Source organism: Rosa chinensis, chromosome 2 (assembly GCF_002994745.2).
Source record: "Rosa chinensis cultivar Old Blush chromosome 2, RchiOBHm-V2, whole genome shotgun sequence".
NCBI lineage: Eukaryota > Viridiplantae > Streptophyta > Magnoliopsida > Rosales > Rosaceae > Rosa > Rosa chinensis.
In genome coordinates, this window is record NC_037089.1 from 1,410,318 (window position 1) to 1,482,406 (window position 72,089).

At 43.0% G+C, this 72,089-nt stretch overlaps 2 protein-coding genes across 2 annotated transcripts; both read left to right on the top strand.

The window, feature by feature from the left end:
- The first annotated feature begins 3,257 nt into the window (after window positions 1-3,257).
- LOC112188736 (putative cysteine-rich receptor-like protein kinase 35) lies at window positions 3,258-5,342 on the top strand. Its single transcript, XM_040514970.1, has 7 exons — window positions 3,258-3,282; window positions 3,405-3,423; window positions 3,738-3,903; window positions 4,024-4,261; window positions 4,475-4,712; window positions 4,802-4,952; window positions 5,040-5,342. Exons 1-7 carry the CDS (start codon window positions 3,258-3,260, stop codon window positions 5,340-5,342), a joined length of 1,140 nt encoding a protein of 379 aa, XP_040370904.1.
- An 8,099-nt stretch (window positions 5,343-13,441) lies between these two features.
- LOC112188187 (class V chitinase) lies at window positions 13,442-23,124 on the top strand. The gene is made up of 4 exons (XM_024327252.2): window positions 13,442-14,881; window positions 15,091-15,222; window positions 15,333-15,490; window positions 22,917-23,124. The coding sequence occupies exons 1-4, from the start codon at window positions 13,768-13,770 to the stop codon at window positions 23,094-23,096; spliced, it is 1,584 nt and encodes a 527-aa protein (XP_024183020.1). The 5' UTR covers window positions 13,442-13,767; the 3' UTR covers window positions 23,097-23,124.
- The last annotated feature ends 48,965 nt before the right edge of the window (window positions 23,125-72,089 follow it).

Here is a 72,089-nt window from a genome sequence, read left to right on the forward strand (position 1 = left end):
GCACTTCAGGTCTTCCTAGGATGTTGTGGGGAGAGGCACTTAAAACAGCCAATTATTTGACCAACAGGACACCTAGCAAAGCAGTGAGCAAAACACCTTTTGAGCTTTGGAAAAACAGAAAACCTAGTGTGCTGCATACTCATGTTTGGGGTTGCAAGGCAGAAGCTAGACCTTATAATCCTCAAGAGTCTAAACTTGATTCCAAGACTGTTTCTGCATTTTTTATTGGCTATCCAGAGAATTCTAAAGGCTTTAAGTTTTATTGTCCTACACATACATCCAGAGTCATCGAAACCAATAAGGCAGTATTCATTGATGAGGTAAACTTTACAGATAAGTTTGAGGATTTTGAATTTGATGAATTACCTGAGATTGAGTCAGATGTTGTAGATGCTCCTATTTCAGAACCAATAGTTGTTTTATCTGATTTTGGTACTAAACCTGCACCTGTAACTCAAAACCATGCTCAAACTGATGTTGTGGATGCACCATTAGTTCAAGAACCAGCAAATGCACAGCCACCACCACAACCTGTTCTTAGAAGATCACAAAGAGATAGAAGATCAGCCTTAGAGGCTTTAGCTGCAGATTTTCAGATTTATTTACAGGAGGCAGATTTTGACATTGGTGAGATTAATGATCCCTTAACTTTCAAACAGGCCATTGAAAGTGAAAGATCTCACCAATGGGAGGAGGCAATGGTCTCTGAGCTAAAGTCTATGCATATTAACAAGGTGTGGACACTTGTTGAGCTGCCAGAAAATCACAAAGCTATAGGTTGTAAATGGGTATTTAAAACCAAAACCAAATCTGATGGGAGTATAGAGAGGTTTAAAGCCAGGCTAGTAGCTAAAGGCTTCACACAGCAAGAAGGCATTGACTTTAACGAAATATTTTCTCCTGTTTCAACAAAAGATGCTTTTAGAGTTGTCATGGCCTTAGTTGCTCATTATGACATGGAGCTGCACCAAATGGATGTCAAGACAGCTTTCTTGAATGGTGAGCTTGAGGAAGAGATTTACATGAAGCAACCTGAGGGCTTCATTGAACCTGGAACTGAGAAGTTAGTGTGTAAGTTGAATAGATCCATCTATGGTTTGAAACAGGCTTCAAGACAGTGGTACTTGAAGTTTGATGCAGTGGTTAGTAATTTTGGCTTTAAAGAAAATCAGGTGGATGAATGTGTGTACATGAAGATAGAAGGGAAAAATTTTATTTTTCTAATACTGTACGTTGATGATATTCTGCTTGCTAGTACCAGCTTGAAGTTGTTGAAAGCTACTAAGGATTTCTTGTCAAAGAAATTGACATGAAAGATTTAGGTGAGGCCAGCTATGTCTTGGGGATTGAGATCAAGAGGGATAGAACAAAGTGTTTGTTGGGGCTATCACAACAAGGTTATATTAATAAGGTTCTGAAGAGATTTGACATGCAGAGTTGTGCAAATGGAGAGGTTCCCATGTCAAAGGGTGACAAATTGACTAAGGAACAATGCCCTCAGAATGATATAGAAAGAGAGAATATGAAGACTAAGCCTTATGCACAGCTTGTAGGTAGTTTGATGTATGCGCAAGTGTGCACTAGACCTAACCTAGCCTATGCAGTAGGCATTTTGTCAAGATTTCAGTCCAATCCGGGTCCTGAGCATTGGATAGCAGGCAAGAAGATTTTGAGGTACCTTCAGAGAACCAAAGACCATCTGTTAGTGTATAGAAGAGTCAAGGAACTTGACGTTATAGGCTACTGTGATTCAGATTTTGCTAGTCACTTTCCTTCCTCCAAAAAGTCTACCTCAGGTTATGTTTTTACACTTGCAGGAGGAGCCATTGCTTGGAGAAGTGTCAAGCAAACCTTGATTGCCACTTCTACAATGCAGGCTGAGTTTATAACTATTTATGAGGCTGTTTGTGAAGGACTTTGGTTGAAAAATTTTCTGGTTCAAACCAAGGCAATTGACAGCATTGTTTCAAAACCTTTGAAATTTTACTGTGACAATTCAGCTGCAGTGTTCTTTACCAGGAACAATAAGAGGTCTACTAACTCCAAACACATAGACCTTAAGTATTACAGTGTGAGAGAAAGAGTCAAGCATAGGGAAATTGAAGTTTTGAAGATTGGTACTGATTTTCAGTTGGCTGATCCCTTTACAAAGGCCATGACAGTGGCTGCTTTCAAGCAACACGCTATTGAAATTGGCATTTTGCCAAACTTGGATGCTTGAGATCAGTGGGAGTGCTTTGTTTTTGAATAAGATAGTTTGTTTTCTGGAATTTTCTCATTGCATTGAATTTTAAGTTTGATTGAGAATTTTGGAATTCAATGAAATTGAATTTTCAGTTTTGAGTTGCAGCTTTACAGTTTGTTTTACATATTGAGATTCATATTTTGATTGATTGAATATGATATGACTGCTGTAGCTTTTGCTTTGATATGTTGCTGCAATATATACCTGTTTTATAGTGCTTACAGGTTGTTAAAGTGAGTACATGAAGAAAAAAAAAAATTCAGACTGAAAATAATGTATTCTGGTTCATACATACAGAATCTTAAAGAGGACCGTCTTGCATTAATGTCGAGTTTACAGAATAATCAAGAACACTTTTGCAAGATTATATTAATGTCTTCAGTGATTCATGTGAAATGCAGGACTGATACTTGTAGTTTTGTAGCTACTGTGTTTAGATAAGCACAGTTTGTCTCTTAACTCTGTGTTATATCAGCATTTTGACAGTTCATGATTATAAGTCTTAAAAGCTTGTTATTTATCTCACTGCGCACTAAAGAATGTTATTAAACCTGAGACATTATGACTTCTTGTTATAGTAACCATTCACAGTCCAAGTGGGAGAATGTTAGAGTGGACTGATAATAGTTACTTAAAGCATAACAACTGTTATTTAAAAGCAGGATAAATAACATGAGATAATTAATAAACTTAAACTTGATGATATCTATCTAATATATTCTGTTTAGATAAATACAAGAGGCTTATGCATTTATCTGGTATAACAAGATAAATGAAGATATGTACATGCAGTAGAGTTGGATTGAAACTCTAACTCCTTGATGGGACTGAGCTTAGAGTGATCTACTTCTCTGTATAAATAGGAGTCCCTGTGTTCACTCAATATACGTTGAAAATACAGCAGTAATACCATCTAGCTTTTCACATATTGAGTGCTTCACAGAAGGCTTTTGTTGAGTTCCTCATTTCAGCTCCTGTCATCATTTTCCAGCTGCACTCTTCTCATTTCAAGATGGCTCTCCAAGCAACTGAGAAAGGTTGGTTTTCCAAGTCACTTTATCATGCTTATATCAATGTGTATTCTGGTGTGTGCTCATTGATATGTATATGACATGTTTGTGTGTGTTTGTGATATTTTTTTTTTTTTTTTTTTTTTTAGCAAACCTCGACAAGGCGAGGTAAAAATCCTCGACAAGGCGTGGTGTGTGTTTGTGATATCAAATGATTGATTGTTTATTTTGTGGCAACAAGAAGGTCAACAGAACAAGAAACGGTTAGTAGTGATTGTTCTGGTCACAATTGCTATGATTATCCTACTGGGAACAATGATGTGTTACCTACAAGGGAGAGTACTCAAGTCAATTGGTAATCTTCTTAAGACTGAACATGTGTATTTATATGTTGAGTCACTGTTATTTTCGATGTTTGTTCTCTGGCTAAGCGTTGGGCAAAAAAAAATTTCTAATTTGTTCTTTGTTCTGTTTTTGCTTAGGGATTATAGACAACATCAAAAGATCAGTTTACAGGCTATTGAATATAGTTCCAGGTACAGACAGTTTTCACAGCAATGCTCCTGTTATACAACCATCAAGGAGGCTACAAATAACTTTTCGAGTCAGAATAAGCTTGGAGAGGGTGGCTTTGGACCTGTATACAAGGTAGCATCAATGACAATCATTATATAAATTTTGAAATGCAATGCAGAATCTTTACTTCATATTACTGTCTAAAGTTGGTGCTTTGTAGGAGTATGCTAATAATTGGTGTTGTTTTTCCAGGGTACATTAAGGAAGGGTCAGCAAATAGCAGTGAAAAGACTCTCGAAAACTTCAAACCAAGGCCTTGAAGAGTTTCAAAATGAGGTTACACTTACTGCAACACTGCACCATGTGAATCTAGTTAGAGTTCTGGGATACTGCACCAAGTGGCAAGAAAAGATGCTGATATATGAGTACATGCCAAACAAAAGCTTGGATCACTACCTCTTTAGTATCTACATTCTCCTTTGCTCTGAAAGTTTGAATCACATTCAATTATTTCTGTAGCTTAAAAAGGCATAATCAGCACTTCCATATGAGGTCCAAAGGTGGAGCGACACTCATATAAGCTTGCACGAAGCCTGCTAAGACCAATTTAAGTTCATTTTATCAATCTGATGTGTTTGTGAACCACTCTGCTCAACACTGTACATAACTAATTGATCATGGTTGGTAATTTACCTTCACACAGATCCAAGTAGACACAATCTTTTGGATTGGGAGCAACGTGTCCACATCATTGAAGGGGTAATTCAAGGGCTTCTATATCTCCAAGAATACTCGAACTCTACAATAATTCACCGTGATCTGAAAGCAAGCAACATTCTGTTAGATGATGAGATGAACCCGAAAATATCAGATTTTGGTCTAGCCAGAGCTTTCAGAAAGAGTGAACATGAGGCAAACACTGGTCGCATTGTAGGAACATAGTAAGTGAAATTGCTCCACATTTTCAGTAGATATGCTTCATATTTAGTATTGATCCCAGACTCACAGTTTTTATCTATATGAAATGCAGTGGCTATGTTCCCCCTGAATATGTAAGAAGAGGCATTTATTCCATGAAATACGATGTTTACAGCTTCGGTGTTCTGCTTCTGCAAATCATAAGTGGCAAGAGAAGTTCATGTTTTTATGGCTTAGATGGAAATTTAAACATTCTAGAACACGTAAGTTGATAAGTACCAAAGCTTTCTGCGTTTTGCATTTTATATGCAAGAATTGCATAACATTAAGTCGGACTATTTCAGGCATAGGAGTTGTGGAGAGAAGGCCAAGGCATGGATTTCATAGATCCAACCCTAGATGATTCGACCTCGTCTTGCAAGCTCTTAAGATGCATGGAAGTAGCCTTGTTATGTGTCCAAGAAAATCCAGTAGATAGACCATCCATGCTGGAGGTTTCTTCGATGCTTAAGAGCGAAAGTGCAGTCGTCATTAGTCCTAAAAAGCCTGCTTTCTCAGTTCAGAAGGATGAAGATGAGGATCATATATATAAATTCAGGGAAGAAATCTATTCAGTCAATGATGCAACAATGTCCGAAATTGTGCCCCGGTGACAATTCTTTCTGGAACATAACATGTAAAAGATCTGTCTAGTGTTTAAGGACAAGTAAATTGACAGAGAGAGAGAGATTATAGAGTTTCAAGTGTGTCTTTCATTTCATTCAAAGGAGGTATTTATAGGGATACATTTTGAAGTAATTAATGATACAACTTGATGGCATCTTCAATTGTAGCCTCATCTTGTGGCTTCTTCATTTGCAGCTTCACATTGTGGTTGTGATGATGATGATTGCCACACTTGTTCCCCATTGGCATAAAGCTTGACTCACAAGTCACTATACCTAAAATACCTATCTTATACATGACATAGACATTTTATACTATGAACAATACAATATGTTTCATATATACTACAACACTCCCCCTTGGATATTTCATGTCGATAGTATTTGTCTAAGTCGTACGCTTCGAAATTGCCTCGTTAAAAACCTTGCCAAGTAATAAAACCCTGTGGGAAAAAACAACCTTGGTCGAAGGAGAAAAAGAGTGCAACGCGCATTGAGTGTGGAGTATGTTTCTAGATACTCCCCCTGATTTAGACTCCCCCTGAAGATCATGAGAGTTCGGATAATCTTCTTAATCCGATACTCTTCACATGTTTCTCGAAAGGGGTTTTTGGTAACGACTTAGTAAATAAGTCCGCTACATTATCCTCTGATCGGATTTGATTTACTTCAATGTTTAGAAGTGTTTGCTGTTGCTGATTGTAGAAGAATTTCGGTGATATATGTTTAGTATTGTCACCCTTGATAAAACCTAATTTCATTTGCTCAATACAAGCTGCATTATCTTCGTAAATGCATGTAGGTTTATCTGTGGTAAACTTCAAACCACAAGTTCCTCGAATGTGTCTATTTATAGACCTTAGCCATATGCATTCACGCACAGCTTCATGTAGAGCAATAATCTCTGCATGATTTGAGGAAGTAGCGACAAGTGTCTGTTTTGTAGATCTCCAAGATATCGCCGTGCTTCCCATGGTAAAGACATAACCAGTTTGGGAGCGACCTTTATGGGGGTCAGAGAGATACCCTGCATCAGCAAAGCCCATCAAAACATTATTTTTATTTTGATGGAGGGGAGGAGGAGAACGTCGGTCACCATGGATGGTGTTGCCGGCGTCTGTATTACGGAAGGTGGCTTTTTGCCTCATAGGGTCTGATCCCAATCTTCCGTCTTTTATTTTCTCTCTGTAGGGATAAAACAAGCCCATATCAATCGTACCTTTTAAGTATCGAAAGATTGTCTTTATGCCAGTCCAATGGCGGCGTGTTGGCGCAGAACTATGTCGAGCTAACAAGTTCACTGCGAATGAGATATCTGGTCTTGTGCATTGTGCTAAATACAATAATGCGCCTATCGCACTTAGATAAGGTACTTCAGCCTCTAATAATTCTTCGTCCTCATCCTTTGGACGAAACGGATCTTTTGTGGGCTCAAGACTTCGGCCGATCATGGGAGTACTTACAGGCTTTGCTTTATCTTCATTAAAGCGCCTTAGTAATTTTTGAGTATATGCTGACTGATGGATCATAATCCCATCACTACGGTGCTCGAGTTCTATTCCGAGGCAAAACCGTGTTTTCCCAAGATCTTTCATCTCAAACTCGGATTCCAAATATTTAGCAGTTTCCTTTAACTCATTTAGAGTTCCAATTAGGTTCATGTCATCGACATAAACTGCTACAATTGCAAATCCGGAACTTGTTCTTTTAATGAACACGCAAGGGCATATTTCATTGTTAATATATCCCTTTCCAATCAAGTAGTCACTTAGACGGTTATACCACATCCGTCCGGATTGTTTCAATCCATATAGTGAGCGTCTTAATTTTATTGAAAACGCGCTCCGTGCTTTAGAGCCACTTGATTTTGGTAATTGAAGTCCATCAGGAACCTTCATATATATCTCTGAATCTAGATCCCCATAGAGATATGCTGTAATCACATCCATAAGCTGCATGTCAAGTTTTTCGGAAACTACCAAACTGACAAGGTAGCGGAACGTTATAATGTCCATTACGGGAGAGTATGTCTCCTCGTAGTCGATTCCAGGGCGTTGTGAGAAACCTTGTGCCACGAGGCGGGCTTTATATCTCATCACCTCATTTTTCTCATTACGTTTTCTAACAAAGACCCATTTATGGCCAACAGGTTTTATATTTGGTGGTGTCAGCATTATAGATCCAAATACCTGTCTCTTTGTTAGTGAATCTAATTCAGTCTGGATCGCATTTTTCCATTTAGGCCAATCCGCTCTTCGTTGACATTCTTCAACAGAGCGAGGTTCGATATCATCATATTCTATGATTCCTTTTGCAACATGATATGCAAATGCATCATCAATTGCCATAGAATTTCTATCCATCATCTCATGTACGCTATTGTAATTTATGGAGATTTCTCTATTCTCTGGAGTTGGTTCTGACATTGGAGCGTCCTCCAATGGTGTCTCTTGGACATAACCATAATCCGGAATATTCTCGTGGGATGGATTATTCATATCTATGATTAATGGATTATTTTGTGCCAAACTCGCTTTCTTTCTTGGGCGAGAATCCATCGAACCTATAGGTCTCCCGCGCTTCCTGGCAGAAGCCGTGGGCCTAGCCAATGTGTCACCCATAGAGGGAATGTTGGCGCCATTCTCATGTATTTTTGAGATGGCATTATGTCTTTTAGGGACATCAATTTGCAGCAGGTATGTGTGATCTCGTCACTTTAGCGATATCAGAAAACGCATCAGGCATCGATTCTGCTACGTTCTGAAGATCGAGAATTCTCTGCACTTCTTTTTCAGATTGTGCAGTTCGGGGATCAAGATGAGACAAAGTGGGGACAAACCACGACAATTCCTGTCCTTTTTGTTGAACATTAGTTATGTTCATGTCTCCCCCTAAAGACGGGAAGACTGTCTCATCAAAGTGACAATCCGCAAATCTAGCGGTAAATAGATCACCTGTCAAGGGTTCTATGTAGCGGATTATGGTTGGAGAGTCATAGCCAACATAAAGGCCTAATCGTCTTTGAGGACCCATTTTAGTGCGCTGTGGTGGCGCAATTGGCACATAGACTGCACACCCAAATATGCGTAAATGTGAGACATTAGGCTCATACCCAGTCACCATCTGGGATGCAGAAAAAGGTTGGGTGGCAGTGGGCCTTAGACGAATAAGCACAGCTGCATGTAATATTGCATAGCCCCAAGCAGAAATAGGGAGATTGGCGCGCATAACCAATGCCCTAGCAACCATTTGAAGTCTTTTAATGGCAGCTTCTGCGAGACCATTTTGGGTATGTACATGAGGGACGGGGTGTTCAACCTCGATCCCAATGGACATGCAATAATCATCAAAAGTTTTTGATGTAAACTCCCCAGCATTGTCAAGACGAATTGACTTAATAGGATGATCAGGGTGGTGAGCCCTTAACTTAATGATTTGTGCTAGGAGTTTAGCAAATGCAGCATTTCTTGTGGATAAGAGCACGACATGTGACCAACGTGTCGATGCATCAACCAACACCATAAAATATCTAAATGGTCCGCAAGTTGGATGGATAGGTCCACAGATATGACCTTGTATTCTTTGCAAGAATGGTATATTTTCTTTAATGTCTTTTGCATAGGATGGTCTCGATCCTACTTTTGCTAAAGAGCAAGCTTTGCAAAACGAATGATATGCTTTAGAAGTAATTCTTTGAACCTCTTTTTGGTTCGTATTCCTCTTTGTTTTAAAGAATGGATGTCCGTGTGAAGTTTTTAATATACGGATCATCATATCACGACCTGGGTGTCCCAAACGGTCGTGCCACAGCCTGTATGTGTCGGAATCCCATAAATTTTCATTCATGACATGGTTGGATTCAATGACTCTAATAGTGGTTGCGTACAATCCACTAGAGCGACACATGAGTTTCTCTAATACTCGTGTATTTCCGTAGTTATTAGAGGTGATGTAAAGGAACTCTTGTCCATTCTCACAATGTGTTTTCACATGAAAATCATTGGCTCTTATATCTTTAAAACTTAATAGGGTTCTTCCAGCCCTTGGAGCATATAAAGCTTCGGCGACATTAATATTTGTGCCATTCGGCAATAGAAATTGAGCTGGTCCACGACCATGAATCAATTGAGATGGTCCTGCCATCGTGGTCACTGAAGATTGACTAGGCGTCATCCATAAGAATAATTGCCTATGTCGTAATATAGTATGTGTGGTGCCACTATCTAGAAGGCATTCCAATTCTCCTGAAGACATACTGAAAAAATAAAATTCGGAATATTAACACATGTCAATGACATTGATAATGCGATACTTTATTAATAGGGAAAATAGTCAATGATTACATCAAAGTTTCCAAAGTTTATTCCAATATAAAATCAACCTTTATACAAATTGTAATTGCTCAATCTGTTTGGTAATTCCAATAAAATATGACCAGGTAAGTAGAGAGATGTTGGTGGAGCGAGGCTCGCTTAAGTACCCGATCTCAATTACTTGCCTAGACATCATACTTCATTGGGTACGCCACATGAGGTTATTTGACTTAAGGCACATTTGCCGTTTTATTGGAAAATAGAAAAGACTATTTTAATCAAAGTCTGCGGCATCCTCGTGCTCTTCATTTTCAGCTTTGAAGTCTTTTATGGTGAGAATAACATCTTCACCATCATCTTCTTCAGCAAGGTGAGCTTCTTGCTCCCTCATTTCCCTGTACTCCTTGTAGCGTGCAGCTAGTTGTGTACTTGCTTGGCATTGCTTAAACCAATGCTCGATTGATCCACACCTATGACACATGTCATTGTGGTTGACTTTCTTTATTTGAGGTGCACGTTGTGGATATTCCCTAGGCGGGTTGTTGCTGCTACTACCACGGCGTATTATGCGACCTCCACGGCCCACAGTGTTACGGCCCATGGTGTTGTTATATTCTCCTCTCCCACGTGTGGATTTGCCACCACGTGTGCCCGCTCCAAAGTTGCGGTTTCCTTCTTTATTGGGGCGGTTGTATGGACCCATGCGTCCGTCATGTCCCTTGTTAGGGTATACATGCCCCTCATTAGTAGGGTACCGCTCCTTGCGCCCTTTCTTGGGTGCATTATAATTCGCCTCACGAACGCTTTTGGTTCCTACGGGCCTTGAATTATAATTCTTTACAAGGATATTGTCGTGCTTCTCATCTACCGACAAAATATTGATAAGCTCATTGAACTTCGTAAGTCGTCCAGCATTATATTCAGTGCGATATTGCTTTGATAGTATAATTGCTGCGACGGGGAAGGTGGAGAGAGTTTTCTCAATTAGCTCTTCTTCTGTGAGAGGTTTTTCACAGAACTTCAGCATGGCACTTAGCCGAAGAGCTTCTAAATTGTATTCAGCAACAGACTTGAAGTCGGAGAAGCGTAAATTGTTCCATTGAACCTTCAAGTCAGGGAGGAGGGAATCTTGGATATTATCAAAGCGCTCTTCTAGAGCTACCCATAGGTCCCTTGCATCTTTGATGGACATATACTCCAATCTGAGTGCTTTGTCCATATGGCGTCGCATCAAGATAATTGCTTGTGCATGTTTTATGGGTGTTCGTTGGAACACAAGGCCTGCATTTGGTGCCTGGATTATGGGCAATATCCCTTTTGATGTGAGATGGTTCTCAACGTCGGTTTTCCAACTATGGTAATCCGAACCAGTTGAGTCAAGGATTTGAAAATCGAGTCTAGGTTCATTCGACATCCTTGAAATATAAGAAGAAAAAGATGTATTAGTTTCGGAGTTTAAAACTTCCACGAAAAACTAAAATAATAAGATTTCCGAGCTATGCTACTAAGAAATCAATTTCCAAGAATATTTGGATTAGACCGAAACAATGATGTTTAATAGGGTCATAAATCGATGCTTGCGGACGCTCTTAGTCCGAATATTATGAACACTCTTAGTTCATTGACTACGAACGCTCTTAGTTCGTTTAGCGTGAATTTCTATAATTCCGCTTTTTAATTGTAAGTTCCCAAAAGAAAAAGAGGAGAAAAATAAATAAAAACTCAAAAGCGGGAACTTTTAGTAAAGAATACCTTGAAATAGTGTTGTCGGAAATGACCGAAAAAGTTGCCCAAAAGTCGCCGGAAAAGTCACCGGAAGTGGCCGGAAAAATCGCAGGAAAAGTGTCGGGAAGTCGCCGGAAAAGTTGCCGGAAAGTGTCCGAAAAGTCGCCGGAAAAGTGTCGGAAAGTCGCCGGAAAAGTGTCCGAAAAGTCGCCGGAAAAGTCGCCGGAAAAGTGTCCGAAAAGTCGCCGGAAAAGTGTCCGAAAAGTCGCCGGAAAAGTTGTCGGAAAGTCGTGTCAACAGATGCTCGGCAGCAACTCGGCAGCTGCTAGGCAGCAGCTCGGCAGGTGCTGTGCAGGGGTCTCGGCAGCTGCTCGGCAGCTTCTCGGCAGGAGCTAGGCAGGGGCTCGGCAGGCCTTCGGCAGCAGCTCGGCAGGTCCTTTCGACAGATATCGACAGCTGCTCGGCAGGTCTTCGGCAGGTCCTTTCGACAGATATCGACAGCTGCTCGGCAGGTCTTCGGCAGCAGCTCGGCAGGTGCTCGGCAGGCCTTCTGCGCAGCTGCTCGGCAGGACTCGGCAGCAGCTCGGCAGGACTCGACAGCGGTCCGGCAGCGGTTCAGATCTTCCGGCAGCCGGTTCGAGCGGTTTCCGGCCGGTTCTTGGGGTTCTGAAACCGGTTCTGGGCTTCTTGAATCAAGGGCTTTGATATGAGCTAGGGTTTGGAGGTTTTTTGTAAGTTTGAGAAAATGGCTTCGATTGGATTATGAACTACCTCTTCTCTTCTCAACTTCGATCCTAATTCTAGAGCAATTTCGTGCTGATAACGTGTTTAAGGACAAGTAAATTGACAGAGAGAGAGAGATTATAGAGTTTCAAGTGTGTCTTTCATTTCATTCAAAGGAGGTATTTATAGGGATACATTTTGAAGTAATTAATGATACAACTTGATGGCATCTTCAATTGTAGCCTCATCTTGTGGCTTCTTCATTTGCAGCTTCACATTGTGGTTGTGATGATGATGATTGCCACACTTGTTCCCCATTGGCATAAAGCTTGACTCACAAGTCACTATACCTAAAATACCTATCTTATACATGACATAGACATTTTATACTATGAACAATACAATATGTTTCATATATACTACAACATCTAGTAATTTCTTCTGTTACAATGTTACATCTATAACTAATTTCTTTCTCTCTCCATTCACAACCAAATGTTAACAAATACAAATCTTTATGATTAACTAGATGCAGCAAAATGAAACCAAAAACGGGTGGTTGTACGTTCAATGTTAGATAGCAACAAATGTGACACACTACCGCATCGATAATGTCCTAATCTTCAACAGTTCACTATAACGTATACGGCAGGTTGATTGGTCGGCAGAGGTTACAAAAAAGAAAAAATCTCAAATCTTGAGAATGTTGCAAGTCACAAAATTTAGGATGCCCATTTATCATGATGAATGCAAACAACCCAAAATTGTACTACAGGTTTTAGAACGAATGCAAACTCTGTCCAGAAGGACCCTGACATTATTTGCATTATTTGAACACAGGACAAGCTGTATTGGATTTACCTAAGACAACCACAACGTAGGGTTGCATTTTTCTAACGTCGCTGACCTTGTCACAGATATTTATAGTGTGAAACCTTAACAATGACCAAACCAAGACAAACGCAAACTTGTCATACTTGATCATTTCTGAGAAGAAAAATGTTATACAAACTTTATATTAAACTCACACAAATTACATATAGTCAAACTCATGTTATGAACAACCAGACCATATGGGTTAAATCGCTGAAGTTTGTTACTTGACGATGCTTTTTTGATACTCCGAAATATGACATATTCCGATGGCATGCGTCAGGTATGCTTTAGTTGAATGCATGTTCTTACATAAAAAAACACCTCTTGATGTTGTTTAAGGATTCTTCTACTCTCTATAGCTTAGTCAACGATTGAAAATAGTTTCTTGCTTACGTTTCAAGGTTCATACTTTCCAAATGTGGTCCCTCTTTTGCAGAGAACATGAATACATGATCGATGAAATGTGTCAACAAGAAAATAGGGTGGTGTACCATAGCCATTTGTCTTCCACATGATACAAGTACGTTGGTCACCTTGTACCACAAATCGAAGTACCTATCATTCCATGGAGTCTTCTACTAGCTGATGCTTTGGTCAATATTGATATTCTTGTCCCAGTTGTAGATCTTAGGCTAGTATGCTACACTTTCAGGTTTCTAGGGTCATAAATTTTGATTGTTTCGGTGTCAGTTGTCCTAGACGCTTCTGTATTTAAAGCATAATTTTCTTTCTTATTTAAAAAAAAAAAAAAACAACCAAAAAAAAAAAATCTTTCCATGGAGTCAAAAACAATCCACCTGATCCTCCTCTTCATCTTCATTTCTCCTCAGTTTCATTCTTCATATGCACAAACATGGATTAGAGCTGGTTACTGGTATGCCAGCGGTGAGTCTCCTATTCCTGACATAAACTCTGCCTTGTTTACTCATCTTATATGTGGTTTTGCCAATGTAAGTTCCTCCAGCTACCAGCTCATCATTCCCTCAGCTGATCAGCAGTACTACTCCAGCTTCACCGAAATCGTTAAGCGAAAAAACCCATCAATCATCACACTCCTGTCCATCTGGAATGGACAAGCTTCAACAGCTCAAGGAATATTGGGTGAAAAGGTCAACTCATCAGTCTTGTCCTCCATGCTCAATCAATCTTCTAGCAGAAGTTCTTTCATTGAGTCTTCAATCCAAATCGCAAGGCGCTATGGCTTTTGGGGTATAGACTTGTTTTGGCTGTGGCCTAACACAGAAGCAGATATGATCAACTTGGGAAAGCTGTTGGATGAATGGAGAGCTGCTGTGGATTCTGAGCCAAGAAACTCAAGTCTGTCGAAATTAATGCTGACAATGGCTGTTAAATATGTGCCTTCTTTCGGATCAATGACTTATCCGATTGAGTCTATGAAGAAGAACTTGGATTTTGCACATGTGGTGGCATATGACTATCATCTGCCTTTGAAGGAAAATGTTACTGGTGCTCATGCTGCTCTGTATAACCCAACAAGTCATGTTAATACAGACTATGGTATAAGGCAGTGGCTAAACAATTCATTTCCTGCTAGCAAACTGGTTATGGGATTGCCTTACCATGGCTATGCGTGGACTCTTGCGAACCCGAATGACAATGGAATTGGAGCGCCTGCAGCTGGTGTAGCTGTGACACAAGATGGTTCCATGAGCTATAAGTACATCAAGTGGTATACTCGAAGCTACGAAGCTAAAATAATGTATAATGCTAGTTATGTTGTGAATTACTGCATCATTGGATTGAACTGGATTGGATTTGATGATGTTGAAGCTATCAGAGCTAAGATTGCATATGCCAAGGAAAAGAAGCTACTTGGTTACAATGTGTTTGTAGTCACCAATGATGACAACTGGGCGCTTTCTTGGGCAGGTACACATTTCTTACTCCCCACCAATAATGTTCTTACCTCAACATTTATAAAGAGCATGAAGCAGGCTTAATTGTGATAGAAGTTATTTTTGAAGAGCTCAAATACAAAACACTTACGACAATGTTCTTGACCTCCCTTGTTCAAATGTTTTCTTTGCAAAATGTTGAATTCTGCATCATGTTGCTTTCTACTGCTTTATGATTGACAGCTCAGGATGAAGAAAATGCTCACGGAAAGAAGAGGCGGTTATTGCTGATAATTTTCCTTCCAATTACTATGATCATCATCCTCATAGCATCTGTGGTGTGTTACCTGCAAAGAAAATTGTTGAAGACAAAAGGTTCTAATATCAATTATATCATGCTCAATAGAAGTTTTTTAGTTAGTATGCACATACATGCAACAGATATGCATTTTCATTTTGTTATTTGGTATCTCTTCTGATTTCAGGGAAGATAATTCTGCGCAAGTTATATCGATCAGAATCAGCTTTTACTAGTGGTTCTCCAAGTCTGCAAGAATTCAGCTTCTCCACTATCAAAGCTGCTACAAATACCTTCTCAAGTGAAAACTTGCTTGGAGAGGGTGGGTTTGGTCCTGTTTATAAGGTAACGTGTTATATATTATTTAAATACTTCAACAGTGTGGGAACTGGGATTTAAAACAAGGATATATGCAGACATTTGTAGTTTTGTATGGAATTAACTCATTAAGTGTTCCGAGGTACTATGATCTGTTAAGCATTATATAAGTTACAAAATGAAACAGAGCTACACCAGAAGTAGGGATATTGTGATAGTAATAACTAATAATTGAAGAAAGAAAAAAGAAGATGTTTAAGTACAACTATAAAATGAAACAGAGAGAGAGAGAGTAATCCAAAGAGAGAATGGAGTTTTCAAGTGTGTTTATTCATCTCATTCAAGGAGGTATTTATAGGAATACATTTGAGATGTGAGATGCTTAAAGAATGAAATACAACTTGGATGACAGCTCCATTTCTAGCTTTCTCATGTGGTATTGTGGCTGTGATGATAGAGATAACCATGCTTGTTCCCCTTTGGCATAAAGCTTATCATACAAGTCACTTATTCCTATCTTTACACTTAAGCATCCCCCTTTATACATGAGATAGACATATAAATATATATATACTACAACACTCCCCCTTGGATATTTCATGCCAATAGTATTGTCTAGGCCGTGCGCTTCGAAATTGCCTCGTTAAAAACCTTGCCAAGTAATAAAACCCTGTGGGAAAAAACAACCTTGGTCGAAGGAGAAAAAGAGCACAATGCGCATCGAGTGTGGAGTATGTGTATGGATACTCCCCCTGATTTAGACTCCCCCTGGAGATCATGGGAGTTCGGATAACCTTCTCAATCCGATACTCTTCACATGTTTCTCGAAAGGGGATTTTGGTAACGACTTAGTAAATAAGTCCGCTACATTTTCCTCTAATCGGATTTGATTTACTTCAATTTTTAGAAGTGTTTGTTGTTGCTGATTGTAGAAAAATTTTGGCGATATATGCTTGGTATTGTCCCCCTTGATGAAACCTAATTTCATTTGCTCAATACAAGCTGCATTATCTTCGTAAATGCATGTAGGTTCTTCTGTGGTAGACTTCAAACCACAGGTTCCTCGAATGTGTCTATTTACAGACCTTAGCCATATGCATTCACGCACAGCTTCATGTAGAGCAATAATCTCTGCATGATTTGAGGAAGTAGCAACAAGGGTCTGTTTTGTGGATTTCCAAGATATCGCGGTGCTTCCCATGGTAAAGACATAACCTGTTTGGGAGCGACCTTTGTGAGGGTCAGAGAGATACCCTGCATCAGCAAAACCCATCAAAACATCATTATCATTTTGATGGAGGGGAGGGAAGGTGGCTTTTTGCCTTGTGGGATCTAGTCCCATAATTCCTTCTTTCCTTTTCTCCCTGTAGGGATAAAACAAGCCCATATCAATCGTACCTTTTAAGTATCGAAAGATTGTCTTTATACCAATCCAATGGCGGCGTGTTGGCGAGGAACTATGTCGAGCCAACAAGTTCACTGCGAATGAGATATTCGGTCTTGTGCATTGAGCTAAGTACAATAATGCACCTATTGCACTTAGATATGGCACTTCAGCCTCTAATAAGCCTTCGTCCTCATCCTTTGGACGAAATGGATCTTTTCTGGGCTCAAGACTACGGTTGATCATGGGAGTACTCACAGGCTTTGCTTTATCTTCATTAAAGCGCCTTAGTAATTTTTGAGTATATGCTGACTGATGGATCATAATCCCATCACTACGGTGCTCGAGTTCTATTCGGAGACAAAACCGTGTTTTCCCAAGATCTTTCATCTCAAATTCGGATTTCAAATATTTAGCAGTTTCTTTTAACTCATTTAGAGTTCCAATTAGATTCATGTCATCGACATAAACTGCTATAATTGCAAATCCGAAACTTGTCTTTTTAATGAACACGCATGGGCATATTTCATTGTTAATATATCTCTTCCCAATCAAGTAGTCACTTAGACGGTTATACCACATCCGTCCGGATTGTTTCAATCCATATAGTGAGCGTTTCAATCTTATTGAAAACGCGCTCCGTGGTTTAGAGCCATTTGATTTGGGTAATTGAAGTCCTTCTGGAACCTTCATATATATCTCTGAATCTAGATCCCCATAGAGATATGCTGTAACCACATCCATAAGCTGCATGTCAAGTTTTTCGGAAACTACCAAACTGACAAGGTAGCGGAACGTTATAACGTCCATTATGGGAGAATATGTCTCCTCGTAGTCGATTCCAGGGCGTTGTGAGAAACCTTGCGCCACAAGGCGGGCTTTGTATCTAACAACCTCATTTTTCTCATTACGCTTTCTAACAAAGACCCATTTATGGCCAACAGGTTTTATATTTGGTGGTGTCAGCGTTATAGGCCCAAATACCTGTCTCTTTGTTAGTGAATCCAATTCAGTCTGGATCGCATCTTTCCATTTAGACCAATCTGCTCTTCGTTGACATTCTTCAACGGAGCGAGGTTCGATATCATCGTATTCTATAATTTCTTTTGCAATATGATATGCAAAAGTATCATTAATAGTCATAGAATTTCTATCCATCATCACATGTATACTAGTGTAATTCATGGAGATCTCTCTATTCTCTGGAATTGGTTCTGTTATTGGAGCGTCCTCCAATGATGTCTCTTTGACATAACCATAATCCGGAATATTTTCATGAGATGGATTAATTGTATCGATGATTAATGGATTATTTTGTGCCAAACTCGCTTTCTTTCTTGGGCGAGAATCCATCGAACCTATGGGCCTCCCGCGCTTCCTGGCGGGAGCCGTGGGTCTAGCCACTACGTCACCCATATAGGGGACGTTGGTGCCATTCTCATGTACTCTTGAGATGGCATCATGTCCTCTAGTGTTAGGGACATCAATCCTTGCAGGCACATTTGCAGCAGGTATATGTGATCTTGTCACTTTAGCGATATCAGAAAACGCATCAGGCATTGATTCTGCTACGTTCTGAAGATCGAGAATTCTCCGCACTTCTATTTCAGATTGTGCTGTTCGGGGATCAAGATGAGACAGAGTGGGGACAAACCACGACAATTCCTGTCTTTTCTGTTGAACATTACCGTTCATGTCTCCCCCTAATGACGGGAAGACTGTCTCATCAAAGTGACAATCCGCAAATCTTGCGGTAAATAGATCGCCTGTCAAGGGTTTTATATAGCGGATAATGGTGGGAGAGTCATACCCAGTATAAAGACCTAATCGTCTTTGAGGACCCATTTTGGGGCGCCGTGGCAGCGCAATTGGCACATAGACTGCACACCCGAATATGCGTAAGTGTGAGACATCGGGCTCATACCCAGTTACCATCTGGGAGGCAGAAAATGGTTGGGTGGCAGTGGGTCTAAGACGAATAAGCACAGCTGCGTGCAATATTGCATATCCCCAAGCAGAAATAGGGAGATTGGTGCGCATAACCAATGCTCGAGCAACCATTTGAAGTCTTTTAATGGCAGCTTCTGCGAGACCATTTTGGGTGTGTACATGAGGTACAGGGTGTTCAACCTCAATCCCAATGGACATGCAATAATCATCAAAAGTTTTTGATGTAAACTCTCCAGCATTGTCAAGACGAATTGACTTAATAGGATGATCAGGGTGGTGAGCCCTTAATTTAATGATTTGTGCTAGGAGTTTAGCAAATGCAGCATTTCTCGTGGATAATAGCATGACATGCGACCAGCGTGTCGATGCATCAACCAACACCATAAAATATCTAAATGGTCCGCAAGTTGGTTGAATAGGTCCACAAATATTACCTTGTATTCTTTGCAAGAATGGTATATTTTCTTTAGTGTCCTTTGCATAGGACGGTCTCGATCCTACCTTTGCTAAAGAACAAGCCTTGCAAAACGAATGATATGAAGTAGTTCTTTCGACCAATCTTTGGTTCGTACTTCTTTTCGTTTTGAAGAATGGATGTCCGTGTGAAGTTTTTAATATACGGAGCATCATATCTCGACCTGGGTGACCTAAACGGTCGTGCCAAAGTCTATATGTGTCAGAATCCCATAAATTTTCATTCATAACATGGTTGGATTCAATTACTCTGATAGTGGTTGCATATAATCCACTAGAGCGGCACATAAGTTTCTCTAATACTCGTTTATTTCCGTAGTTATTAGAGATAATGCAAAGGAACTCTTGTCCATTCTCACAATGTGTTTCCACATGAAAATTATTGGCTCTTATATCTTTAAAACTCAATAGGGTTCTTCCAGCCCTAGGAGCGTATAGAGCTTCAGTGATATTAATATTCGTGCCATTTGGCAACAAGAATTGAGCTGGTCCTCGACCATGAATCAATTGTGATGATCCTGCCATCGTAGTTATTGAAGATCGACTAGGCGTCATCCATAAGAATAATTGCCTATGTCGTAATATAGTATGTGTGGTGCCACTATCAAGAAGGCATTCCATTTCTCCGGAAAACATACTGAAAAAGAATAAAGTTCGGAATATTAACACATGTCCATGACATTGAATGCGATACTTTATTAATAAGGGAAATAACCAATGATTACATCAAGGTTTCCCAAAGTCTATTCCAAAATACAATCAAACATATACAAATTGTAATTGCTCAATCCGTTTGGTAATTCCAATGAAATATGACCAGGAAAGTAGAGAGATGTTGGGGGAGCGAGGCTCGCTTAAATACCTTGATCTCAATTACTTTCCTAGACATCATACTTCATTGGGTACGCCACATGAGAGAGAGTCAATACAATTTGATTAAGGCACGTTTGCCATTATTGGGAAATAGAAAAGACTATTTTAATCAAAGTCTGCTGCATCCTCGTGCACTTGTTTAGCTTTGAAGTCTTCTATGGTGAGATTGACATCTTCATTCTCTTCATCTTCGGCAAGGTTGGCTTCTTGCTCCCTGAATTGCCTATACTCTTTATAGCTTGCAGCTAGTTGAGTACTTGCATTGCATTGCTTGAACCAATGCTCGATTGATCCGCACCGATGACACACGTCATTATGGTTGCCTCCTTTCATTGGAGGTGCAGTTTGTCCACGTTGTGGATATTCCCTAGGAGGGTTACTGCTACTACCACGTCTTATGATGCGACCTCCACGGCCCTTATTGTTATCGTATCCACCTCTCCCACGTGTGCAGTTGCCACCACGTGTGGAGTTACCACCACGTGTGTCCGCTTTAAAGTTGCGGTTTCTCTCTTTATTGGAGTGGTTATATGGGCCCGTACGCCTTTCATGTCCCCTGTTATTCGGGTATTGCTGCTTGCGCCCTCTTTTGGGTGCATTATAATTTGCCTCACGGACGCTCTTGGTTCCGATGGGCCTTGAATGATAATTCTTTACAAGGATGTTGTCGTGCTTTTCAGCTACCGACAAAAGATTAATAAGCTCATTAAACCTTGTAATTCGTCCAGCATTGACTTCGGTGCGATATTGCTTTGATATCACAATTGCTGAGACGGGAATGGTGGAGAGAGTCTTCTCAATTAGCTCTTCTTCTGTGAGAGGCTTTCCACAGAACCTCAACATGGATTTGAGGCGAAGAGCTTCCGAGTTATATTCAGCAACAGACTTAAAGTCGGAGAAGCGTATATTATTCCACTGAACCTTCAAGTCAGGGAGGAGGGTATCTTGGATATTGCCAAAACGCTCTTCTAGCGCTACCCATAGGTCTCTTGCATCTTTGATTGACATGTACTCTAATCTGAGTGCTTTATCCATATGGCGCCGCATCAAGATAATAGCTTGTGCATGCTTTGTAGGTGTTCGTTGGAACACAAGGCCTGGATCAGGAGCTTGAATTATGGGCAATATTCCCTTTGAAGTGAGGTGGTTCTCAACGTCGGTTACCCAACTATGGTATTCCGAACCCGTTGAGTCAAGTATTTGAAAGTCGAGTCTAGGTTCATTCGACATCCTGAAGATAATAAGAGAAGATATATTAGTTTCGGAGTTTAAAACTTCCACGAAAGCTAAAATCAATAATATTTAGACCAAAACAATGATGTTTTGCGGACGCTCTTAGTCCGAATATTATGAACACTCTTAGTTCATGATTACGAACGCTCTTAGTTCGTTTAGCGTGAATTACGGTAATTCCGCTTTTAATTGTAAGTTCCCGAGAAAAAGAAAGAGAGGAAAAATGAAGTAAAAACTCAAAAATGGGAACTTTTAGTAAATAATACCTTGGAATAATTGCCGGAAAAAGTCGCCGGAAAAGTGTCCGAAAGTCGCCGGAAAAGTGTCCGAAAGTCGCCGGAAAAGTGTCCGAAAGTCGCCGGAAAAGTGTCCGAAAGTCGCCGGAAAAGTGTCCTGAAAGTCGCCGGAAAAGTGTCCGGAAAGTCGCCGGAAAAGTGTCTGAAAGTCGCCGGAAAATTGCTCGACAGATCTGTCGACAGATGTGTCGACAGCTGCTCGGCAGCAGCTCGGCAGCTGCTGCGCAGGTGCTAGGCAGGCTGCTCGGCAGATGGCTCGGCAGCTGCTCGGCAGATGGCTCGGCAGCTGCTCGGCAGCTGCTGCGCAGGTCCTCGGCAGATGCTCGGCAGCTGCTGCGCAGGGGTATGCAGGGGGTAGGCAGGGGCTATCGGCAGCACTTTGGCAGGGGCTCGGCAGCACTCGGCAGCACTTCGGCAGGGGCTCGGCAGCACTCGGCAGGGGCTCGGCAGCACTCGGGCAGCGGTTCAGAACTTCCGGCAGCCGGTTCGGGTGGTTTCCGGCCGGTTCTGGGGGTTCTGAAACCGGTTCTGGGCTTCTTGAATCAAGGGCTTTGATATGAGCTAGGGTTTGGAGGTTTTTTGTAAGTTTGAAAAAATGGCTTCGATTGGATTATGAACTACCTCTTCTCCTTTCAACTTCGATCCTAATTCTAGAGCAATTTCGTGCTGATAACGTGTTTAAGTACAACTATAAAATGAAACACAAAGAGAGAGAGAGAGTAATCCAAAGAAAGAATGGAGTTTTCAAGTGTGTTTATTCATCTCATTCAAGGAGGTATTTATAGGAATACATTTGAGATGTGAGATGCTTAAAGAATGAAATACAACTTGGATGACAGCTCCATTTCTAGCTTTCTCATGTGGTATTGTGGCTGTGATGATAGAGATAACCATGCTTGTTCCCCTTTGGCATAAAGCTTATCATACAAGTCACTTATTCCTATCTTTACACTTAAGCATCCCCCTTTATACATGAGATAGACATATAAATATATATATACTACAACAGAAGAAGAAATTTTGGACTGAAAGCTGTGTATGATCGATTATTGGCTACTGCATAAATGAACTAAAAGCTTATCCATCAATATTCTCAGTAATTTTTCAATGAAATCTACGTAAAGTGCTAGAAATGTTGGTGAATAATCAGTGTGTATATTTGTAGAATTCATCTTTGGAGCAACTAACAATTTGATTTCTTATCGAACCATATATGCTAACCATAGCTTTTCAAATATTGCAGGGAAAATTGCGAAATGGACAGGAAATAGCTGTGAAACGTCTTTCAAAAACATCAACTCAAGGACTTGAGGAATTCAGAAATGAAGTTACACTCACTGCAAGACTAGAACATGTAAATCTAGTTCGCGTTCTTGGGTTTTGCAGTAAGAAGGAAATGCAAATGCATCATCAATCGCCATAGAATTTCTATCCATCATCTCATGTACACTAGTGTAATTTATGGAGATCTCCCTATTCTCTGGAGTTGGTTCTGACATTGGAGCGTCCCCCAATGATGTCTCTTGGACATAACCATAATCCGGAATATTCTCATGAGATGGATTATTTATATCGATGATTAATGGATTATTCTGTGCCAAACTCGCTTTCTTTCTTGGGCGAGAATCCATCGAACCTATAGGCCTCCCGCGCTTCCTGGCAGGAGCCATGGGCCTAGCCACAACGTCACCATCACTGTGAGAGGGGACGTTGGCGCCATGCTCAAATCCTCTTGAGTTAGCGTCATGTCCTCTAGTTTTAGGGACATCAATCCTTGCAGGCACGTTTGCAGCAGGTATGTGTGATCTCGTCACTTTAGCGATATCAGAAAACGACAATGATTAGTATAGTCCTTTACTTTTCCAAGAATTATGTAATGGCTATTATGCCTTAAATCAATAAAATGACTTATTGTATTAACTCTTTCCCTCTAGGCGTACTCAAGAGTACTTGTGATGTCTAGGCAAGGTTTGATCTGAGAGAACGGTTTTAAAAGTGAGCAACGCTCCACCAAAATCTCGCCTTACCTTACCTGGTCACAACTAAATTGAAATTACCGAAAGGATTGAGTGACTACGATTTGTCTACGGTTTGATTTTTATATTGGATTAGATTTTGGTCAAGAAACTTTGATGTAATCATTGGCTATTATTAATAAAGTATCGATTTATTTTAATGTCTTGGACATATTCTAAATTCGAACTTTATTATTTTTCAGTATGTTTCCCGGAGAGCTCGAATGCCTCGTGGATAGTGCTACTACACATACCATCCTTCGAAACAGGCAGCTATTCCTATGGATGGCGCCTACTCGATCTTCTGTGACTACGATGGCTGGACCATCTCAATTGATTCATGGTCGAGGACCAGCTCAATTTATGTTGCCTAATGGCACTACCTTGAATGTCACCGAAGCTCTTTATGCTCCTAGGGCAGGAAGAACCCTATTGAGCTTCAAAGATATAAGAGCCAATGGTTTTCATGTGGAAACACATTGTGAGAATGGACAAGAGTTCCTTTGCATCACCTCTAATGACTACGGACATAAACGAGTATTAGAGAAACTTATGTGTCGCTCTAGTGGGTTGTATGCAACCACTATTCGAGTCATTGAATCCAACCATGTCATGAGAGATGATTTATGGGATTCCGACACGTATAGGCTTTGGCACGACCGTTTGGGACACCCAGGTCGTGACATGCTGATCCGTGTATTAAAGACTTCACACGGACATCCCTTTTTCAGAACGAAAAGAAGTAAAACTCGGTTTTTGGACACCGAAGGAACCCCTGCGCCTCACGGCGCCGTTCACCCCCAAATCCGGCCATCCTTGGCCGGCGCCGCCTTCCCCCTGCGGCCTCAGGGTGGCATTGACGCCACCAAGGGTCCTTTGTCTCCAACTTTTACTTCTAAGGTCACTTGTGACTTTGTGGCTCAACCAAAATCCTCATTGGTTGTTTCTAAAGCCCATCATTCGTTCTGCAAAGCCTGCTCTTTAGCAAAGTTAGGATCAAGACCATCCTATGCAAAGGACACCAAGGAAAATATACCATTCTTGCAAAGAATTCAAGGTGATATTTGTGGACCTATTCAACCACCATGCGGACCATTTAGATATTTTATGGTGTTGGTTGATGCATCGACACGCTGGTCACATGTCATGCTATTGTCCACAAGGAACGCTGCATTTGCTAAACTCCTAGCACAAATCATTAAGTTACGGGCTCACCACCCTGATCATCCCATTAAGTCTATAAGATTAGACAATGCTGGGGAGTTTACATCAAAGACTTTTGATGATTATTGCATGTCCATTGGGATTGATGTTGAACATCCTGTTCCTCATGTTCATACCCAAAATGGTCTCGCAGAAGCCACCATTAAACGACTTCAAATGGTTGCTCGAGCATTGGTGATGCGCACCAATCTCCCTATTTCTGCTTGGGGCTATGCAATATTGCATGCAGCCGTGCTTATTCGTCTGAGGCCCACTGCCACTCAACCCTTCTCTGCGTCACAGATGGTTACTGGGTATGAGCCTGATGTCTCACACTTACGCATATTTGGGTGTGCAGTCTATGTGCCTATTGCGCCGCCACAGCGCACCAAAATGGGTCCTCAAAGACGATTAGGCCTTTATGTTGGATATGATTCTCCAACGATTATCCGCTACATAGAACCCTTGACAGGCGATCTCTTTACCGCTAGATTTGCGGATTGTCACTTCGATGAGACAGTCTTCCCATCGTTAGGGGGAGATAAGAACATCAATGTTCAACAGGAACGACCGGAATTGTCGTGGTCTGTCCCCACTCTGTCTCATCTTGATCCCCGAACCGCACAGTCTGAAATTGAAGTGCGGAGAATTCTCGATCTTCAGAACGTAGCAGAATCGATGCCTGATGCGTTTTCTGATATCGCTAAAGTGACGAGATCACACATACCTGCTGCAAACGTGCCTGCAAGGATTGATGTCCCTAAAACTAGAGGACATGACGCTAACTCAAGAGGATTTGAGCATGGCGCCAACGTCCCCTCTCACAGTGATGGTGACGTTGTGGCTAGGCCCATGGCTCCTGCCAGGAAGCGCGGGAGGCCTATAGGTTCGATGGATTCTCGCCCAAGAAAGAAAGCGAGTTTGGCACAGAATAATCCATTAATCATCGATATAAATAATCCATCTCATGAGAATATTCCGGATTATGGTTATGTCCAAGAGACATCATTGGGGGACGCTCCAATGTCAGAACCAACTCCAGAGAATAGAGAGATCTCCATAAATTACACTAGTGTACATGAGATGATGGATAGAAATTCTATGGCGATTGATGATGCATTTGCATATCATATTGCGAAAGGGATTATAGAATATGATGATATCGAACCTCGCTCTGTTGAAGAATGTCAACGAAGAGCAGATTGGCCTAAATGGAAAGATGCGATCCAGGTTGAATTGGATTCACTAACAAAGAGACAGGTATTTGGGCCTGTAACGCAGACACCCCCAAGTGTAAAGCCTGTTGGCCATAAATGGGTCTTTGTTAGAAAGCGTAATGAGAAAAATGAGGTGGTAAGATATAAAGCCCGCCTTGTGGCGCAAGGTTTCTCACAACGCCCTGGAATCGACTACGAGGAGACATATTCTCCCGTAATGGACGTTATAACGTTCCGCTACCTTGTCAGTTTGGTAGTTTCCGAAAAACTTGACATGCAGCTTATGGATGTGGTTACAGCATATCTCTATGGGGATCTAGATTCAGAGATATATATGAAGGTTCCAGATGGACTTCAATTACCCAAATCAAGTGGCTCTAAACCACGGAGCGCGTTTTCAATAAGATTAAAACGCTCACTATATGGATTAAAACAATCCGGACGGATGTGGTATAACCGTCTAAGTGACTACTTGATTGGGAAGGGATATATTAACAATGAAATATGCCCATGCGTGTTCATTAAAAGAACAAGTTCCGGATTTGCAATCGTAGCAGTTTATGTCGATGACATGAACCTAATTGGAACTCTAGATGAGTTAAAGGAAACTGCTAATTACTTGAAATCCGAATTTGAGATGAAAGATCTTGGGAAAACACGGTTTTGTCTCGGTTTAGAACTCGAGCACCGTAGTGATGGGATTTTGATCCATCAGTCTGCATATACTCAGAAAATTCTAAGGCGCTTTAATGAAGATAAAGCAAAGCCTGCAAGTACTCCCATGATCGGCCGTAGTCTTGAGCCCGGAAAAGATCCGTTTCGTCCAAGGGATGAGGACGAAGAACCCCTAGAGGCCGAAGTGCCCTATTTAAGTGCAATAGGCGCATTATTGTACTTAGCTCAATGCACAAGACCGGATATCTCATTCGCAGTGAACTTGTTAGCTAGACATAGCTCTGCGCCAACACGCCGCCATTGGATTGGTATAAAGACAATCTTTCGATACCTAAGAGGTACGATTGATATGGGCTTATTCTATCCCTACAGAGAGAAAAGGAATGACGGAAAATTGGGATCGGACCCAAAAAGGCAAAACGCCCCCGTCCATGGAATGGCCGCCGGCCATGTTGCCGGCACAGGCGCCGCCGCCGCTCATGGTGGCCGGCGTCCTCCTATCTCCCTCCATCAAAACGACAATGATGTCTTGATGGGCTTTGCTGATGCAGGGTACCTCTCTGACCCTCACAAAGGTCGCTCCCAAACAGGTTATGTCTTTACCATGGGAAGCACTGCGATATCTTGGAGGTCTACGAAACAGACCCTTGTTGCTACTTCCTCAAATCATGCAGAGATTATTGCTCTACATGAAGCTGTACGTGAATGTGTATGGTTAAGGTCTGTAATTCGACACATTCAAGGAAGTTGTGGTTTGAAGTCTACCACAGATGACCCTACATGCATTTATGAGGATAATGCAGCTTGTATTGAACAAATGAAGTTAGGTTTCATCAAGGGTGACAACACCAAGCATATATCGCCTAAGTTCTTTTATAATCAGCAACAACAATCACTTCTAAAGATTGAAGTGAATCAAATCCGATCAGAGGATAATGTAGCGGACTTATTCACTAAGTCGTTACCTAAATCCACCTTCGAGAAACATGTGAAGAGCATCGGATTGAGAAAGTTATCCGAACTCCCACGATTGTAGCAATCAGGGGGAGATATCGACATCAGGGGGAGTTATGATGTCTACATGTTCGATCTCGAAGAGTGAAGGACGTGTTGTGCTCTTTTTGTCCTTCGACCAGGATTATTTTTGTCCCACAGGGTTTTTGTTACCTGGCAAGGTTTTTAACGAGGCAACGGATGAAGCGTCACCACCAAGTTTGAGCGGCACAAGGGGGAGTGTTGAAGGAAAATCAAGTTTAGTGTGCCTTATCAAACTAGGAATAGGAATAGGAGAGAAGGTTCTAGATTTCCCAATCCTACACGGATTGGTATTCCTTGTAACATTAGATTATGCACTTTGTAATCCCTATATATAGGGCTCCTATGATATCGAACCTCGCTCTGTTGAAGAATGTCAACGAAGAGCAGATTGGCCTAAATGGAAAGATGCGATCCAGGTTGAATTGGATTCACTAACAAAGAGACAGGTATTTGGGCCTGTAACGCAGACACCCCCAAGTGTAAAGCCTGTTGGCCATAAATGGGTCTTTGTTAGAAAGCGTAATGAGAAAAATGAGGTGGTAAGATATAAAGCCCGCCTTGTGGCGCAAGGTTTCTCACAACGCCCTGGAATCGACTACGAGGAGACATATTCTCCCGTAATGGACGTTATAACGTTCCGCTACCTTGTCAGTTTGGTAGTTTCCGAAAAACTTGACATGCAGCTTATGGATGTGGTTACAGCATATCTCTATGGGGATCTAGATTCAGAGATATATATGAAGGTTCCAGATGGACTTCAATTACCCAAATCAAGTGGCTCTAAACCACGGAGCGCGTTTTCAATAAGATTAAAACGCTCACTATATGGATTAAAACAATCCGGACGGATGTGGTATAACCGTCTAAGTGACTACTTGATTGGGAAGGGATATATTAACAAGTTCATCGTCCAAGGGATATTTTATGGGACCGTTTGGGCGAGTGAATGTGTCTTTACCATGCTGATTATAAAAGAACTTAGGCGATATATGCTTGGTGTTGTCACCCTTGATGAAACCTAACTTCATTTGTTCAATACAAGCTGCATTATCCTCATAAATGCATGTAGGGTCATCTGTGGTAGACTTCAAACCACAACTTCCTTGAATGTGTCGAATTACAGACCTTAACCATACACATTCACGTACAGCTTCATGTAGAGCAATAATCTCTGCATGATTTGAGGAAGTAGCAACAAGGGTCTGTTTCGTAGACCTCCAAGATATCGCAGTGCTTCCCATGGTAAAGACATAACCTGTTTGGGAGCGACCTTTGTGAGGGTCAGAGAGGTACCCTGCATCAGCAAAGCCCATCAAGACATCATTGTCGTTTTGATGGAGGGAGATAGGAGGACGCCGGCCACCATGAGCGGCGGCGGCGCCTGTGCCGGCAACATGGCCGGCGGCCATTCCATGGACGGGGGCGTTTTGCCTTTTTGGGTCCGATCCCAATTTTCCGTCATTCCTTTTCTCTCTGTAGGGATAGAATAAGCCCATATCAATCGTACCTCTTAGGTATCGAAAGATTGTCTTTATACCAATCCAATGGCGGCGTGTTGGCGCAGAGCTATGTCTAGCTAACAAGTTCACTGCGAATGAGATATCCGGTCTTGTGCATTGAGCTAAGTACAATAATGCGCCTATTGCACTTAAATAGGGCACTTCGGCCTCTAGGGGTTCTTCGTCCTCATCCCTTGGACGAAACGGATCTTTTCCGGGCTCAAGACTACGGCCGATCATGGGAGTACTTGCAGGCTTTGCTTTATCTTCATTAAAGCGCCTTAGAATTTTCTGAGTATATGCAGACTGATGGATCAAAATCCCATCACTACGGTGCTCGAGTTCTAAACCGAGACAAAACCGTGTTTTCCCAAGATCTTTCATCTCAAATTCGGATTTCAAGTAATTAGCAGTTTCCTTTAACTCATCTAGAGTTCCAATTAGGTTCATGTCATCGACATAAACTGCTACGATTGCAAATCCGGAACTTGTTCTTTTAATGAACACGCATGGGCATATTTCATTGTTAATATATCCCTTCCCAATCAAGTAGTCACTTAGACGGTTATACCACATCCGTCCGGATTGTTTTAATCCATATAGTGAGCGTTTTAATCTTATTGAAAACGCGCTCCGTGGTTTAGAGCCACTTGATTTGGGTAATTGAAGTCCATCTGGAACCTTCATATATATCTCTGAATCTAGATCCCCATAGAGATATGCTGTAACCACATCCATAAGCTGCATGTCAAGTTTTTCGGAAACTACCAAACTGACAAGGTAGCGGAACGTTATAACGTCCATTACGGGAGAATATGTCTCCTCGTAGTCGATTCCAGGGCGTTGTGAGAAACCTTGCGCCACAAGGCGGGCTTTATATCTTACCACCTCATTTTTCTCATTACGCTTTCTAACAAAGACCCATTTATGGCCAACAGGCTTTACACTTGGGGGTGTCTGCGTTACAGGCCCAAATACCTGTCTCTTTGTTAGTGAATCCAATTCAACCTGGATCGCATCTTTCCATTTAGGCCAATCTGCTCTTCGTTGACATTCTTCAACAGAGCGAGGTTCGATATCATCATATTCTATAATCCCTTTCGCAATATGATATGCAAATGCATCATCAATCGCCATAGAATTTCTATCCATCATCTCATGTACACTAGTGTAATTTATGGAGATCTCTCTATTCTCTGGAGTTGGTTCTGACATTGGAGCGTCCCCCAATGATGTCTCTTGGACATAACCATAATCCGGAATATTCTCATGAGATGGATTATTTATATCGATGATTAATGGATTATTCTGTGCCAAACTCGCTTTCTTTCTTGGGCGAGAATCCATCGAACCTATAGGCCTCCCGCGCTTCCTGGCAGGAGCCATGGGCCTAGCCACAACGTCACCATCACTGTGAGAGGGGACGTTGGCGCCATGCTCAAATCCTCTTGAGTTAGCGTCATGTCCTCTAGTTTTAGGGACATCAATCCTTGCAGGCACGTTTGCAGCAGGTATGTGTGATCTCGTCACTTTAGCGATATCAGAAAACGCATCAGGCATCGATTCTGCTACGTTCTGAAGATCGAGAATTCTCCGCACTTCAATTTCAGACTGTGCGGTTCGGGGATCAAGATGAGACAGAGTGGGGACAGACCACGACAATTCCGGTCGTTCCTGTTGAACATTGATGTTCTTATCTCCCCCTAACGATGGGAAGACTGTCTCATCGAAGTGACAATCCGCAAATCTAGCGGTAAAGAGATCGCCTGTCAAGGGTTCTATGTAGCGGATAATCGTTGGAGAATCATATCCAACATAAAGGCCTAATCGTCTTTGAGGACCCATTTTGGTGCGCTGTGGCGGCGCAATAGGCACATAGACTGCACACCCAAATATGCGTAAGTGTGAGACATCAGGCTCATACCCAGTAACCATCTGTGACGCAGAGAAGGGTTGAGTGGCAGTGGGCCTCAGACGAATAAGCACGGCTGCATGCAATATTGCATAGCCCCAAGCAGAAATAGGGAGATTGGTGCGCATCACCAATGCTCGAGCAACCATTTGAAGTCGTTTAATGGTGGCTTCTGCGAGACCATTTTGGGTATGAACATGAGGAACAGGATGTTCAACATCAATCCCAATGGACATGCAATAATCATCAAAAGTCTTTGATGTAAACTCCCCAGCATTGTCTAATCTTATAGACTTAATGGGATGATCAGGGTGGTGAGCCCGTAACTTAATGATTTGTGCTAGGAGTTTAGCAAATGCAGCGTTCCTTGTGGACAATAGCATGACATGTGACCAGCGTGTCGATGCATCAACCAACACCATAAAATATCTAAATGGTCCGCATGGTGGTTGAATAGGTCCACAAATATCACCTTGAATTCTTTGCAAGAATGGTATATTTTCCTTGGTGTCCTTTGCATAGGATGGTCTTGATCCTAACTTTGCTAAAGAGCAGGCTTTGCAGAACGAATGATGGGCTTTAGAAACAACCAATGAGGATTTTGGTTGAGCCACAAAGTCACAAGTGACCTTAGAAGTAAAAGTTGGAGACAAAGGACCCTTGGTGGCGTCAATGCCACCCTGAGGCCGCAGGGGGAAGGCGGCGCCGGCCAAGGATGGCCGGATTTGGGGGTGAACGGCGCCGTGAGGCGCAGGGGTTCCTTCGGTGTCCAAAAACCGAGTTTTACTTCTTTTCGTTCTGAAAAAGGGATGTCCGTGTGAAGTCTTTAATACACGGATCATCATGTCACGACCTGGGTGTCCCAAACGGTCGTGCCAAAGCCTATACGTGTCGGAATCCCATAAATCATCTCTCATGACATGGTTGGATTCAATGACTCGAATAGTGGTTGCATACAACCCACTAGAGCGACACATAAGTTTCTCTAATACTCGTTTATGTCCGTAGTCAATAAAATGATTACACCAACATAAAGGCCTCAAAACCAACTCCAGTGCACCTGTGCCTAAAGTTTCTATAATGAACGAGCCTCTTAGGCCAATCTGCTCTTCGTTCACTTCTATGTCCGTAGTGTGCCTTACACGTTATCTTTAGAAGTGATTGTTGCCCTAGGGGCTGCATTATCCTCATAAATGCATGTAGGGTCATCTGTGGCAGAAATAGGGAGATTGGTGCGCCATGCTCGAGCATTGGTGATGCGCACCAATCTCCCTATTTCTGCTTGGGGCTATGCAATATTGCATGCAGCCGTGCTTATTCGTCTGAGGCCCACTGCCACTCAACCCTTCTCTGCGTCACAGATGGTTACTGGGTATGAGCCTGATGTCTCACACTTACGCATATTTGGGTGTGCAGTCTATGTGCCTATTGCGCCGCCACAGCGCACCAAAATGGGTCCTCAAAGACGATTAGGCCTTTATGTTGGATATGATTCTCCAACGATTATCCGCTACATAGAACCCTTGACAGGCGATCTCTTTACCGCTAGATTTGCGGATTGTCACTTCGATGAGACAGTCTTCCCATCGTTAGGGGAGATAAGAACATCAATGTTCAACAGGAACGACCGGAATTGTCGTGGTCTGTCCCCACTCTGTCTCATCTTGATCCCCGAACCGCACAGTCTGAAATTGAAGTGCGGAGAATTCTCGATCTTCAGAACGTAGCAGAATCGATGCCTGATGCGTTTTCTGATATCGCTAAAGTGACGAGATCACACATACCTGCTGCAAACGTGCCTGCAAGGATTGATGTCCCTAAAACTAGAGGACATGACGCTAACTCAAGAGGATTTGAGCATGGCGCCAACGTCCCCTCTCACAGTGATGGTGACGTTGTGGCTAGGCCCATGGCTCCTGCCAGGAAGCGCGGGAGGCCTATAGGTTCGATGGATTCTCGCCCAAGAAAGAAAGCGAGTTTGGCACAGAATAATCCATTAATCATCGATATAAATAATCCATCTCATGAGAATATTCCGGATTATGGTTATGTCCAAGAGACATCATTGGGGGACGCTCCAATGTCAGAACCAACTCCAGAGAATAGGGAGATCTCCATAAATTACACTAGTGTACATGAGATGATGGATAGAAATTCTATGGCGATTGATGATGCATTTGCATATCATATTGCGAAAGGGATTATAGAATATGATGAACGCCTCATCAAGATGAACTTTAAGCTAACGATGAACAATACTCGTTAGCAGAATGACCCTTTCAGGTTCAATGAGATAAGTTAATAAAGTAAATCTCCTAATTCTCGATGGATCAAGTAAATGCGTATATATCAGACATAACCAGTCCTGACGGATACGTGTCCATGACGCATTGTGGGGATCTAGCTCAATGCGCGTACATGGTAAAGACATAACCAGTTTCCGCGCAGTGACTTTCTCAATCAGATATCCCTTTCACTGCTAATTCTCATGTGGCGCTTCGAGAAATACACCAGATCAATGTTCATCGGATAACTTTCTCAATCCGATGCTCTTCACATGTTTCTCGAAGGTGGATTTAGGTAACGACTTAGTGAATAAGTCCGCTACATTATCCTCTGATCGGATTTGATTCACTTCAATCTTTAGAAGTGATTGTTGTTGCTGATTATAAAAGAACTTAGGCGATATATGCTTGGTGTTGTCACCCTTGATGAAACCTAACTTCATTTGTTCAATACAAGCTGCATTATCCTCATAAATGCATGTAGGGTCATCTGTGGTAGACTTCAAACCACAACTTCCTTGAATGTGTCGAATTACAGACCTTAACCATACACATTCACGTACAGCTTCATGTAGAGCAATAATCTCTGCATGATTTGAGGAAGTAGCAACAAGGGTCTGTTTCGTAGACCTCCAAGATATCGCAGTGCTTCCCATGGTAAAGACATAACCTGTTTGGGAGCGACCTTTGTGAGGGTCAGAGAGGTACCCTGCATCAGCAAAGCCCATCAAGACATCATTGTCGTTTTGATGGAGGGAGATAGGAGGACGCCGGCCACCATGAGCGGCGGCGGCGCCTGTGCCGGCAACATGGCCGGCGGCCATTCCATGGACGGGGGCGTTTTGCCTTTTTGGGTCCGATCCCAATTTTCCGTCATTCCTTTTCTCTCTGTAGGGATAGAATAAGCCCATATCAATCGTACCTCTTAGGTATCGAAAGATTGTCTTTATACCAATCCAATGGCGGCGTGTTGGCGCAGAGCTATGTCTAGCTAACAAGTTCACTGCGAATGAGATATCCGGTCTTGTGCATTGAGCTAAGTACAATAATGCGCCTATTGCACTTAAATAGGGCACTTCGGCCTCTAGGGGTTCTTCGTCCTCATCCCTTGGACGAAACGGATCTTTTCCGGGCTCAAGACTACGGCCGATCATGGGAGTACTTGCAGGCTTTGCTTTATCTTCATTAAAGCGCCTTAGAATTTCTGAGTATATGCAGACTGATGGATCAAAATCCCATCACTACGGTGCTCGAGTTCTAAACCGAGACAAAACCGTGTTTTCCCAAGATCTTTCATCTCAAATTCGGATTTCAAGTAATTAGCAGTTTCCTTTAACTCATCTAGAGTTCCAATTAGGTTCATGTCATCGACATAAACTGCTACGATTGCAAATCCGGAACTTGTTCTTTTAATGAACACGCATGGGCATATTTCATTGTTAATATATCCCTTCCCAATCAAGTAGTCACTTAGACGGTTATACCACATCCGTCCGGATTGTTTTAATCCATATAGTGAGCGTTTTAATCTTATTGAAAACGCGCTCCGTGGTTTAGAGCCACTTGATTTGGGTAATTGAAGTCCATCTGGAACCTTCATATATATCTCTGAATCTAGATCCCCATAGAGATATGCTGTAACCACATCCATAAGCTGCATGTCAAGTTTTTCGGAAACTACCAAACTGACAAGGTAGCGGAACGTTATAACGTCCATTACGGGAGAATATGTCTCCTCGTAGTCGATTCCAGGGCGTTGTGAGAAACCTTGCGCCACAAGGCGGGCTTTATATCTTACCACCTCATTTTTCTCATTACGCTTTCTAACAAAGACCCATTTATGGCCAACAGGCTTTACACTTGGGGGTGTCTGCGTTACAGGCCCAAATACCTGTCTCTTTGTTAGTGAATCCAATTCAACCTGGATCGCATCTTTCCATTTAGGCCAATCTGCTCTTCGTTGACATTCTTCAACAGAGCGAGGTTCGATATCATCATATTCTATAATCCCTTTCGCAATATGATATGCAAATGCATCATCAATCGCCATAGAATTTCTATCCATCATCTCATGTACACTAGTGTAATTTATGGAGATCTCTCTATTCTCTGGAGTTGGTTCTGACATTGGAGCGTCCCCCAATGATGTCTCTTGGACATAACCATAATCCGGAATATTCTCATGAGATGGATTATTTATATCGATGATTAATGGATTATTCTGTGCCAAACTCGCTTTCTTTCTTGGGCGAGAATCCATCGAACCTATAGGCCTCCCGCGCTTCCTGGCAGGAGCCATGGGCCTAGCCACAACGTCACCATCACTGTGAGAGGGGACGTTGGCGCCATGCTCAAATCCTCTTGAGTTAGCGTCATGTCCTCTAGTTTTAGGGACATCAATCCTTGCAGGCACGTTTGCAGCAGGTATGTGTGATCTCGTCACTTTAGCGATATCAGAAAACGCATCAGGCATCGATTCTGCTACGTTCTGAAGATCGAGAATTCTCCGCACTTCAATTTCAGACTGTGCGGTTCGGGGATCAAGATGAGACAGAGTGGGGACAGACCACGACAATTCCGGTCGTTCCTGTTGAACATTGATGTTCTTATCTCCCCTAACGATGGGAAGACTGTCTCATCGAAGTGACAATCCGCAAATCTAGCGGTAAAGAGATCGCCTGTCAAGGGTTCTATGTAGCGGATAATCGTTGGAGAATCATATCCAACATAAAGGCCTAATCGTCTTTGAGGACCCATTTTGGTGCGCTGTGGCGGCGCAATAGGCACATAGACTGCACACCCAAATATGCGTAAGTGTGAGACATCAGGCTCATACCCAGTAACCATCTGTGACGCAGAGAAGGGTTGAGTGGCAGTGGGCCTCAGACGAATAAGCACGGCTGCATGCAATATTGCATAGCCCCAAGCAGAAATAGGGAGATTGGTGCGCATCACCAATGCTCGAGCAACCATTTGAAGTCGTTTAATGGTGGCTTCTGCGAGACCATTTTGGGTATGAACATGAGGAACAGGATGTTCAACATCAATCCCAATGGACATGCAATAATCATCAAAAGTCTTTGATGTAAACTCCCCAGCATTGTCTAATCTTATAGACTTAATGGGATGATCAGGGTGGTGAGCCCGTAACTTAATGATTTGTGCTAGGAGTTTAGCAAATGCAGCGTTCCTTGTGGACAATAGCATGACATGTGACCAGCGTGTCGATGCATCAACCAACACCATAAAATATCTAAATGGTCCGCATGGTGGTTGAATAGGTCCACAAATATCACCTTGAATTCTTTGCAAGAATGGTATATTTTCCTTGGTGTCCTTTGCATAGGATGGTCTTGATCCTAACTTTGCTAAAGAGCAGGCTTTGCAGAACGAATGATGGGCTTTAGAAACAACCAATGAGGATTTTGGTTGAGCCACAAAGTCACAAGTGACCTTAGAAGTAAAAGTTGGAGACAAAGGACCCTTGGTGGCGTCAATGCCACCCTGAGGCCGCAGGGGGAAGGCGGCGCCGGCCAAGGATGGCCGGATTTGGGGGTGAACGGCGCCGTGAGGCGCAGGGGTTCCTTCGGTGTCCAAAAACCGAGTTTTACTTCTTTTCGTTCTGAAAAAGGGATGTCCGTGTGAAGTCTTTAATACACGGATCAGCATGTCACGACCTGGGTGTCCCAAACGGTCGTGCCAAAGCCTATACGTGTCGGAATCCCATAAATCATCTCTCATGACATGGTTGGATTCAATGACTCGAATAGTGGTTGCATACAACCCACTAGAGCGACACATAAGTTTCTCTAATACTCGTTTATGTCCGTAGTCATTAGAGGTGATGCAAAGGAACTCTTGTCCATTCTCACAATGTGTTTCCACATGAAAACCATTGGCTCTTATATCTTTGAAGCTCAATAGGGTTCTTCCTGCCCTAGGAGCATAAAGAGCTTCGGTGACATTCAAGGTAGTGCCATTAGGCAACATAAATTGAGCTGGTCCTCGACCATGAATCAATTGAGATGGTCCAGCCATCGTAGTCACAGAAGATCGAGTAGGCGCCATCCATAGGAATAGCTGCCTGTTTCGAAGGATGGTATGTGTAGTAGCACTATCCACGAGGCATTCGAGCTCTCCGGGAAACATACTGAAAAATAATAAAGTTCGAATTTAGAATATGTCCAAGACATTAAAATAAATCGATACTTTATTAATAATAGCCAATGATTACATCAAAGTTTCTTGACCAAAATCTAATCCAATATAAAAATCAAACCGTAGACAAATCGTAGTCACTCAATCCTTTCGGTAATTTCAATTTAGTTGTGACCAGGTAAGGTAAGGCGAGATTTTGGTGGAGCGTTGCTCACTTTTAAAACCGTTCTCTCAGATCAAACCTTGCCTAGACATCACAAGTACTCTTGAGTACGCCTAGAGGGAAAGAGTTAATACAATAAGTCATTTTATTGATTTAAGGCATAATAGCCATTACATAATTCTTGGAAAAGTAAAGGACTATACTAATCAAAATCTGCAGCATCCTTGTGCAATTCTTTGTCAGATTTGAAGTCCGCTATGGTGAGATTGACGTCGGCATCATCACCATCTTCTTCTATATTTTCGGCAAAATTGGCTTCATGCTCTCTGAAGTCTCTAAATGCCTTGTGGATAGTGCTACTACACATACCATCCTTCGAAACAGGCAGCTATTCCTATGGATGGCGCCTACTCGATCTTCTGTGACTACGATGGCTGGACCATCTCAATTGATTCATGGTCGAGGACCAGCTCAATTTATGGGGATCTAGTGACATATATCACTGTGATATATGTTCCGTGACTTGAAAGAACAAGTATAAGTTGACCCTAATTGGAACATAGCTCCCCATGAATTAAATAGGTCGCGTTGCTGCTAATTACTTGAATGCTATATATGTCACTAGAGCCCGGAATTAACGGACCACGTGAGCGCCTAAGTGATTAGGTACATGTACCTTATATGGGGAGCTATGCTACCAAGAAATCGATTTCCAAGAAAATTGGATTAGACCGAAACAATGATGTTTATTAGGTCATAAATCGATGCTTGCGGACGCTCTTAGTCCGAAGTCTTACGAACGCTCTTAGTTCGTTAATTGCGTGAATCCCCACGATTCCGCTTTTCAATAATCGCTATCAATCGTACCTCTTAGGGCAATCAACCTTGCTCCATGATCACCTTGGCACATCGAAGCAACATCGAACAGTTCTATATGTGCCCTTAGACGTTTAGGTAACGACTTAGTGAATAAGTCCGCTACATTATCCTCTGATCGGATTTGATTCACTTCAATCTTTAGAAGTGATTGTTGTTGCTGATTATAAAAGAACTTAGGCGATATATGCTTGGTGTTGTCACCCTTGATGAAACCTAACTTCATTTGTTCAATACAAGCTGCATTATCCTCATAAATGCATGTAGGGTCATCTGTGGTAGACTTCAAACCACAACTTCCTTGAATGTGTCGAATTACAGACCTTAACCATACACATTCACGTACAGCTTCATGTAGAGCAATAATCTCTGCATGATTTGAGGAAGTAGCAACAAGGGTCTGTTTCGTAGACCTCCAAGATATCGCAGTGCTTCCCATGGTAAAGACATAACCTGTTTGGGAGCGACCTTTGTGAGGGTCAGAGAGGTACCCTGCATCAGCAAAGCCCATCAAGACATCATTGTCGTTTTGATGGAGGGAGATAGGAGGACGCCGGCCACCATGAGCGGCGGCGGCGCCTGTGCCGGCAACATGGCCGGCGGCCATTCCATGGACGGGGGCGTTTTGCCTTTTTGGGTCCGATCCCAATTTTCCGTCATTCCTTTTCTCTCTGTAGGGATAGAATAAGCCCATATCAATCGTACCTCTTAGGTATCGAAAGATTGTCTTTATACCAATCCAATGGCGGCGTGTTGGCGCAGAGCTATGTCTAGCTAACAAGTTCACTGCGAATGAGATATCCGGTCTTGTGCATTGAGCTAAGTACAATAATGCGCCTATTGCACTTAAATAGGGCACTTCGGCCTCTAGGGGTTCTTCGTCCTCATCCCTTGGACGAAACGGATCTTTTCCGGGCTCAAGACTACGGCCGATCATGGGAGTACTTGCAGGCTTTGCTTTATCTTCATTAAGCGCCTTAGAATTTTCTGAGTATATGCAGACTGATGGATCAAAATCCCATCACTACGGTGCTCGAGTTCTAAACCGAGATATCGACACATGGATTAGTGTTTTCTAACGGTTTTCCCCTTAGAAATTAACCATGGAGAACTAATAGATTAGTGCTCGAGTTCTAAACCGAGACAAAACCGTGTTTTCCCAAGATCTTTCATCTCAAATTCGGATTTCAAGTAATTAGCAGTTTCCTTTAACTCATCTAGAGTTCCAATTAGGTTCATGTCATCGACATAAACTGCTACGATTGCAAATCCGGAACTTGTTCTTTTAATGAACACGCATGGGCATATTTCATTGTTAATATATCCCTTCCCAATCAAGTAGTCACTTAGACGGTTATACCACATCCGTCCGGATTGTTTTAATCCATATAGTGAGCGTTTTAATCTTATTGAAAACGCGCTCCGTGGTTTAGAGCCACTTGATTTGGGTAATTGAAGTCCATCTGGAACCTTCATATATATCTCTGAATCTAGATCCCATAGAGATATGCTGTAACCACATCCATAAGCTGCATGTCAAGTTTTTCGGAAACTACCAAACTGACAAGGTAGCGGAACGTTATAACGTCCATTACGGGAGAATATGTCTCCTCGTAGTCGATTCCAGGGCGTTGTGAGAAACCTTGCGCCACAAGGCGGGCTTTATATCTTACCACCTCATTTTTCTCATTACGCTTTCTAACAAAGACCCATTTATGGCCAACAGGCTTACACTTGGGGGTGTCTGCGTTACAGGCCAAATACCTGTCTCTTTGTTAGTGAATCCAATTCAACCTGGATCGCATCTTTCCATTTAGGCCAATCTGCTCTTCGTTGACATTCTTCAACAGAGCGAGGTTCGATATCATCATATTCTATAATCCCTTTCGCAATATGATATGCAAATGCATCATCAATCGCCATAGAATTTCTATCCATCATCTCATGTACACTAGTGTAATTTATGGAGATCTCTCTATTCTCTGGAGTTGGTTCTGACATTGGAGCGTCCCCCAATGATGTCTCTTGGACATAACCATAATCCGGAATATTCTCATGAGATGGATTATTTATATCGATGATTAATGGATTATTCTGTGCCAAACTCGCTTTCTTTCTTGGGCGAGAATCCATCGAACCTATAGGCCTCCCGCGCTTCCTGGCAGGAGCCATGGGCCTAGCCACAACGTCACCATCACTGTGAGAGGGGACGTTGGCGCCATGCTCAAATCCTCTTGAGTTAGCGTCATGTCCTCTAGTTTTAGGGACATCAATCCTTGCAGGCACGTTTGCAGCAGGTATGTGTGATCTCGTCACTTTAGCGATATCAGAAAACGCATCAGGCATCGATTCTGCTACGTTCTGAAGATCGAGAATTCTCCGCACTTCAATTTCAGACTGTGCGGTTCGGGGATCAAGATGAGACAGAGTGGGGACAGACCACGACAATTCCGGTCGTTCCTGTTGAACATTGATGTTCTTATCTCCCCCTAACGATGGGAAGACTGTCTCATCGAAGTGACAATCCGCAAATCTAGCGGTAAAGAGATCGCCTGTCAAGGTTCTATGTAGCGGATAATCGTTGGAGAATCATATCCACATAAAGGCCTAATCGTCTTTGAGGACCCATTTTGGTGCGCTGTGGCGGCGCAATAGGCACATAGACTGCACACCCAAATATGCGTAAGTGTGAGACATCAGGCTCATACCCAGTAACCATCTGTGACGCAGAGAAGGGTTGAGTGGCAGTGGGCCTCAGACGAATAAGCACGGCTGCATGCAATATTGCATAGCCCCAAGCAGAAATAGGGAGATTGGTGCGCATCACCAATGCTCGAGCAACCATTTGAAGTCGTTTAATGGTGGCTTCTGCGAGACCATTTTGGGTATGAACATGAGGAACAGGATGTTCAACATCAATCCCAATGGACATGCAATAATCATCAAAAGTCTTTGATGTAAACTCCCCAGCATTGTCTAATCTTATAGACTTAATGGGATGATCAGGGTGGTGAGCCCGTAACTTAATGATTTGTGCTAGGAGTTTAGCAAATGCAGCGTTCCTTGTGGACAATAGCATGACATGTGACCAGCGTGTCGATGCATCAACCAACACCATAAAATATCTAAATGGTCCGCATGGTGGTTGAATAGGTCCACAAATATCACCTTGAATTCTTTGCAAGAATGGTATATTTTCCTTGGTGTCCTTTGCATAGGATGGTCTTGATCCTAACTTTGCTAAAGAGCAGGCTTTGCAGAACGAATGATGGGCTTTAGAAACAACCAATGAGGATTTTGGTTGAGCCACAAAGTCACAAGTGACCTTAGAAGTAAAAGTTGGAGACAAAGGACCCTTGGTGGCGTCAATGCCACCCTGAGGCCGCAGGGGGAAGGCGGCGCCGGCCAAGGATGGCCGGATTTGGGGGTGAACGGCGCCGTGAGGCGCAGGGGTTCCTTCGGTGTCCAAAAACCGAGTTTTACTTCTTTTCGTTCTGAAAAAGGGATGTCCGTGTGAAGTCTTTAATACACGGATCATCATGTCACGACCTGGGTGTCCCAAACGGTCGTGCCAAAGCCTATACGTGTCGGAATCCCATAAATCATCTCTCATGACATGGTTGGATTCAATGACTCGAATAGTGGTTGCATACAACCCACTAGAGCGACACATAAGTTTCTCTAATACTCGTTTATGTCCGTAGTCATTAGAGGTGATGCAAAGGAACTCTTGTCCATTCTCACAATGTGTTTCCACATGAAAACCATTGGCTCTTATATCTTTGAAGCTCAATAGGGTTCTTCCTGCCCTAGGAGCATAAAGAGCTTCGGTGACATTCAAGGTAGTGCCATTAGGCAACATAAATTGAGCTGGTCCTCGACCATGAATCAATTGAGATGGTCCAGCCATCGTAGTCACAGAAGATCGAGTAGGCGCCATCCATAGGAATAGCTGCCTGTTTCGAAGGATGGTATGTGTAGTAGCACTATCCACGAGGCATTCGAGCTCTCCGGGAAACATACTGAAAAATAATAAAGTTCGAATTTAGAATATGTCCAAGACATTAAAATAAATCGATACTTTATTAATAATAGCCAATGATTACATCAAAGTTTCTTGACCAAAATCTAATCCAATATAAAAATCAAACCGTAGACAAATCGTAGTCACTCAATCCTTTCGGTAATTTCAATTTAGTTGTGACCAGGTAAGGTAAGGCGAGATTTTGGTGGAGCGTTGCTCACTTTTAAACCGTTCTCTCAGATCAAACCTTGCCTAGACATCACAAGTACTCTTGAGTACGCCTAGAGGGAAAGAGTTAATACAATAAGTCATTTTATTGATTTAAGGCATAATAGCCATTACATAATTCTTGGAAAAGTAAAGGACTATACTAATCAAAATCTGCAGCATCCTTGTGCAATTCTTTGTCAGATTTGAAGTCCGCTATGGTGAGATTGACGTCGGCATCATCACCATCTTCTTCTATATTTTCGGCAAAATTGGCTTCATGCTCTCTGAAGTCTCTAAATGCCTTGTAATGCGCAGCCAATTGTTTGCTTGCGTTGCATTGTTTGAACCAGTGCTCACTAGATCCACATCGATGACACATGTCATTGTGATTTCCTCCCTTTAATTGAGGTGCATTGTTTGCACTTGGGTGGCGTCCCCCATAGGAGTTGGCGCCATTCCCACGGCCCTGGGTGGTTCCTCCATGTCCTGGAGCCCCACGGCCTCCTCTCCCACGTTGCCATGTATTGCCACGTGATCGTCCTTCATTCTGACGAGTACCTTCCTTTGTAGGGCGGCCAATGCGTTTATGTCCGAAATTTCATGCGGACATTTCATGAGAAAACACGGTTATATTATTGATGGATCGAGTATATCTCCTTGAATCGAGTATAAAGGGTGGGCGAGTCTGCATATTTCACACTAATCTAGATTGATTCGGCCCTGAAACACTAATCTATAATGAAATACACTTCTCTCAACCAAAATCCTCATTGGTTCGTGATGCGCACCAATCTCCCTATTTCTGCTTGGGGCTATGCAATATTGCATGCAGCCGTGCTTATTCGTCTGAGGCCCACTGCCACTCAACCCTTCTCTGCGTCACAGATGGTTACTGGGTATGAGCCTGATGTCTCACACTTACGCATATTTGGGTGTGCAGTCTATGTGCCTATTGCGCCGCCACAGCGCACCAAAATGGGTCCTCAAAGACGATTAGGCCTTTATGTTGGATATGATTCTCCAACGATTATCCGCTACATAGAACCCTTGACAGGCGATCTCTTTACCGCTAGATTTGCGGATTGTCACTTCGATGAGACAGTCTTCCCATCGTTAGGGGGAGATAAGAACATCAATGTTCAACAGGAACGACCGGAATTGTCGTGGTCTGTCCCCACTCTGTCTCATCTTGATCCCCGAACCGCACAGTCTGAAATTGAAGTGCGGAGAATTCTCGATCTTCAGAACGTAGCAGAATCGATGCCTGATGCGTTTTCTGATATCGCTAAAGTGACGAGATCACACATACCTGCTGCAAACGTGCCTGCAAGGATTGATGTCCCTAAAACTAGAGGACATGACGCTAACTCAAGAGGATTTGAGCATGGCGCCAACGTCCCCTCTCACAGTGATACAGGTTCACAGTGATCCTAAACCTAATTGGAACTTATCGCCTAAGTTTACCAATACAAGGAATAGGTAAGTAATTAGCAGCTACACGAGGATTGGGATTACAGGCCACTACCTCGTCAGTTGACCTGCGCATTTCATTGAACTAGTAATTAGCAGCTACAATTTCATTCATGGCGAACATGTACCCTATATAAGCGTTCAGGGTCAATTAAACCTTATAGTAATTAGGTTTCCCCATAGAGATAATTCAGGGTTGCTCCAGGGAGGAGGGTATCCGCATAGCGCAGAGCGTTTTAATCGATGCCCAGCTCAATTTATGGGGACTTTCCTATATACTCGAGTAACATAGTAAAGTTAATACTTGATCCGGATATCTCATTCGCAGTGAACTTGTTAGCTAGACATAGCTCTGCGCCAACACGCCGCCATTGGATTGGTATAAAGACAATCTTTCGATACCTAAGAGGTACGATTGATATGGGCTTATTCTATCCCTACAGAGAGAATCGATTAATAAGGTGCCAAGGTGATCACCTAAGGTTTCCTCAAGGGCACATCGAAGGTGGACTTATTCACTAAGTCGTTACCATTTGAAGTCGTTTAATGGTGGCTTCTGCGAGACCATTTTGGGTATGAACATGAGGAACAGGATGTTCAACATCAATCCCAATGGACATGCAATAATCATCAAAAGTCTTTGATGTAAACTCCCCAGCATTGTCTAATCTTATAGACTTAATGGGATGATCAGGGTGGTGAGCCCGTAACTTAATGATTTGTGCTAGGAGTTTAGCAAATGCAGCGTTCCTTGTGGACAATAGCATGACATGTGACCAGCGTGTCGATGCATCAACCAACACCATAAAATATCTAAATGGTCCGCATGGTGGTTGAATAGGTCCACAAATATCACCTTGAATTCTTTGCAAGAATGGTATATTTTCCTTGGTGTCCTTTGCATAGGATGGTCTTGATCCTAACTTTGCTAAAGAGCAGGCTTTGCAGAACGAATGATGGGCTTTAGAAACAACCAATGAGGATTTTGGTTGAGCCACAAAGTCACAAGTGACCTTAGAAGTAAAAGTTGGAGACAAAGGACCCTTGGTGGCGTCAATGCCACCCTGAGGCCGCAGGGGGAAGGCGGCGCCGGCCAAGGATGGCCGGATTTGGGGGTGAACGGCGCCGTGAGGCGCAGGGGTTCCTTCGGTGTCCAAAAACCGAGTTTTACTTCTTTTCGTTCTGAAAAAGGGATGTCCGTGTGAAGTCTTTAATACACGGATCAGCATGTCACGACCTGGGTGTCCCAAACGGTCGTGCCAAAGCCTATACGTGTCGGAATCCCATAAATCATCTCTCATGACATGGTTGGATTCAATGACTCGAATAGTGGTTGCATACAACCCACTAGAGCGACACATAAGTTTCTCTAATACTCGTTTATGTCCGTAGTCATTAGAGGTGATGCAAAGGAACTCTTGTCCATTCTCACAATGTGTTTCCACATGAAAACCATTGGCTCTTATATCTTTGAAGCTCAATAGGGTTCTTCCTGCCCTAGGAGCATAAAGAGCTTCGGTGACATTCAAGGTAGTGCCATTAGGCAACATAAATTGAGCTGGTCCTCGACCATGAATCAATTGAGATGGTCCAGCCATCGTAGTCACAGAAGATCGAGTAGGCGCCATCCATAGGAATAGCTGCCTGTTTCGAAGGATGGTATGTGTAGTAGCACTATCCACGAGGCATTCGAGCTCTCCGGGAAACATACTGAAAAATAATAAAGTTCGAATTTAGAATATGTCCAAGACATTAAAATAAATCGATACTTTATTAATAATAGCCAATGATTACATCAAAGTTTCTTGACCAAAATCTAATCCAATATAAAAATCAAACCGTAGACAAATCGTAGTCACTCAATCCTTTCGGTAATTTCAATTTAGTTGTGACCAGGTAAGGTAAGGCGAGATTTTGGTGGAGCGTTGCTCACTTTTAAAACCGTTCTCTCAGATCAAACCTTGCCTAGACATCACAAGTACTCTTGAGTACGCCTAGAGGGAAAGAGTTAATACAATAAGTCATTTTATTGATTTAAGGCATAATAGCCATTACATAATTCTTGGAAAAGTAAAGGACTATACTAATCAAAATCTGCAGCATCCTTGTGCAATTCTTTGTCAGATTTGAAGTCCGCTATGGTGAGATTGACGTCGGCATCATCACCATCTTCTTCTATATTTTCGGCAAAATTGGCTTCATGCTCTCTGAAGTCTCTAAATGCCTTGTAATGCGCAGCCAATTGTTTGCTTGCGTTGCATTGTTTGATAGTGCTACTACACATACCATCCTTCGAAACTGCTAATTACTTGAATGCCTCCTGGAGTGATTGGTCCAATTAGGTATACGTCCAAGGCATTGAACCTGATATATGTCTTCGTGTACCTAGATCCCCACAGGTTCATCGTTTATATATCAGAATGACCCCTTTCAGGTTCATCGTTTATTAACTTATCCATGAGAATTAGCAGTTTCCTCATGGGCTGTTCAATAAATTCTATTTCTCACGACCCTTTACACCAACATACGCCTGTAATCAAAATCGCCTTTATGTTAGATTAGTGTATTTCTTATACGGCCCTATTCCTCTCCCACTCATGTTTCAAAGGTTCGTAGATTTACAATCCAATCAACTCGTTTATTGATCTTCAGAACGTCCGTTGTGTCCCTTATCCTGAGAACTTTTGAGTACCGTAGTGTGCCTTATCAACGCCTGTAATCAAGTTTAGTGTGCCTTATCAACGCCTTCTCAACGATGCCTCTAGTGATTCACTTCAATCTACGATTCGCCGACTTCAAGTCTGTAGCTGAATATAATTCAGAAGTTCTACGCCTCAAAACCATGTTGGGGTTCTGTGGACAACCCGTCACAGAGCAAGAACTAATTGAGAAAACTCTCTCCACCTTCCCCGTCTCAGCAATTTTGCTCTCAAAGCAATATCGAACAGAATTCGATACTAGACGGATCACGAGATTTCATCAGCTCATTACTATTATGTCTGTAGCTGAAAAACATGATAATATCCTCGTGAAGAATTATAATTCAAGGCCTATCGGAACTAAGAGCGTTCATGAGGCGAATTATAATAATGCACCCAAAGGAGGGCGCAAGGAGCGGAACCCTAAGAATAAGGGACACAACGGACGTTCTGGTCCATATAACCGCCCTACAAAGGAAGGTACTCGTCAGAATGAAGGACGATCACGTGGCAATACATGGCAACGTGGGAGAGGAGGCCGTGGGGCTCCAGGACATGGAGGAACCACCCAGGGCCGTGGGAATGGCGCCAACTCCTATGGGGGACGCCACCCAAGTGCAAACAATGCACCTCAATTAAAGGGAGGAAATCACAATGACATGTGTCATCGATGTGGATCTAGTGAGCACTGGTTCAAACAATGCAACGCAAGCAAACAATTGGCTGCGCATTACAAGGCATTTAGAGACTTCAGAGAGCATGAAGCCAATTTTGCCGAAAATATAGAAGAAGATGGTGATGATGCCGACGTCAATCTCACCATAGCGGACTTCAAATCTGACAAAGAATTGCACAAGGATGCTGCAGATTTTGATTAGTATAGTCCTTTACTTTTCCAAGAATTATGTAATGGCTATTATGCCTTAAATCAATAAAATGACTTATTGTATTAACTCTTTCCCTCTAGGCGTACTCAAGAGTACTTGTGATGTCTAGGCAAGGTTTGATCTGAGAGAACGGTTTTAAAAGTGAGCAACGCTCCACCAAAATCTCGCCTTACCTTACCTGGTCACAACTAAATTGAAATTACCGAAAGGATTGAGTGACTACGATTTGTCTACGGTTTGATTTTTATATTGGATTAGATTTTGGTCAAGAAACTTTGATGTAATCATTGGCTATTATTAATAAAGTATCGATTTATTTTAATGTCTTGGACATATTCTAAATTCGAACTTTATTATTTTTCAGTATGTTTCCCGGAGAGCTCGAATGCCTCGTGGATAGTGCTACTACACATACCATCCTTCGAAACAGGCAGCTATTCCTATGGATGGCGCCTACTCGATCTTCTGTGACTACGATGGCTGGACCATCTCAATTGATTCATGGTCGAGGACCAGCTCAATTTATGTTGCCTAATGGCACTACCTTGAATGTCACCGAAGCTCTTTATGCTCCTAGGGCAGGAAGAACCCTATTGAGCTTCAAAGATATAAGAGCCAATGGTTTTCATGTGGAAACACATTGTGAGAATGGACAAGAGTTCCTTTGCATCACCTCTAATGACTACGGACATAAACGAGTATTAGAGAAACTTATGTGTCGCTCTAGTGGGTTGTATGCAACCACTATTCGAGTCATTGAATCCAACCATGTCATGAGAGATGATTTATGGGATTCCGACACGTATAGGCTTTGGCACGACCGTTTGGGACACCCAGGTCGTGACATGCTGATCCGTGTATTAAAGACTTCACACGGACATCCCTTTTTCAGAACGAAAAGAAGTAAAACTCGGTTTTTGGACACCGAAGGAACCCCTGCGCCTCACGGCGCCGTTCACCCCCAAATCCGGCCATCCTTGGCCGGCGCCGCCTTCCCCCTGCGGCCTCAGGGTGGCATTGACGCCACCAAGGGTCCTTTGTCTCCAACTTTTACTTCTAAGGTCACTTGTGACTTTGTGGCTCAACCAAAATCCTCATTGGTTGTTTCTAAAGCCCATCATTCGTTCTGCAAAGCCTGCTCTTTAGCAAAGTTAGGATCAAGACCATCCTATGCAAAGGACACCAAGGAAAATATACCATTCTTGCAAAGAATTCAAGGTGATATTTGTGGACCTATTCAACCACCATGCGGACCATTTAGATATTTTATGGTGTTGGTTGATGCATCGACACGCTGGTCACATGTCATGCTATTGTCCACAAGGAACGCTGCATTTGCTAAACTCCTAGCACAAATCATTAAGTTACGGGCTCACCACCCTGATCATCCCATTAAGTCTATAAGATTAGACAATGCTGGGGAGTTTACATCAAAGACTTTTGATGATTATTGCATGTCCATTGGGATTGATGTTGAACATCCTGTTCCTCATGTTCATACCCAAAATGGTCTCGCAGAAGCCACCATTAACCGACTTCAAATGGTTGCTCGAGCATTGGTGATGCGCACCAATCTCCCTATTTCTGCTTGGGGCTATGCAATATTGCATGCAGCCGTGCTTATTCGTCTGAGGCCCACTGCCACTCAACCCTTCTCTGCGTCACAGATGGTTACTGGGTATGAGCCTGATGTCTCACACTTACGCATATTTGGGTGTGCAGTCTATGTGCCTATTGCGCCGCCACAGCGCACCAAAATGGGTCCTCAAAGACGATTAGGCCTTTATGTTGGATATGATTCTCCAACGATTATCCGCTACATAGAACCCTTGACAGGCGATCTCTTTACCGCTAGATTTGCGGATTGTCACTTCGATGAGACAGTCTTCCCATCGTTAGGGGGAGATAAGAACATCAATGTTCAACAGGAACGACCGGAATTGTCGTGGTCTGTCCCCACTCTGTCTCATCTTGATCCCCGAACCGCACAGTCTGAAATTGAAGTGCGGAGAATTCTCGATCTTCAGAACGTAGCAGAATCGATGCCTGATGCGTTTTCTGATATCGCTAAAGTGACGAGATCACACATACCTGCTGCAAACGTGCCTGCAAGGATTGATGTCCCTAAAACTAGAGGACATGACGCTAACTCAAGAGGATTTGAGCATGGCGCCAACGTCCCCTCTCACAGTGATGGTGACGTTGTGGCTAGGCCCATGGCTCCTGCCAGGAAGCGCGGGAGGCCTATAGGTTCGATGGATTCTCGCCCAAGAAAGAAAGCGAGTTTGGCACAGAATAATCCATTAATCATCGATATAAATAATCCATCTCATGAGAATATTCCGGATTATGGTTATGTCCAAGAGACATCATTGGGGGACGCTCCAATGTCAGAACCAACTCCAGAGAATAGAGAGATCTCCATAAATTACACTAGTGTACATGAGATGATGGATAGAAATTCTATGGCGATTGATGATGCATTTGCATATCATATTGCGAAAGGGATTATAGAATATGATGATATCGAACCTCGCTCTGTTGAAGAATGTCAACGAAGAGCAGATTGGCCTAAATGGAAAGATGCGATCCAGGTTGAATTGGATTCACTAACAAAGAGACAGGTATTTGGGCCTGTAACGCAGACACCCCCAAGTGTAAAGCCTGTTGGCCATAAATGGGTCTTTGTTAGAAAGCGTAATGAGAAAAATGAGGTGGTAAGATATAAAGCCCGCCTTGTGGCGCAAGGTTTCTCACAACGCCCTGGAATCGACTACGAGGAGACATATTCTCCCGTAATGGACGTTATAACGTTCCGCTACCTTGTCAGTTTGGTAGTTTCCGAAAAACTTGACATGCAGCTTATGGATGTGGTTACAGCATATCTCTATGGGGATCTAGATTCAGAGATATATATGAAGGTTCCAGATGGACTTCAATTACCCAAATCAAGTGGCTCTAAACCACGGAGCGCGTTTTCAATAAGATTAAAACGCTCACTATATGGATTAAAACAATCCGGACGGATGTGGTATAACCGTCTAAGTGACTACTTGATTGGGAAGGGATATATTAACAATGAAATATGCCCATGCGTGTTCATTAAAAGAACAAGTTCCGGATTTGCAATCGTAGCAGTTTATGTCGATGACATGAACCTAATTGGAACTCTAGATGAGTTAAAGGAAACTGCTAATTACTTGAAATCCGAATTTGAGATGAAAGATCTTGGGAAAACACGGTTTTGTCTCGGTTTAGAACTCGAGCACCGTAGTGATGGGATTTTGATCCATCAGTCTGCATATACTCAGAAAATTCTAAGGCGCTTTAATGAAGATAAAGCAAAGCCTGCAAGTACTCCCATGATCGGCCGTAGTCTTGAGCCCGGAAAAGATCCGTTTCGTCCAAGGGATGAGGACGAAGAACCCCTAGAGGCCGAAGTGCCCTATTTAAGTGCAATAGGCGCATTATTGTACTTAGCTCAATGCACAAGACCGGATATCTCATTCGCAGTGAACTTGTTAGCTAGACATAGCTCTGCGCCAACACGCCGCCATTGGATTGGTATAAAGACAATCTTTCGATACCTAAGAGGTACGATTGATATGGGCTTATTCTATCCCTACAGAGAGAAAAGGAATGACGGAAAATTGGGATCGGACCCAAAAAGGCAAAACGCCCCCGTCCATGGAATGGCCGCCGGCCATGTTGCCGGCACAGGCGCCGCCGCCGCTCATGGTGGCCGGCGTCCTCCTATCTCCCTCCATCAAAACGACAATGATGTCTTGATGGGCTTTGCTGATGCAGGGTACCTCTCTGACCCTCACAAAGGTCGCTCCCAAACAGGTTATGTCTTTACCATGGGAAGCACTGCGATATCTTGGAGGTCTACGAAACAGACCCTTGTTGCTACTTCCTCAAATCATGCAGAGATTATTGCTCTACATGAAGCTGTACGTGAATGTGTATGGTTAAGGTCTGTAATTCGACACATTCAAGGAAGTTGTGGTTTGAAGTCTACCACAGATGACCCTACATGCATTTATGAGGATAATGCAGCTTGTATTGAACAAATGAAGTTAGGTTTCATCAAGGGTGACAACACCAAGCATATATCGCCTAAGTTCTTTTATAATCAGCAACAACAATCACTTCTAAAGATTGAAGTGAATCAAATCCGATCAGAGGATAATGTAGCGGACTTATTCACTAAGTCGTTACCTAAATCCACCTTCGAGAAACATGTGAAGAGCATCGGATTGAGAAAGTTATCCGAACTCCCACGATTGTAGCAATCAGGGGGAGATATCGACATCAGGGGGAGTTATGATGTCTACATGTTCGATCTCGAAGAGTGAAGGACGTGTTGTGCTCTTTTTGTCCTTCGACCAGGATTATTTTTGTCCCACAGGGTTTTTGTTACCTGGCAAGGTTTTAACGAGGCAACGGATGAAGCGTCACCACCAAGTTTGAGCGGCACAAGGGGGAGTGTTGAAGGAAAATCAAGTTTAGTGTGCCTTATCAAACTAGGAATAGGAATAGGAGAGAAGGTTCTAGATTTCCCAATCCTACACGGATTGGTATTCCTTGTAACATTAGATTATGCACTTTGTAATCCCTATATATAGGGCTCCTATTCTCTATAATGAAATACACTTCTCTCATCAATCTCTCTCAATACCAATATACTTAAACACGTTATCAGCACGAGCCCTAAACCACAAATAGCCAAAAAGCCAAAAACCCGAAAAGAATTTCATATCGCCAAAACTGCCGCAGCCCCTTGCCCGTGCTAGCATCAGGGGGAGATATCCTAATAAATCCTCATCCAAAACACGGAAATAGGGGACAAAACCGAGACTGAAGATCTTCCATAGTAATAAAGGGTGGGCGATCCATCAATAATACTCGATCCATCATTAGCAGTCTCGGTTTTACGTGTCGCCTGAACCTGAAAGGGGTCGTTTATCCATGAGATAAACGAGTATATCTCAATTGATAGGAAACATAGGAACCTGTATCCTATAAACACGGAACGTGTATCCGTCAGGACATGGCGGCGTATCCGTAATTGGACGAGTACCTAACTATAAGTTCCGGAGAACGCTCATAACGGACCTTAGCCATAGGAATAGGAAACTTGGTGATCTACTTCCTCAAATCATGCAGAGATTATTGCTCTACATGAAGCTGTACGTGAATGTGTATGGTTAAGGTCTGTAATTCGACACATTCAAGGAAGTTGTGGTTTGAAGTCTACCACAGATGACCCTACATGCATTTATGAGGATAATGCAGCTTGTATTGAACAAATGAAGTTAGGTTTCATCAAGGGTGACAACACCAAGCATATATCGCCTAAGTTCTTTTATAATCAGCAACAACAATCACTTCTAAAGATTGAAGTGAATCAAATCCGATCAGAGGATAATGTAGCGGACTTATTCACTAAGTCGTTACCTAAATCCACCTTCGAGAAACATGTGAAGAGCATCGGATTGAGAAAGTTATCCGAACTCGGATTTATGACCTAATTGGCTCCGGGTTGCCCCATGATTTGGAACATGTACCTTATAGATTTACTCCATCATTATAGAGAATAGGAGCCCTATATATAGGGATTACAAAGTGCATAATCTAATGTTACAAGGAATACCAATCCGTGTAGGATTGGGAAATCTAGAACCTTCTCTCCTATTCCTATTCCTAGTTTGATAAGGCACACTAAACTTGATTTTCCTTCAACACTCCCCTTGTGCCGCTCAAACTTGGTGGTGACGCTTCATCCGTTGCCTCGTTAAAAACCTTGCCAGGTAACAAAAACCCTGTGGGACAAAAATAATCCTGGTCGAAGGACAAAAAGAGCACAACACGTCCTTCACTCTTCGAGATCGAACATGTAGACATCATAACTCCCCCTGATGTCGATATCTCCCCCTGATTGCTACAATCGTGGGAGTTCGGATAACTTTCTCAATCCGATGCTCTTCACATGTTTCTCGAAGGTGGATTTAGGTAACGACTTAGTGAATAAGTCCGCTACATTATCACCTTGTGCCAATCATGGAGCAATCAACCTTGCTCCATGATCACCTTGGCACATGGGATTGTGCCATCTTATTCAAAAACCGTGTGCCCTTAGAAGGTTTTTCCCAAGATCTTGGGAAAACCGTTAATTTCATGCTCCATGATCACCTTCTAACCATGTGCCCTTAGAAGGTTTCAGATAGCAATCATGCGCAGGTCAACCATGTTGGATATGGATTCACTATATGGATTCACTATAGTGATTGACCCATAACTTCTAAGGGGAAACACTAATCTATTAGGATTGCGCAGGTCAACCATGAATTAAAGTAACCCGGAGGTACATTATCTCTGCTAATTACTTGGACCCTATATGGATTCACTATATGGATTTACTTGAATGCCTCCTGGAGTGGAACATATACCTAAGACATATTACTTTGGTTCATTTAGAATATACTGCGTTTTAATCTTATAAACACGGTTAATTCAGGGGGCAAAACGACCCCTTTCAGGTTCAGTTAACTTTACTATGTTACTCGAGTTTTACAATACCAACAATCACTTCTATAGAACAAATGAAGTTAAGTCCCTTGATGAAACCTAACTTCATTTGTTCAATACAAGCTGCATTATCCTCATAAATGCATGTAGGGTCATCTGTGGTAGACTTCAAACCACAACTTCCTTGAATGTGTCGAATTACAGACCTTAACCATACACATTCACGTACAGCTTCATGTAGAGCAATAATCTCTGCATGATTTGAGGAAGTAGCAACAAGGGTCTGTTTCGTAGACCTCCAAGATATCGCAGTGCTTCCCATGGTAAAGACATAACCTGTTTGGGAGCGACCTTTGTGAGGGTCAGAGAGGTACCCTGCATCAGCAAAGCCCATCAAGACATCATTGTCGTTTTGATGGAGGGAGATAGGAGGACGCCGGCCACCATGAGCGGCGGCGGCGCCTGTGCCGGCAACATGGCCGGCGGCCATTCCATGGACGGGGGCGTTTTGCCTTTTTGGGTCCGATCCCAATTTTCCGTCATTCCTTTTCTCTCTGTAGGGATAGAATAAGCCCATATCAATCGTACCTCTTAGGTATCGAAAGATTGTCTTTATACCAATCCAATGGCGGCGTGTTGGCGCAGAGCTATGTCTAGCTAACAAGTTCACTGCGAATGAGATATCCGGTCTTGTGCATTGAGCTAAGTACAATAATGCGCCTATTGCACTTAAATAGGGCACTTCGGCCTCTAGGGGTTCTTCGTCCTCATCCCTTGGACGAAACGGATCTTTTCCGGGCTCAAGACTACGGCCGATCATGGGAGTACTCGCAGGCTTTGCTTTATCTTCATTAAAGCGCCTTAGAATTTTCTGAGTATATGCAGACTGATGGATCAAAATCCCATCACTACGGTGCTCGAGTTCTAAACCGAGACAAAACCGTGTTTTCCCAAGATCTTTCATCTCAAATTCGGATTTCAAGTAATTAGCAGTTTCCTTTAACTCATCTAGAGTTCCAATTAGGTTCATGTCATCGACATAAACTGCTACGATTGCAAATCCGGAACTTGTTCTTTTAATGAACACGCATGGGCATATTTCATTGTTAATATATCCCTTCCCAATCAAGTAGTCACTTAGACGGTTATACCACATCCGTCCGGATTGTTTTAATCCATATAGTGAGCGTTTTAATCTTATTGAAAACGCGCTCCGTGGTTTAGAGCCACTTGATTTGGGTAATTGAAGTCCATCTGGAACCTTCATATATATCTCTGAATCTAGATCCCCATAGAGATATGCTGTAACCACATCCATAAGCTGCATGTCAAGTTTTTCGGAAACTACCAAACTGACAAGGTAGCGGAACGTTATAACGTCCATTACGGGAGAATATGTCTCCTCGTAGTCGATTCCAGGGCGTTGTGAGAAACCTTGCGCCACAAGGCGGGCTTTATATCTTACCACCTCATTTTTCTCATTACGCTTTCTAACAAAGACCCATTTATGGCCAACAGGCTTTACACTTGGGGGTGTCTGCGTTACAGGCCCAAATACCTGTCTCTTTGTTAGTGAATCCAATTCAACCTGGATCGCATCTTTCCATTTAGGCCAATCTGCTCTTCGTTGACATTCTTCAACAGAGCGAGGTTCGATATCATCATATTCTATAATCCCTTTCGCAATATGATATGCAAATGCATCATCAATCGCCATAGAATTTCTATCCATCATCTCATGTACACTAGTGTAATTTATGGAGATCTCTCTATTCTCTGGAGTTGGTTCTGACATTGGAGCGTCCCCCAATGATGTCTCTTGGACATAACCATAATCCGGAATATTCTCATGAGATGGATTATTTATATCGATGATTAATGGATTATTCTGTGCCAAACTCGCTTTCTTTCTTGGGCGAGAATCCATCGAACCTATAGGCCTCCCGCGCTTCCTGGCAGGAGCCATGGGCCTAGCCACAACGTCACCATCACTGTGAGAGGGGACGTTGGCGCCATGCTCAAATCCTCTTGAGTTAGCGTCATGTCCTCTAGTTTTAGGGACATCAATCCTTGCAGGCACGTTTGCAGCAGGTATGTGTGATCTCGTCACTTTAGCGATATCAGAAAACGCATCAGGCATCGATTCTGCTACGTTCTGAAGATCGAGAATTCTCCGCACTTCAATTTCAGACTGTGCGGTTCGGGGATCAAGATGAGACAGAGTGGGGACAGACCACGACAATTCCGGTCGTTCCTGTTGAACATTGATGTTCTTATCTCCCCCTAACGATGGGAAGACTGTCTCATCGAAGTGACAATCCGCAAATCTAGCGGTAAAGAGATCGCCTGTCAAGGGTTCTATGTAGCGGATAATCGTTGGAGAATCATATCCAACATAAAGGCCTAATCGTCTTTGAGGACCCATTTTGGTGCGCTGTGGCGGCGCAATAGGCACATAGACTGCACACCCAAATATGCGTAAGTGTGAGACATCAGGCTCATACCCAGTAACCATCTGTGACGCAGAGAAGGGTTGAGTGGCAGTGGGCCTCAGACGAATAAGCACGGCTGCATGCAATATTGCATAGCCCCAAGCAGAAATAGGGAGATTGGTGCGCATCACCAATGCTCGAGCAACCATTTGAAGTCGTTTAATGGTGGCTTCTGCGAGACCATTTTGGGTATGAACATGAGGAACAGGATGTTCAACATCAATCCCAATGGACATGCAATAATCATCAAAAGTCTTTGATGTAAACTCCCCAGCATTGTCTAATCTTATAGACTTAATGGGATGATCAGGGTGGTGAGCCCGTAACTTAATGATTTGTGCTAGGAGTTTAGCAAATGCAGCGTTCCTTGTGGACAATAGCATGACATGTGACCAGCGTGTCGATGCATCAACCAACACCATAAAATATCTAAATGGTCCGCATGGTGGTTGAATAGGTCCACAAATATCACCTTGAATTCTTTGCAAGAATGGTATATTTTCCTTGGTGTCCTTTGCATAGGATGGTCTTGATCCTAACTTTGCTAAAGAGCAGGCTTTGCAGAACGAATGATGGGCTTAGAAACAACCAATGAGGATTTTGGTTGAGCCACAAAGTCACAAGTGACTTAGAAGTAAAAGTTGGAGACAAAGGACCCTTGGTGGCGTCAATGCCACCCTGAGGCCGCAGGGGGAAGGCGGCGCCGGCCAAGGATGGCCGGATTTGGGGGTGAACGGCGCCGTGAGGCGCAGGGGTTCCTTCGGTGTCCAAAAACCGAGTTTTACTTCTTTTCGTTCTGAAAAAGGGATGTCCGTGTGAAGTCTTTAATACACGGATCAGCATGTCACGACCTGGGTGTCCCAAACGGTCGTGCCAAAGCCTATACGTGTCGGAATCCCATAAATCATCTCTCATGACATGGTTGGATTCAATGACTCGAATAGTGGTTGCATACAACCCACTAGAGCGACACATAAGTTTCTCTAATACTCGTTTATGTCCGTAGTCATTAGAGGTGATGCAAAGGAACTCTTGTCCATTCTCACAATGTGTTTCCACATGAAAACCATTGGCTCTTATATCTTTGAAGCTCAATAGGGTTCTTCCTGCCCTAGGAGCATAAAGAGCTTCGGTGACATTCAAGGTAGTGCCATTAGGCAACATAAATTGAGCTGGTCCTCGACCATGAATCAATTGAGATGGTCCAGCCATCGTAGTCACAGAAGATCGAGTAGGCGCCATCCATAGGAATAGCTGCCTGTTTCGAAGGATGGTATGTGTAGTAGCACTATCCACGAGGCATTCGAGCTCTCCGGGAAACATACTGAAAAATAATAAAGTTCGAATTTAGAATATGTCCAAGACATTTGAATAAAATAAATCGATACTTTATTAATAATAGCCAATGATTACATCAAAGTTTCTTGACCAAAGTCTAATCCAATATAAAAATCAAACCGTAGACAAATCGTAGTCACTCAATCCTTTCGGTAATTTCAATTTAGTTGTGACCAGGTAAGGTAAGGCGAGATTTTGGTGGAGCGTTGCTCACTTTTAAAACCGTTCTCTCAGATCAAACCTTGCCTAGACATCACAAGTACTCTTGAGTACGCCTAGAGGGAAAGAGTTAATACAATAAGTCATTTTATTGATTTAAGGCATAATAGCCATTACATAATTCTTGGAAAAGTAAAGGACTATACTAATCAAAATCTGCAGCATCCTTGTGCAATTCTTTGTCAGATTTGAAGTCCGCTATGGTGAGATTGACGTCGGCATCATCACCATCTTCTTCTATATTTTCGGCAAAATTGGCTTCATGCTCTCTGAAGTCTCTAAATGCCTTGTAATGCGCAGCCAATTGTTTGCTTGCGTTGCATTGTTTGAACCAGTGCTCACTAGATCCACATCGATGACACATGTCATTGTGATTTCCTCCCTTTAATTGAGGTGCATTGTTTGCACTTGGGTGGCGTCCCCCATAGGAGTTGGCGCCATTCCCACGGCCCTGGGTGGTTCCTCCATGTCCTGGAGCCCCACGGCCTCCTCTCCCACGTTGCCATGTATTGCCACGTGATCGTCCTTCATTCTGACGAGTACCTTCCTTTGTAGGGCGGTTATATGGACCAGAACGTCCGTTGTGTCCCTTATTCTTAGGGTTCCGCTCCTTGCGCCCTCCTTTGGGTGCATTATTATAATTCGCCTCATGAACGCTCTTAGTTCCGATAGGCCTTGAATTATAATTCTTCACGAGGATATTATCATGTTTTTCAGCTACAGACATAATAGTAATGAGCTGATGAAATCTCGTGATCCGTCTAGTATCGAATTCTGTTCGATATTGCTTTGAGAGCAAAATTGCTGAGACGGGGAAGGTGGAGAGAGTTTTCTCAATTAGTTCTTGCTCTGTGACGGGTTGTCCACAGAACCCCAACATGGTTTTGAGGCGTAGAACTTCTGAATTATATTCAGCTACAGACTTGAAGTCGGCGAATCGTAGATTGCCCCATTGAACTTTCAAGTCAGGGAGGAGGGTATCCTTGATATTTCCAAATCGCTCTTCTAGCGCGACCCATAATTCTCTAGCATCCTTGATTGCCATGTACTCCAGTCGGAGTGATTTATCCATGTGGCGCCTCATCAAGATGAGGGCGGTGGCTCCCGCGCAATATGATAATTCTAACAATTCTCATGTGGATCGAGTATACTATGCCCCTGCTCATAGAATTAACGATGAACCTGAAAAGGACCCTGAACCTGAAAGGGGTCGTTTTGCCTTTTTGGCCTTTATGTTGGTCAAATCAACGAGTATTAGAGAAACTTATGTGTCGCTCTAGTGGGTTGTATGCAACCACTATTCGAGTCATTGAATCCAACCATGTCATGAGAGATGATTTATGGGATTCCGACACGTATAGGCTTTGGCACGACCGTTTGGGACACCCAGGTCGTGACATGATGATCCGTGTATTAAAGACTTCACACGGACATCCCTTTTTCAGAACGAAAAGAAGTAAAACTCGGTTTTTGGACACCGAAGGAACCCCTGCGCCTCACGGCGCCGTTCACCCCCAAATCCGGCCATCCTTGGCCGGCGCCGCCTTCCCCCTGCGGCCTCAGGGTGGCATTGACGCCACCAAGGGTCCTTTGCATGGGAGTACTCCCTATTCCAATGCTCGAGCATGGCGCACCAATCTCTAATACTCGTTTACTGCTGTATCCGTGTATCCCCTAGAGGCTCGTTCACTGTGAGAGGGGACGTTCACCCCCAAATCCGGCCATCCTTGGCCGGCGCCGCCTTCCCCCTGCGGCCTCAGGGTGGCATTGACGCCACCAAGGGTCCTTTGTCTCCAACTTTTACTTCTAAGGTCACTTGTGACTTTGTGGCTCAACCAAAATCCTCATTGGTTGTTTCTAAAGCCCATCATTCGTTCTGCAAAGCCTGCTCTTTAGCAAAGTTAGGATCAAGACCATCCTATGCAAAGGACACCAAGGAAAATATACCATTCTTGCAAAGAATTCAAGGTGATATTTGTGGACCTATTCAACCACCATGCGGACCATTTAGATATTTTATGGTGTTGGTTGATGCATCGACACGCTGGTCACATGTCATGCTATTGTCCACAAGGAACGCTGCATTTGCTAAACTCCTAGCACAAATCATTAAGTTACGGGCTCACCACCCTGATCATCCCATTAAGTCTATAAGATTAGACAATGCTGGGGAGTTTACATCAAAGACTTTTGATGATTATTGCATGTCCATTGGGATTGATGTTGAACATCCTGTTCCTCATGTTCATACCCAAAATGGTCTCGCAGAAGCCACCATTAAACGACTTCAAATGGTTGCTCGAGCATTGGTGATGCGCACCAATCTCCCTATTTCTGCTTGGGGCTATGCAATATTGCATGCAGCCGTGCTTATTCGTCTGAGGCCCACTGCCACTCAACCCTTCTCTGCGTCACAGATGGTTACTGGGTATGAGCCTGATGTCTCACACTTACGCATATTTGGGTGTGCAGTCTATGTGCCTATTGCGCCGCCACAGCGCACCAAAATGGGTCCTCAAAGACGATTAGGCCTTTATGTTGGATATGATTCTCCAACGATTATCCGCTACATAGAACCCTTGACAGGCGATCTCTTTACCGCTAGATTTGCGGATTGTCACTTCGATGAGACAGTCTTCCCATCGTTAGGGGGAGATAAGAACATCAATGTTCAACAGGAACGACCGGAATTGTCGTGGTCTGTCCCCACTCTGTCTCATCTTGATCCCCGAACCGCACAGTCTGAAATTGAAGTGCGGAGAATTCTCGATCTTCAGAACGTAGCAGAATCGATGCCTGATGCGTTTTCTGATATCGCTAAAGTGACGAGATCACACATACCTGCTGCAAACGTGCCTGCAAGGATTGATGTCCCTAAAACTAGAGGACATGACGCTAACTCAAGAGGATTTGAGCATGGCGCCAACGTCCCCTCTCACAGTGATGGTGACGTTGTGGCTAGGCCCATGGCTCCTGCCAGGAAGCGCGGGAGGCCTATAGGTTCGATGGATTCTCGCCCAAGAAAGAAAGCGAGTTTGGCACAGAATAATCCATTAATCATCGATATAAATAATCCATCTCATGAGAATATTCCGGATTATGGTTATGTCCAAGAGACATCATTGGGGGACGCTCCAATGTCAGAACCAACTCCAGAGAATAGAGAGATCTCCATAAATTACACTAGTGTACATGAGATGATGGATAGAAATTCTATGGCGATTGATGATGCATTTGCATATCATATTGCGAAAAGGATTATAGAATATGATGATATCGAACCTCGCTCTGTTGAAGAATGTCAACGAAGAGCAGATTGGCCTAAATGGAAAGATGCGATCCAGGTTGAATTGGATTCACTAACAAAGAGACAGGTATTTGGGCCTGTAACGCAGACACCCCCAAGTGTAAAGCCTGTTGGCCATAAATGGGTCTTTGTTAGAAAGCGTAATGAGAAAAATGAGGTGGTAAGATATAAAGCCCGCCTTGTGGCGCAAGGTTTCTCACAACGCCCTGGAATCGACTACGAGGAGACATATTCTCCCGTAATGGACGTTATAACGTTCCGCTACCTTGTCAGTTTGGTAGTTTCCGAAAAACTTGACATGCAGCTTATGGATGTGGTTACAGCATATCTCTATGGGGATCTAGATTCAGAGATATATATGAAGGTTCCAGATGGACTTCAATTACCCAAATCAAGTGGCTCTAAACCACGGAGCGCGTTTTCAATAAGATTAAAACGCTCACTATATGGATTAAAACAATCCGGACGGATGTGGTATAACCGTCTAAGTGACTACTTGATTGGGAAGGGATATATTAACAATGAAATATGCCCATGCGTGTTCATTAAAAGAACAAGTTCCGGATTTGCAATCGTAGCAGTTTATGTCGATGACATGAACCTAATTGGAACTCTAGATGAGTTAAAGGAAACTGCTAATTACTTGAAATCCGAATTTGAGATGAAAGATCTTGGGAAAACACGGTTTTGTCTCGGTTTAGAACTCGAGCACCGTAGTGATGGGATTTTGATCCATCAGTCTGCATATACTCAGAAAATTCTAAGGCGCTTTAATGAAGATAAAGCAAAGCCTGCGAGTACTCCCATGATCGGCCGTAGTCTTGAGCCCGGAAAAGATCCGTTTCGTCCAAGGGATGAGGACGAAGAACCCCTAGAGGCCGAAGTGCCCTATTTAAGTGCAATAGGCGCATTATTGTACTTAGCTCAATGCACAAGACCGGATATCTCATTCGCAGTGAACTTGTTAGCTAGACATAGCTCTGCGCCAACACGCCGCCATTGGATTGGTATAAAGACAATCTTTCGATACCTAAGAGGTACGATTGATATGGGCTTATTCTATCCCTACAGAGAGAAAAGGAATGACGGAAAATTGGGATCGGACCCAAAAAGGCAAAACGCCCCCGTCCATGGAATGGCCGCCGGCCATGTTGCCGGCACAGGCGCCGCCGCCGCTCATGGTGGCCGGCGTCCTCCTATCTCCCTCCATCAAAACGACAATGATGTCTTGATGGGCTTTGCTGATGCAGGGTACCTCTCTGACCCTCACAAAGGTCGCTCCCAAACAGGTTATGTCTTTACCATGGGAAGCACTGCGATATCTTGGAGGTCTACGAAACAGACCCTTGTTGCTACTTCCTCAAATCATGCAGAGATTATTGCTCTACATGAAGCTGTACGTGAATGTGTATGGTTAAGGTCTGTAATTCGACACATTCAAGGAAGTTGTGGTTTGAAGTCTACCACAGATGACCCTACATGCATTTATGAGGATAATGCAGCTTGTATTGAACAAATGAAGTTAGGTTTCATCAAGGGTGACAACACCAAGCATATATCGCCTAAGTTCTTTTATAATCAGCAACAACAATCACTTCTAAAGATTGAAGTGAATCAAATCCGATCAGAGGATAATGTAGCGGACTTATTCACTAAGTCGTTACCTAAATCCACCTTCGAGAAACATGTGAAGAGCATCGGATTGAGAAAGTTATCCGAACTCCCACGATTGTAGCAATCAGGGGGAGATATCGACATCAGGGGGAGTTATGATGTCTACATGTTCGATCTCGAAGAGTGAAGGACGTGTTGTGCTCTTTTTGTCCTTCGACCAGGATTATTTTTGTCCCACAGGGTTTTTGTTACCTGGCAAGGTTTTTAACGAGGCAACGGATGAAGCGTCACCACCAAGTTTGAGCGGCACAAGGGGGAGTGTTGAAGGAAAATCAAGTTTAGTGTGCCTTATCAACGCCTGTAATCATTTACGACACAACGATGATTTCAAGTGATGAATAACGTGTTTAAGTATATTGGTATTGAGAGAGAAATAGGGGATACCATAGTTTAATGGCCCGTGTTGAAGATCAATGTTCAACAAAGGAAGTCAGAATAAATCCCTAGACAAAACACGGTTAACTTTACTATGGAAGATCTTTCACGACCCTTTCGCAATATGAGGAAACTGCTAAGGCGACACGAAGGACCAAAATCCGGAATATTGTTGATCTTCCAATATGGACCTAATTGGAAAGGGATATAGGTTGAAGTGAAGGACGGAACAATCACTCGAGTTTCAGATATCCCTATATCTGAAACCTTCATCGTTTATTAACTTATCCATGAGAATTCAGGGGAGCTGAATTCAGGGGATTTAGGAGGCATTCAAGTAATAGGCTTCAAGATTGGACGCCATGCGTTTTATTCTAGCCACGGAACATAACCAATTAGGATTGGGATATCTCTATGGCGCAGAGCGTTTTATATAGGATTGGAAACTATATGTTTTAATCATTGAACTTAATTCATGGTTGCTCCATATGGATTCACTATATGGATTAATGTAAACCATGTGCCCTTAGAAGGTTTAGGTAACGACTTAGTGAATAAGATGTTGCTCCATGAATTGCTACCTGAAAACACGTGCCCATGATCCATGTGCCAAGGTGATCATGGAGCAAGGGTGACACTAATCGAAGAGTGAAGGTTGATTGCTCCACATGGAGCAATCAACCTTGCTCCATGATTCACTCCCCCTTATTCTATCACCTTGGCACATGGTTATCAGCACATAAGATTAATAAGGTCCAATTCAACCTGGATCGCATCTTTCCATTTAGGCCAATCTGCTCTTCGTTGACATTCTTCAACAGAGCGAGGTTCGATATCATCATATTCTATAATTCCTTTTGCAATATGATATGCAAATGCATCATCAATCGCCATAGAATTTCTATCCATCATCTCATGTACACTAGTGTAATTTATGGAGATCTCTCTATTCTCTGGAGTTGGTTCTGACATTGGAGCGTCCCCCAATGATGTCTCTTGGACATAACCATAATCCGGAATATTCTCATGAGATGGATTATTTATATCGATGATTAATGGATTATTCTGTGCCAAACTCGCTTTCTTTCTTGGGCGAGAATCCATCGAACCTATAGGCCTCCCGCGCTTCCTGGCAGGAGCCATGGGCCTAGCCACAACGTCACCATCACTGTGAGAGGGGACGTTGGCGCCATGCTCAAATCCTCTTGAGTTAGCGTCATGTCCTCTAGTTTTAGGGACATCAATCCTTGCAGGCACGTTTGCAGCAGGTATGTGTGATCTCGTCACTTTAGCGATATCAGAAAACGCATCAGGCATCGATTCTGCTACGTTCTGAAGATCGAGAATTCTCCGCACTTCAATTTCAGACTGTGCGGTTCGGGGATCAAGATGAGACAGAGTGGGGACAGACCACGACAATTCCGGTCGTTCCTGTTGAACATTGATGTTCTTATCTCCCCCTAACGATGGGAAGACTGTCTCATCGAAGTGACAATCCGCAAATCTAGCGGTAAAGAGATCGCCTGTCAAGGGTTCTATGTAGCGGATAATCGTTGGAGAATCATATCCAACATAAAGGCCTAATCGTCTTTGAGGACCCATTTTGGTGCGCTGTGGCGGCGCAATAGGCACATAGACCGCACACCCAAATATGCGTAAGTGTGAGACATCAGGCTCATACCCAGTAACCATCTGGGACGCAGAGAAGGGTTGGGTGGCAGTGGGCCTCAGACGAATAAGTACAGCTGCATGCAATATTGCATAGCCCCAAGCAGAAATAGGGAGATTGGTGCGCATCACCAATGCTCGAGCAACCATTTGTAGTCGTTTAATGGTGGCTTCTGCGAGACCATTTTGGGTATGAACATGAGGAACAGGATGTTCAACATCAATCCCAATGGACATGCAATAATCATCAAAAGTCTTTGATGTAAACTCCCCAGCATTGTCTAATCTTATAGACTTAATGGGATGATCAGGGTGGTGAGCCCGTAACTTAATGATTTGTGCTAGGAGTTTAGCAAATGCAGCGTTCCTTGTGGACAATAGCATGACATGTGACCAGCGTGTCGATGCATCAACCAACACCATAAAATATCTAAATGGTCCGCATGGTGGTTGAATAGGTCCACAAATATCACCTTGAATTCTTTGCAAGAATGGTATATTTTCCTTGGTGTCCTTTGCATAGGATGGTCTTGATCCTAACTTTGCTAAAGAGCAGGCTTTGCAGAACGAATGATGGGCTTTAGAAACAACCAATGAGGATTTTGGTTGAGCCACAAAGTCACAAGTGACCTTAGAAGTAAAAGTTGGAGACAAAGGACCCTTGGTGGCGTCAATGCCACCCTGAGGCCGCAGGGGGAAGGCGGCGCCGGCCAAGGATGGCCGGATTTGGGGGTGAACGGCGCCGTGAGGCGCAGGGGTTCCTTCGGTGTCCAAAAACCGAGTTTTACTTCTTTTCGTTCTGAAAAAGGGATGTCCGTGTGAAGTCTTTAATACACGGATCATCATGTCACGACCTGGGTGTCCCAAACGGTCGTGCCAAAGCCTATACGTGTCGGAATCCCATAAATCATCTCTCATGACATGGTTGGATTCAATGACTCGAATAGTGGTTGCATACAACCCACTAGAGCGACACATAAGTTTCTCTAATACTCGTTTATGTCCGTAGTCATTAGAGGTGATGCAAAGGAACTCTTGTCCATTCTCACAATGTGTTTCCACATGAAAACCATTGGCTCTTATATCTTTGAAGCTCAATAGGGTTCTTCCTGCCCTAGGAGCATAAAGAGCTTCGGTGACATTCAAGGTAGTGCCATTAGGCAACATAAATTGAGCTGGTCCTCGACCATGAATCAATTGAGATGGTCCAGCCATCGTAGTCACAGAAGATCGAGTAGGCGCCATCCATAGGAATAGCTGCCTGTTTCGAAGGATGGTATGTGTAGTAGCACTATCCACGAGGCATTCGAGCTCTCCGGGAAACATACTCGAGTAATTAGCAGTTTCGAAGGATGGTATGTGTACCCAGGAGATAATTCAGAAGCCTATTACTTGAATGCCTCCTAGTTTGTTCTATTCCTAGTTTCTAACGAGTGATATAGGAACTATATGGGTCTTTGTTACTTGGCCATAAATGGGTCTTTGTTAGAAAGCGTAATGAGAAAAATGAGGTGGTAAGATATAAAGCCCGCCTTGTGGCGCAAGGTTTCTCACAACGCCCTGGAATCGACTACGAGGAGACATATTCTCCCGTAATGGACGTTATAACGTTCCGCTACCTTGTCAGTTTGGTAGTTTCCGAAAAACTTGACATGCAGCTTATGGATGTGGTTACAGCATATCTCTATGGGGATCTAGATTCAGAGATATATATGAAGGTTCCAGATGGACTTCAATTACCCAAATCAAGTGGCTCTAAACCACGGAGCGCGTTTTCAATAAGATTAAAACGCTCACTATATGGATTAAAACAATCCGGACGGATGTGGTATAACCGTCTAAGTGACTACTTGATTGGGAAGGGATATATTAACAATGAAATATGCCCATGCGTGTTCATTAAAAGAACAAGTTCCGGATTTGCAATCGTAGCAGTTTATGTCGATGACATGAACCTAATTGGAACTCTAGATGAGTTAAAGGAAACTGCTAATTACTTGAAATCCGAATTTGAGATGAAAGATCTTGGGAAAACACGGTTTTGTCTCGGTTTAGAACTCGAGCACCGTAGTGATGGGATTTTGATCCATCAGTCTGCATATACTCAGAAAATTCTAAGGCGCTTTAATGAAGATAAAGCAAAGCCTGCAAGTACTCCCATGATCGGCCGTAGTCTTGAGCCCGGAAAAGATCCGTTTCGTCCAAGGGATGAGGACGAAGAACCCCTAGAGGCCGAAGTGCCCTATTTAAGTGCAATAGGCGCATTATTGTACTTAGCTCAATGCACAAGACCGGATATCTCATTCGCAGTGAACTTGTTAGCTAGACATAGCTCTGCGCCAACACGCCGCCATTGGAGTATACTTGATGAAGCCCATAAATCTAGAACAAATTCATGGGGAGCGATAAGTTCCATTGGACCTGATATAGTGAAATGCGCAGAATGAAGGACGATTATATTCAAGTACCTTATAGATTAATTCATTAGCCATAAATGAATAGGAGCCCTATATCACTCGTAATTGACCCATTTGTACGGACCTTAGCCATATGGAGCAACCCGGAGGATACCCTCCTCCCTGACTTGAAAGTTCAATGGGGCAATCTACGATTCGCCGACTTCAAGTCTGTAGCTGAATATAATTCAGAAGTTCTACGCCTCAAAACCATGTTGGGGTTCTGTGGACAACCCGTCACAGAGCAAGAACTAATTGAGAAAACTCTCTCCACCTTCCCCGTCTCAGCAATTTTGCTCTCAAAGCAATATCGAACAGAATTCGATACTAGACGGATCACGAGATTTCATCAGCTCATTACTATTATGTCTGTAGCTGAAAAACATGATAATATCCTCGTGAAGAATTATAATTCAAGGCCTATCGGAACTAAGAGCGTTCATGAGGCGAATTATAATAATGCACCCAAAGGAGGGCGCAAGGAGCGGAACCCTAAGAATAAGGGACACAACGGACGTTCTGGTCCATATAACCGCCCTACAAAGGAAGGTACTCGTCAGAATGAAGGACGATCACGTGGCAATACATGGCAACGTGGGAGAGGAGGCCGTGGGGCTCCAGGACATGGAGGAACCACCCAGGGCCGTGGGAATGGCGCCAACTCCTATGGGGGACGCCACCCAAGTGCAAACAATGCACCTCAATTAAAGGGAGGAAATCACAATGACATGTGTCATCGATGTGGATCTAGTGAGCACTGGTTCAAACAATGCAACGCAAGCAAACAATTGGCTGCGCATTACAAGGCATTTAGAGACTTCAGAGAGCATGAAGCCAATTTTGCCGAAAATATAGAAGAAGATGGTGATGATGCCGACGTCAATCTCACCATAGCGGACTTCAAATCTGACAAAGAATTGCACAAGGATGCTGCAGATTTTGATTAGTATAGTCCTTTACTTTTCCAAGAATTATGTAATGGCTATTATGCCTTAAATCAATAAAATGACTTATTGTATTAACTCTTTCCCTCTAGGCGTACTCAAGAGTACTTGTGATGTCTAGGCAAGGTTTGATCTGAGAGAACGGTTTTAAAAGTGAGCAACGCTCCACCAAAATCTCGCCTTACCTTACCTGGTCACAACTAAATTGAAATTACCGAAAGGATTGAGTGACTACGATTTGTCTACGGTTTGATTTTTATATTGGATTAGATTTTGGTCAAGAAACTTTGATGTAATCATTGGCTATTATTAATAAAGTATCGATTTATTTTAATGTCTTGGACATATTCTAAATTCGAACTTTATTATTTTTCAGTATGTTTCCCGGAGAGCTCGAATGCCTCGTGGATAGTGCTACTACACATACCATCCTTCGAAACAGGCAGCTATTCCTATGGATGGCGCCTACTCGATCTTCTGTGACTACGATGGCTGGACCATCTCAATTGATTCATGGTCGAGGACCAGCTCAATTTATGTTGCCTAATGGCACTACCTTGAATGTCACCGAAGCTCTTTATGCTCCTAGGGCAGGAAGAACCCTATTGAGCTTCAAAGATATAAGAGCCAATGGTTTTCATGTGGAAACACATTGTGAGAATGGACAAGAGTTCCTTTGCATCACCTCTAATGACTACGGACATAAACGAGTATTAGAGAAACTTATGTGTCGCTCTAGTGGGTTGTATGCAACCACTATTCGAGTCATTGAATCCAACCATGTCATGAGAGATGATTTATGGGATTCCGACACGTATAGGCTTTGGCACGACCGTTTGGGACACCCAGGTCGTGACATGCTGATCCGTGTATTAAAGACTTCACACGGACATCCCTTTTTCAGAACGAAAAGAAGTAAAACTCGGTTTTTGGACACCGAAGGAACCCCTGCGCCTCACGGCGCCGTTCACCCCCAAATCCGGCCATCCTTGGCCGGCGCCGCCTTCCCCCTGCGGCCTCAGGGTGGCATTGACGCCACCAAGGGTCCTTTGTCTCCAACTTTTACTTCTAAGGTCACTTGTGACTTTGTGGCTCAACCAAAATCCTCATTGGTTGTTTCTAAAGCCCATCATTCGTTCTGCAAAGCCTGCTCTTTAGCAAAGTTAGGATCAAGACCATCCTATGCAAAGGACACCAAGGAAAATATACCATTCTTGCAAAGAATTCAAGGTGATATTTGTGGACCTATTCAACCACCATGCGGACCATTTAGATATTTTATGGTGTTGGTTGATGCATCGACACGCTGGTCACATGTCATGCTATTGTCCACAAGGAACGCTGCATTTGCTAAACTCCTAGCACAAATCATTAAGTTACGGGCTCACCACCCTGATCATCCCATTAAGTCTATAAGATTAGACAATGCTGGGGAGTTTACATCAAAGACTTTTGATGATTATTGCATGTCCATTGGGATTGATGTTGAACATCCTGTTCCTCATGTTCATACCCAAAATGGTCTCGCAGAAGCCACCATTAAACGACTTCAAATGGTTGCTCGAGCATTGGTGATGCGCACCAATCTCCCTATTTCTGCTTGGGGCTATGCAATATTGCATGCAGCCGTGCTTATTCGTCTGAGGCCCACTGCCACTCAACCCTTCTCTGCGTCACAGATGGTTACTGGGTATGAGCCTGATGTCTCACACTTACGCATATTTGGGTGTGCAGTCTATGTGCCTATTGCGCCGCCACAGCGCACCAAAATGGGTCCTCAAAGACGATTAGGCCTTTATGTTGGATATGATTCTCCAACGATTATCCGCTACATAGAACCCTTGACAGGCGATCTCTTTACCGCTAGATTTGCGGATTGTCACTTCGATGAGACAGTCTTCCCATCGTTAGGGGGAGATAAGAACATCAATGTTCAACAGGAACGACCGGAATTGTCGTGGTCTGTCCCCACTCTGTCTCATCTTGATCCCCGAACCGCACAGTCTGAAATTGAAGTGCGGAGAATTCTCGATCTTCAGAACGTAGCAGAATCGATGCCTGATGCGTTTTCTGATATCGCTAAAGTGACGAGATCACACATACCTGCTGCAAACGTGCCTGCAAGGATTGATGTCCCTAAAACTAGAGGACATGACGCTAACTCAAGAGGATTTGAGCATGGCGCCAACGTCCCCTCTCACAGTGATGGTGACGTTGTGGCTAGGCCCATGGCTCCTGCCAGGAAGCGCGGGAGGCCTATAGGTTCGATGGATTCTCGCCCAAGAAAGAAAGCGAGTTTGGCACAGAATAATCCATTAATCATCGATATAAATAATCCATCTCATGAGAATATTCCGGATTATGGTTATGTCCAAGAGACATCATTGGGGGACGCTCCAATGTCAGAACCAACTCCAGAGAATAGAGAGATCTCCATAAATTACACTAGTGTACATGAGATGATGGATAGAAATTCTATGGCGATTGATGATGCATTTGCATATCATATTGCGAAAGGGATTATAGAATATGATGATATCGAACCTCGCTCTGTTGAAGAATGTCAACGAAGAGCAGATTGGCCTAAATGGAAAGATGCGATCCAGGTTGAATTGGATTCACTAACAAAGAGACAGGTATTTGGGCCTGTAACGCAGACACCCCCAAGTGTAAAGCCTGTTGGCCATAAATGGGTCTTTGTTAGAAAGCGTAATGAGAAAAATGAGGTGGTAAGATATAAAGCCCGCCTTGTGGCGCAAGGTTTCTCACAACGCCCTGGAATCGACTACGAGGAGACATATTCTCCCGTAATGGACGTTATAACGTTCCGCTACCTTGTCAGTTTGGTAGTTTCCGAAAAACTTGACATGCAGCTTATGGATGTGGTTACAGCATATCTCTATGGGGATCTAGATTCAGAGATATATATGAAGGTTCCAGATGGACTTCAATTACCCAAATCAAGTGGCTCTAAACCACGGAGCGCGTTTTCAATAAGATTAAAACGCTCACTATATGGATTAAAACAATCCGGACGGATGTGGTATAACCGTCTAAGTGACTACTTGATTGGGAAGGGAT

Coding starts and splice junctions, on each gene's coding strand:
- LOC112188187 (XM_024327252.2), top strand. CDS start 13,768: ATGGAGTCAAAAACAATCCACCTGATCCTCCTCTTCATCTTCATTTCT. Junction 14,882..15,090: donor CTGGGCGCTTTCTTGGGCAG/GTACACATTTCT, acceptor TATGATTGACAG/CTCAGGATGAAGAAAATGCT. Junction 15,223..15,332: donor AAAATTGTTGAAGACAAAAG/GTTCTAATATCA, acceptor TTCTGATTTCAG/GGAAGATAATTCTGCGCAAG.
- LOC112188736 (XM_040514970.1), top strand. CDS start 3,258: ATGGCTCTCCAAGCAACTGAGAAAG. Junction 4,262..4,474: donor CATTCTCCTTTGCTCTGAAA/GTTTGAATCACA, acceptor ACCTTCACACAG/ATCCAAGTAGACACAATCTT. Junction 4,713..4,801: donor GGTCGCATTGTAGGAACATA/GTAAGTGAAATT, acceptor TATGAAATGCAG/TGGCTATGTTCCCCCTGAAT.